The sequence below is a fragment of the Castor canadensis genome, chromosome 4 (genome assembly GCF_047511655.1).
Source record: "Castor canadensis chromosome 4, mCasCan1.hap1v2, whole genome shotgun sequence".
Taxonomy (NCBI): Eukaryota; Metazoa; Chordata; class Mammalia; order Rodentia; family Castoridae; genus Castor; species Castor canadensis.
This window is the reverse complement of record NC_133389.1, coordinates 4,648,071-4,711,364: the sequence shown is the minus strand read 5'-3', so window position 1 is coordinate 4,711,364 and position 63,294 is coordinate 4,648,071. Positions and strand designations below refer to the sequence as shown.

The 63,294-nt window shown below is 39.1% G+C and overlaps 1 protein-coding gene across 1 annotated transcript; it reads left to right on the top strand.

Moving 5' to 3' along the window:
• The first annotated feature begins 18,031 nt into the window (after positions 1 to 18,031).
• C4H18orf63 (chromosome 4 C18orf63 homolog) lies at positions 18,032 to 39,107 on the top strand. The gene is made up of 9 exons (XM_074069641.1): positions 18,032 to 18,885; positions 19,484 to 19,652; positions 21,519 to 21,597; positions 23,614 to 23,670; positions 25,609 to 25,720; positions 26,293 to 26,334; positions 27,872 to 27,948; positions 38,815 to 38,911; positions 39,022 to 39,107. The coding sequence occupies exons 1-8, from the start codon at positions 18,210 to 18,212 to the stop codon at positions 38,860 to 38,862; spliced, it is 1,260 nt and encodes a 419-aa protein (XP_073925742.1). The 5' UTR covers positions 18,032 to 18,209; the 3' UTR covers positions 38,863 to 38,911; positions 39,022 to 39,107.
• Positions 39,108 to 63,294: the final 24,187 nt, after the last annotated feature.

Sequence of the window (63,294 nt, the reverse complement as noted above, 5' to 3'; positions counted from 1 at the left end):
CCTTCCAGATGGATGCATGAGCATGCAGGATCAGGAAGGCATACTTAAAATCTGTATAGATGTTGATTCTCTGTTCTTTTGACAGTCTTAGGACTTCTGTTAGGGCCACTAATTCTGCCAATTGAGCACTTGTATTAGAAGGAAGAGGACCTGATTTGAGGATGTCAAATTCTCTTACAACTGCAAACCCTGCATGTCTGACACCATTCTTGACAAAGGAACTGCCATCAGTGTATAATTCTAGAGCTGGGTTTCTTAAGGGCCAATCAGTTAAGTCAGTTCAGGCAGCATAATTTTCCATAAGTACCTCCTCATATGAGGGTTCAGGACTTCCCTCTGCCTCTGGTAGAAGGGATGCAGGATTTAGGCTCTGACAAGTCCTTAAAGTTATTTCTTTCCCTCCCAGAAGCTGGGCCTGGTATTTAAGTAGATGGCTGTCAGATAGCCAAAGTTCTCCTTCTGAGTTTAAAATTCCCCCTAGGTCGTGTGGGGTATAAACCATTAGGGGGCAGTTTAGGATAAGTTTTTGAGCTTCAGGCACTAGAAGGCTTACTGCAGCCACTGCTCTAAGACATCCTGGCCATCCCTTGGCTACCTGATCTAACTCTTTGCTTAAGTATCCTACTGGCTGGGGAGTGATGCCCCGGAGCTGAGTCACCACTCCCAAGGCCCGTCCTCCCTTTCTATAGACACATAATTGAAACTTGTCTTGTACTGGGAGACTCAGGGCGGGAGCTCATAAGAGCCTCTAAACAGGTGGAATTCATTTTCTGACTTGTCATCCCATTCAATAAAGGGCTGGATATCCTTCTGTGCTTCCTTAAGGATTTGATATAAGGGCCTGGCTAGGTCTGCATATCCCAGGATCCAAATTCTACAGTATCCTGTGACCCCCAAAAAGGCCCTCAATTGCTTTAGAGTTTTAGGTAGAGGAACCATTAGGATTGGACAGATTTTATTTTCTCCTAGAGCCCTCATTTCTTTCTCCAGGACAAGACCTAAATATGTAACCCTAGACTGACACAATTGAGCTTTTTCTTTAGAGATTTTATAACCTCTATTTTCTAAGAAGTTTAGTAAGGACTCAGTGGCTCATGAAATGACAGGCTTATTTGGTCCACAGAGCAGGAGGTCATCTACATATTGTAGCAGAGTAGCTTGTGGATATTGCCACTCTGCCAAGTCTTGAGTTAGAGTTAACCCAAAGAGGTGGGGGCTGTCTCTGAATCCCTGGGGAAGGACAGTCCAAGTGACCTGTCCAGACTTTCTCGTGGGGTCTTCAAAGGCAAAGATAGGTTGACATTTAGGGTGTAAGGGAATGCAAAAGAAGGCATCCTTTAAATCCATGACAGAGTAGTAAGTAGTACCCAGAGGTATTTGGGCTAAAAGCGTATAGGGATTTGGAACTACAGGGTGGAGAGGCAGTACTGCTTCATTGATCAGGCAGAGATCCTGGACTAGCCTCCATTTGTTAGGTCCCTTCCTGACACCGAGAATAGGAGTATTATATGGGCTGGAGCATTCTATTAGCAGTCCCTGTCTCTTTAAGTCTTTGATTATGGGAATTAGCCCCTCCTTAACTTCTGGCTTTAAAGGATATTGTTTTTGACGGGGAAACCAGGAAGGGTCCTTGAGCTGAATTAGGACTGGGACAGCTGTTTGTGCCCATCCCACAGTGTGTCCATCCATCCACACCATGGGGTCTACTTGTTCCTCTATTAGGGGCAAGCAAAACGTACTCTCCTGGAAGTAAAAGGAGCTGTACCCCTAATTTAGATAGACGGTCTCACCCTAGCAAAGGAGTAGAGGTTTCTGGGACAATTAAAAAGGAGTGACAGAAATTGAAATCTCCCCAGGAGCAGGCTAAAGGCTGAGTGAAATAACACTCTAGAGGCTGGCCTGATATGCCTGAACAGTAATTTTTTTGGAGGACCTGGGTCTGGGAGAGAAAGGAATATCTGAGATGCTGGCTCCAGTATTGATAAGGAGGCTGACCTTGTGCTTTTTGATAGTGAGTAAAACCCAGGGCTCCCCTGCTTTTATGGTGGTCACAGAAGCCTGTATGGGAGGCTCCGGGACCCGTCATTGGGTGGGAGGCTCTGACCTCAGTTCCCCTGAGAACCGGGGACAGTGTGCCTTCCAATGTTTTCCCCAACAAATGGGGCAGGGTCCCAGAGGCAACTTTCTCCAGGGTCACTCCCTCCTAAAATCTGCCTGTCCACATTGAAAGCATGTCCTCAGGTTTGGACTTTGCCCCAGGGAAGCCTCTCTGAGTGCTTTGATCAGAGCCTCCTGCCATTTATCCTTTCTCTTTTCCTTTTTCAGGTCCTTGTTTTCTTTTTCTAAGTCCCTGTTATAGTATACAGATGTGGCTACACAGACCAATTTGTCTAGATCTCTGCTCTCTTTGGCCACCAGTTTCTGAAGTTTTTATGGATGTCTGGTGCTGACTGTGTTAGAAATTTATCTTTTAGGATGATTTCCTCCTCTTGTGACTCCTGTACAATGTTGGTATGCTTTTGTAAAGCATCCTTAAGTCTCTGTAGGAAAGCTACTGCAGTTTCTAAGGGTCTTTGCTGTACAGCTGTGACTTGGGAGTTAAGAGGTTTTACCTTGGCTCTCCTTAGACCCTCAAGAATGCAGTGGATGAAATGATTATGGCTCCATTCATCCTTGTCATTTTCAGGGTCCCACTTAGGGTCATACCTAGGTACTGCCTGATCTCCTGTTGGAGTTGGGAATTGAGGTTCCCTTTTAGGTATCCTGTGTCTTTGTCTTTCTTCTCCTTCCTCCTCATCCTCTGAGGACCCAGTCTGAGACAGGCCTCTGGGGCCACTTTTATCTAAGTGATAATTAGTCCAGCTGTGACTGCCTGATCTATTACCCGCTGTTTCTCTAGAGAAGTGAGGGTCTGAGATAGCAATAGCGTTACATCTTTCCAACTCAGCTCAAAGTTTTGGCTGACTTCTCTAAATGCCTGGATGTACTGATCTGGTTCTAAATCCTTTTTTTATTTCTTTAAGTTCACTCACTCTAAAAAGAATGTGAGCCCTATCCCCTCCAGGAATTAACTGGAGGGGATAGAGTCCCGTGGGACAATGTCTGGTGTGTGAAGTAGCTGGGTAAAGGGGGTGAGGGGAGCTAATGGAGCATCAAATGGGTTTTTTGGTTCAAGGGAGTTTGGGGCCTTTTTCCTAAGGGTTACCATGGTCTGGGTATCTAGTCTGCATTTGTTCAGCCATTCTGGGTGGTCTCTTAGGAAAAAGAACAGTTGAACATTTGGAACTTTGGTCCACCTTCCCCCCTTTATACAGAACATATCTAATTGAAGAATGGTATTATAATTAATGTTCCCTCCTTCTGGCCATCTTTCCTCATCTCCCAAAGGACACTGTGGCCAAGCCTGGGTGCAGTAAAACTTGAGTCACTTTTATTGAAGACTTTCTGGATCAAGATCTTTCCAACATTTTCATAAGCAGGCGGCAGGGGGGGGGGAGTCTTTCCTGGATCCTGGAGGCTTGATTCCCCATCTAAAAAAGAGGGAAATAAGGGAAAATTGGTCACCTTAACAGAGGTTTCTCATTTTATCTAGCCATCCCCAGATGAGGAGAAACTCTAGTGGGAGAGGGCGTCCCGCTCTCCCTTGCTCCTTCCACTGCCACCTGTGGCTAAGGTCCTGGAGGATTTCCAGGTATTTCGGGTGCAGCAACCCCCGCCCCCCCAAAATGACCTTTGACAATCTCTTATCTATTTGACTCACCTGTTTGCCCTGTGACCCAGGTAGGCCTGGTTCTCCTCTACCAGCTGAAGGCTTGTAAATTAAAAATAACTCTATCAAAGTAACCAACAGGGTTTGCATGGCCAGAGGGAGGACCTCTGCAGAGGCATGGATGGGGACTCCTGATGAAGTAGACTTTTGTCCCCCTATATATCCTGTGAGGCATATATGCTTTCTATGAAAAGAGAAAGAGCCTCTGAGGGCTTTTGCTCCAGTAAGGGGCAAAAAACGGAGAAGACCTGAGGTCTTTGCCTTTTAACTGGTTTTTTTTTTTTTCTTTCCCTGAGGGCAGGTTGCAAAACCTGTTTAACCAGTTAATCTGATGCTTGACAAAGACAGTTAAATTTAAATTGGAGATTAACACTTTCTGGTGCCTGCAGGGATTTTTCCCAAACTCCATGAAGAAAGACACTCACTGCTGTTTAGAGCAAAGGGGAGAAGGGGACACTCATCCTGAACTACCTGGGAAAGGGGAAGGAGAGGCTGAGGGTTGGGGGAAAAGAGAGTTTCCAGGCTCAATACATGAGGGATTATTGGTTATCACTGCTGTCCATGTTGATCCTCCCAAGGGCAGTAGTGGAACACTGGAAGCAAGGGGTGACCTCCACTCGTGGGCCATGGAAACCATGAAGGAAGCGTAAGAGATCTGATTGTCTGTTTGCCATGGACATGGCTGGAGGGATTCAAGACTTAGCTGCCTTTGGAGCCTCAGGGTGGGTCAGGAAGTTGCATCTCCAGCTTTTGGCTGACAACAGGGAGTGTCCTGGCCGGAACACCTTTCATAGGTTGAAGACAAACTTTCCTTTCCACCAGCTGTTTTCAGACCTCCTCCTAAGTGGGTCAGATCTTGAAAGAGAGAGAGATAGAGTTTAAGGAGAGGAAAAAAAAGCCTCGGTGCACTGAAGTCTGGCTCTGCCCACAAAGCATTGGCAGTCTGGTATAAACCCCCAGCCAGCATCTGGGTTCTCTCAGATTGCCTGCCTTACAGCTGTAATGGGCTCAGAGCTTTTCTTCAGTTTCCCAAGGGAGAAACACTCCTTAACAAGACGGTCAACTTGAGAGTTCCACTGTAGCTAGGCACTCCATCGGAGTGCTGGATGCTCACAGTCACATTCCTAAGCAGCCTTCTCCAGTTTGGCACAACCTATACTGACCTCAGGTGATGGCTGGTCCCTTCTTGGTCACCAAATATGATACATGGATGACACCCACAGGAATTTCAGGTGCTCAGGCTTCTTGAGCCTGCTCTGAGAATGAAAGCGCAGACAGACTCCAACAGCAGAGGTCAGAATTTGTAGAGAAGAGAAAGACTGCATAGTGGGGAATGCAGGGACACCCAGAAACCAGTGGTCCCATGGGTCAGGTTGGGGAATGGGTTTTATAGCTTTTTTCTTTGTGTATTGCCTGAGGGCACAGATGCCTTTCAGATGCAGATGGGCATTTTCTAGAGAGGAGAAGTGTCTCCTTGACCTCCCATGGTCTGTCCTTCACTTCCAACAATGGTAGTTAATTCCAAAAAGAGTAAGATAAGAGGGTACACATTAGGTCATCCTCCCAGGAGCTCAGCAAGGTCCCTGAATATTAGGTGCCTGGTGCTTGGAGGTGCTTACCTGTCCACCGGAATGGGTGTCCTTTGACAAGAAAACATGGCTCAAAGCATTCCAAAATATTTACATATTTTCTTTCTCTTTTTTATGACAAGCAAACAATTCCAAGTGTCACACCTTATTAGTCAGAAACTTTAATTTTTATTGTTTGTTTTTGTTCTTTTAAATTTTTTTATTATTGTGCTGGGGATACATTATAGCATTTACAAAAGTTCTTACATTATATCAACTATGTCATATTTGAATCACTCCCTCCACCGTCCTCCTTTATTTCCCCTCCCCTCTTAAGAAACTTTCAAAAGATGTGTTTAAAAGCAAAACTTGGGTGCCAGTAGCGTAGCCTGGATACTGATGCTGGATTTGTGACTTGTCAGATGCATGACTACAAGCTAGCAAGTAACTGTTCTATGACACTTCTTATGAAATGCTTAGCACAGGGCCTGGCACCTAGAAAGCAATCAATACATCAATCAATCAATACTGTCATTATTGCCATTCATTTTGATTTCGTTATTCTAATATGCAGGTGAGATGAAGCTTCCCATCTTCATGTATTCTAAAGTAAATCTAGGTAAATTTAGACAAACCTGAGAAATTAAAGGAGCAAAAGTATTTATGAATTTCTCCTGACTTCCCTTACAGGAAAGAAATTTTTGTGGATGTTTAGAAAATCAATTCTACTCCTGAATTTCTAGCAGTCAGTCTTCTCTTTCATTAAAAGAGAGAAAACCAAGCACAATTATGCTTTTTATTCTTTACTAATTCCTTCTGACACTCATGCACAAGACCCACCTGAGTAGCTCTTTGCTGCCTACAGGCAAATAGTTATTCTTATCAACCATAGACAGCTGATTCCCCTCACCAAATGAACATGTCTACAAAAAAGGACTACAACTCAAATACTACAGAGATTATCATTCTATCCATGTTCTCTGGATATCATGTTAGCATAGGTTAACCTTTCCCTTCCAGAAATATGTCTCTAGTGTTTATTCCATATTTAGTTGATTTCTACATTTGTCTCTATCTTTCAGCAGTAATTACCAAAATTTTCAGAATTTGTACTCAGTTTTAAATAATGCATGTATGAGTTGAAGTTGTTTTACCCCATGTGTGCCTGCTTAGAACACATCTGCATGTCCATGGAGAGCTTCTGACTATTTGGATTACAGAGGCTCTCCAATTTAACTTTAATTTTGGAAAGTTTTTAGGAGCAGAAAGCAATGAATGGATTGTACCTGACCACTGAGCTAATTCAGATGTCTTAAGTTCATTGCTGACACAGGGCCATTTTCCTTGGTAATACCCAACAACAGGACAGAAAATATATGAAGAGCATCTTATTGTAAATATATTCTTAGGCACATTTACTGTGTATGTCCATCTTGAACAGAATGGGCCAACAAGAATAGTAAATGATTATAGGCCATGATTGAAATATTAAATTTATTCTTTAAATCTCTTATATGTCTTCAGCACAAGTGAATACAAGAGAAAAATGATATAGAAAAGGAAAATGCCAATTTAACTTTGGAAAGTTTTTAGGGTTTAGACAGTCCCAAGGAAAATACAGGTGATGTTGTCACCATCAATGAGTTACTCAAGTCTGAAGCTGGGGCATCATCCAGGCAATCTTCAAAATCAAACCCACCACCAGCCCTACAGACCCCACCTGCCACACAGCTCTGAGCAGTGCTCTCCTCTTTGTGCTTACAAGTGCTCCAGGTCTGCCTTCTGTAATCACCTGCCTAACCTGCTTTTGAAACTTCCTAATAGAGTCTTCTCACTTTTAGTCTTCCTTTTTTGGCAGTACTGGGGTTTAAAGTGAGGGCCTCACACTTGCTCCAGCCCTCACCTCCAGTCTTTTTTTTTTTAATTTTTATTTTATTCATATGTGCATACAATGTTTGGGTCATTTCTCCTCCCTTCTCCCACCCCCTCCCTTAACCCCCCACCCCTTCCCTCTCCCTCCCTACACACTGGCTACCCGGCAGAAACCATTTTGCCCTTATCTCTAATTTTGTTGAAGAGAGAATATAAGCAATAATAGGAAGGACCAAGGGTTTTTGCTATTTGAGATAAGGATAGCTATACAAGGAGTTGACTCCCTGTATATGTGTGCATGTGTGTTACCTTCTAGGTTAATTCTTTTTGATCTAACCTTTTCTCTAGTTCCTGGTCCCCTTCTTCTATTGGCCTCAGTTGCTTTAAAGTATCTGCTTTAGTTTCTCTGCTTTGAGGGCAACAAATGCTATCTAGTTTTTGAGGTATCTTACCTATCCTTATACCTTCCTTGTGTGCTCTCACTTTATCATGTGATCAAAGTCCAATCCCCTTGTTGCCTCACCTCTAGCCTTGAACACAGATCCATCCTCCATAGAGGAGTGGACCCAGAATTAAAATCTGATCACATCACCACTTGCCTAATACCCTCCAACGTCTTCCAATAACCAAAGTTCAAACTCCTTACCACAGCATGCAGGATCATTCAAAATCAGGTTCCTGCCTGTCTCTCTACTGAAGCCTTTGTTATTTCTGCCTCAAACCTTACACTTAGCAACACTTAGCTCTCCACATAGCACACTTTCCTCCCTCTATACCCTTGCTCAAGCCCTCTCCCTGCCAGAGGACTTGTGATATCTTCTTTTCCTGCTTCCTTCATCCTGGCCAAGGGCTCAGGACTCTTTATGACTCAGCCTAAGAGTCACCTCCTGGAGGAGGCTTGTGGTGACCACACCCTACCCTCCCATTGGTGGCCCACTGCTCCCTTGACTCTGATTGCATTCCTGTCATGTATCCTTCCTGCATCATCTGTCTACATGGCCATTTCTCTCAGAGTGCTGTGACTTCCCTGGAGGCGGGCATAGTCAGTCACATTGGATCCCCAGTGTCTGGCACTCAGCCAATGCTTAGTGAATGTTTTTGAATGAATTAGGGGGTATAAAGGTGGCAAATAATATGGAGTTTAAATGTTTGGAAAATCATAATGATATTATAACAATAATTTTAAAATGTGGATTTGTTTATGTATCTGTCACTAACAAGAAAACTAGCCAAGTTTTCACCCTTTTCTGGAACTTCTACTACACTGAAACATATTTTATTTCTTTTACATTCTAGAAAATGGGGAAGGGATACTAAGCACAGCAGCATGAAGATAGTTTAAAATGAACAAGTGTGCTATAATGCATGTGAATGCATCCAGAAGATGACACACATGAAGTGATGATGGAGAGCATATGGAGTTCTCACATTCTGTGCATCTGGGAGTCACATGTCAGAGGCACAGCTACCCACCTTGATGCCAGAAGGAACTAACCTGTAGATGTTAATCTCTAGGTATGTGACTGCATCCCTGATCCTTCCTTCCCCAGCTCCCTCAACGATTAGTGTTATCATTTCACCTTCCACAACCACTTCTCTCTCTTCATCCCTGTGATTAAATAGCCCTACCTTGCTTTCTTGTACCATTGGCAGAACATCCAAATGAACTTTGCTAAAGGATAGCATGAACAAATTATGCATAAAGTACAATGCTTCCACAGCCCATGTAACTTGCTCACCTTTAATAAATGAAGTGACTCTGACCCAACAGGTTGATTCTAATGTCATTAGTGGTGTTGAGGATCGTGTACAGACGAAGAACCATCTTAGAGACACATGCAGGATGGCAGATTATGTTCTCCCCATAAATACCATCTTAGATCTCTAACTCCTCAAATTCCAGGTGGGGGCACATTCTGAAGCCGGTCTGCTCCTACCTTGGGTGTGACATCACAGTTGTGTTTTCTGTCTGAAGGTCTGCCTGTTCCCCAGAGAGTCACTCAGGAATGGTCTTTCTTCTCACATCGTACATGGCTGACTGCTTGCATGAACCCACAGTTTAAACATGGCTCAACACAAAGAAACAATTTTAATATTCATAAGAGAAACCTATACAGTCAGAAACCAGTGACTTCCCACCTTGAGGCTCGTGAATGAAATAAATGGAGACATAGTAACTCATGTAACTGGCAAATTGAAGAAGCCTGTGTCTAGGCTTGTAATCTGCAAAGAACGTTTTCCCCTTGTGAAAATTCCCCTTGTGATATGTCCTATGACTTTCTACATTTTTTATTTTAAAATTAATATGTAATATTTTATACTTATAAAATGGATGCAGGATATATGTTTGACATATGATAATGTAAAGGAACACCAATGTGCCCTAGAGTTGACACAGAGATTATGTGCTCCTTCCATCCTCCTCCCCGCCTCTAGATAATTACTGTCCTCAGTTGTGCTCATTATTTTCATGTCTGTAAAACAAAATAGTTTTGGACATTCATATATATTGACAAATAACACATTGTTTGGCTTTTGCTTAGAAAACTATCAGGCTTTATAAAAATAGAATTATACTGCATGTAGTCTTCTGGAATTTTTTTTTCTCCATTCAGAATTATGTTCCTAAAATTCATCCATGTTGAACAGAAGTAAATAGAAAGAAACATACAAGAATGCTCTGCACAGTATTATTTACAATTATCCCAAGATAGAATCAATGTAATTATTTATTGACTTCACAAAAGATCAAGTATATACATGCAATCGAATACTATATAGAAATGAAATAGACAACTACTGTCCTCTGCGACATAGATGAAGGTAAAGAACATAATGTTTACAAAAGAAACTACACACAAAAAAGTGTGTGTGCATGAAACTGTTGTAGACATTTCAAAATAAGCAAAAATAAATCTAAGGTTGAGAAAGGAGGAAGCGACTGGAGTAGGCAGAAGGGCACTTCTTGGAGAGAGGCAGTGTCTGTTGTAGAGCTGGGTGGTGGGTACGCAAAGATGACCACCTTTGAAAAACCATCAAACTATATATGACTGTCTTTATTTTTATTTTAAAAGCTTCATCCATGTTTTGCATATAACTGTAGCTCATTATTTTTGTATGCTTTGTAATATCTAGATAAATGCAATTTGATTTATCTGTTCTGTTAACACTTGGAGTTTGTGCTTAATATATTATTTCTTTTATTTGACAAACAATGCCTCTTATTTGACACGTGATCATTGGCATCCAAATGCATAAGTTTCTTTACAAGATGAGGCAGGTGAGGAATGAGGAATTAATAAGCCCAGAGGTGTGTGAATAAGCAGCTTCAAGGGATGATGCCACTAATTCAACTCCCATCCCACATTCTGCACCCTTACCTGCCCTGGGTATTCCTGCCACACTGTGCTACATCATGGTGGCCTTGACTTAGACTTAGCTGACAGGCAACAAGGCTCAGCATCGCTTCATATGCTTTGTAGGTCATATACTTTCTGCCTCCTCAATTCTTAAACTTTTTCTATAGAACCCTTTGTCTTACTCTCATCAATTTGTAAGAGAGCTTTATAAAACCTGGGAGCTAATCACTTATAGATTATATTGCTGTAAATATCTTCTCCCAGTTTCTGGCCTCTATCTTCATTTTATTTTACCTTTGAAAAAAAGACTTAAAAATGTGTTATTATGGAAACATTTAAATGTAGAGAAAATGGTATATAAAATGCATGACATTACAAAATTACAGACAATAATATAAACCTCCACTCATCTTCAAAAATTGTCTATATAGTATATGTTTTATGTTATACATAACAGACATTACGTATGTATGGTGTGTATAGTATAACATATATTTATATATATTTACATATTTGGGGGTACTGGGGTTTGAACTCAGGACCTTGCACTTAACAGGCACTTGAGCCACACTCTGAGCCCTTTCTTGCTACAGTTATCTTTTTGGATAGATCTCATGTTTTTGCCCAGATCCAGCCCTTGAACTTCAATCCTTCTACCCATGCCTCATGCAAAGCTGGGACTGCAGATATGTGCCACCATGCCTGGCTTATTTGTTGAGATAGCATCTTACTAACATTTTTCCCAGGCTGGCCTCAAACCACCATCTTCTCATTCTCTGCTTCTTACATAGCTGGGATTACAGGAGTGAACCACCACACCCAGTCCCCAGATAAATAATTTCATTCATAATATCTTGGTATCTATGCCTATGAGATAAAGATTTTGTGTTACTTATTTCAACCTAAAATATTAATAAGAATCCCTTAGTATTGTGAAATATAAAGACAGTATTCAAATTTCTGATAGTTTCATACATAATTTTTATGTATGAACATAAAAATGTTCTGACTTGAATGAGAAAAACTTGTTCAATCAAATCAGAACCCAAATAAGGCTCATACTTTTAACTGATTCATAATGTCTTTTAAGTCTCTTTTAATCTTTACAATTTATTTTTTGAAGGAACTAGGTTGTGTATCCTGTAGGTGGTCCCACAGTTTTCTCAGGCCCCAAAACTCAAGTTAGCATTATCTCCCCTTGGTCTCATTTCCCCACATTCAATCTGTCCGCAAACCCACCAGCTCTTCCTTCCAAATACATCCAAGTACAATTGCTCCTCTACGGCTCTCACTCTGCGCCCAGCCACAGCACCGCTCACCTGGCAGGTGTCTGAATGTGCACTAACAGTGAACGTGTTAAGGATAGTTAACAGTGCACAGCACCATCTCATTCTTACATTAATCTGGATGCAGTGCTGAGGTTGTACAGACTAATTGAGCCTTTTGATTCCACAGTTTCTCAACCTTTAAGAAAACCAGATTATAATGCTTTTGTTTGTCTTCCATCTCTGTTGCCATTTTGTTTAGCAGACACACTCTTGGGAAGTAGATATCTGATTCTCTCATAAGCCAACATTAAGTTTCAAGCAAACTAGTTTTTGTTGATTTTCTTTCATTAATTTTCATTAATGAACTTATTTTGACCCAGTCTTTTTCCGAAAATATATTGAGATGGCTTTTAGACACTCATACAGAGGAATAAAGATGATAGATAGATAGATAGATAGATAGATAGATAGATAGATAGATAGAGTCTTAGGATATCATTAATCTGCTTGGGCTGCCATAATAAAGCATCATAGACTGGGGAGACCTAAATAGCAGACATTTATTTCTCACCGTTCTGGTGTCTGAGAAGTCTAAGATCAAGGTGCTAGAAGATTCAGTATAACATAAGGACCTACTTTCTGCTCTATAGATGTGCCTTCTTGCTGTGTCCTCATATGTCACACGCATGTGCACAGACATGCAGTCTCTCTGGTGTCTCTTGAAGACATTTCTATCTGATCAGGAGACCATCTTTATGACCTCATTTGACCTTACCTACCACCTTTTAAGTCCTGTTTCCAAATACAGTCACATCAGGGGTTGAGCCTTCAACATATGAGTGGGAGGGACACAGTCAATACATAGCAGATAAAAACTAAAGCAAAAGAAAACAAAGGTGGTAAAACAAGACAAAGAACAGGAGCAAAGTTAGTAAAATGATGAACCAATATCCTGTGGGTGTATGTGGCATTATCTCCAAATATTTTATATGCATTATCTCATTTATCCTAACTAGATGGCTCTGAGACAGTGACTATTATTCTTCCCAGGTGGCATACAATCACACAGTAGCATAGAGAAGCAAAAGATTGTGCCAGTAGGCATATATAAGTATGACTGGTATCTGAAACCAGAGTCTCCAGAGCTTGTATTTTAATTGCTCCCCATAGATTTAACATTTTCACATTAGCTCTACTTGACACATGATGCTTTCCTTATGTCAAGCATGATTTAAGTATTTAAAGTAGATTAACTTTTTTATATTAAGTGGCATGTTAACACCTTAAGAAGGACTATTATAATCACTGTTTTTAAAGTACTGAAACTGCAATACAGAGAGGTTAATTGTCCTATCCAAGATCACTGTGTTGGTCACTGGCAGTGCATGGTAGAGCAAAAGTGCTCACCTCATGGTCAGCACCATGAGGAAGAGGAAGAAGAGACTGATGTCTCACCATCCCCTTTGAGGGCATATTCCCAGTGACCTAAAGACCCACCAGAACCCACCTCCTGAAGGCTCCCCTACCACTCAATACCACCACCCTGGGAGCAATGACTTTAACACATGGGCCTTTGGGAGGATACTTAAGATCCATACTATAGCAATCATAGAACTGGTAATTGGCAAAACCAGAATTTCAATCCAGTCAGTCAATCTAGTGCCAGAGACCATGTTCTTAAACACCTCTTCTCATGTAACCATAAAGATGTCTGTTGTCAACTACTACCCAATTGGTTAGTGGTTCTCGAATTGGATTTGGAGCCTCTTATCATCTAAGTCAAAGACTATAACAAGATTAAGATTTCATAAAGTGAACTTGCTGTGGTTTCTCACAAGATATGTTACTTTTGCAAACTCATAACCAAGATAACCTGACAGAAGAACCTAAAAGAGGAAAGATCTGCTTTGGCTTATGGCTTCAGAGATTTCAGTCCATGGTCTTGGCCATGTACTTGGGCAGAACATGATGGAGGGAACATGTGATGAAAGAAGAAACTATTCACCTCATAGTGGACAGGAAGCACAGAGAGTCAGGAAAGGGGCAGGAACAAGACACACCCACACACACCAAGGACCTGCCATTAGTGACCTATTTCCTCCAGCTAACTACCTTCCACCTCCTACAGTTTAGAACCTCCCAATATAGCACCAACAGCTGGGGACCAATTCTAACACATGAGTTTTTGTTTGGGGGACACTTTACATTTAAATCATAACACAAACATAATAGAAAGGCCTGGGGGATATCTGCATTTGATAAATATTTGTAATATTTTACCTTTTATGTAACTAAAGCTGACCTATTGGAAATTGTGGTGTTTGGTAATGTGCACATAATCTAAAATTTCAAGTGTCTTTAATTCTGCCTTAGTTGAAATTGTTATTGAAACCAGAGGCAACTAAGTTCAATAGAAGAGAAATTATGAACATAAATCATTAACACACATTCAAAATGAAGAATCTTTGGTCCTACCTTTGTTTAAATAGATAAGAAAGGCTACTGAATATACAGACACCACAATATTTAGTTTTTGCTTCATCTTCATAAAGGGTTTCTCCCCCTATGTGTGTATAAAAGTAGAACAAACATAATTTCTGTAATCTTAAAATGGTGGTTTTAATAATTCCAAGGATTTAGTGTTTGCTTTCAACACATGTAATTCCAAGGACTCTTACATAAAAGCTTTGGGCTATAAATGTTAAATTTACTACACTACATTTTTTATAAGACCCCAGAAGTTGGTGCCTTGCTCAGTTAGTGTAAACCAGGTGTGTCATAGGAGTCTGACTTTGCTTACCAACCTTGTAATAATCAATCATTTACTATGATCTTATAGCCGTGGTTACAAATAACCAAACAATATGTAAGTTTTGAACACTTTCTCACTGAGTTAGGAGTATATCTAATAAACACTCCTCTTTGCTAAAATTTGTATTACCGAAAAGAGGTAAATGATTGCAATGCATTAGACATTAAGCATGATAAAAAGTCTCATTTTTTTTGGTGGTACTGGAGTTTGAACCCAGAAACTTGCACTTGCTAAGCAGACACTCTGCCACATCCTCAGCCCTTGTTGCTTTACTTATTTTTCAAATAGTTATGCCCCAGCCAGCCTGGACCAAGATATTCCTATTTATGCTTCCCATGTAGTTGGGATGACAGGCACATACCACCATGTCCACCTTTTTATTGGTTGAGATGGGGTTTCATAAACCTTTTGCCCTGGGGTTTACCTTCAACCACCATCCTCCCAATCTCTGCCTCCTGAGTAGCTAGGATTACAAGTGTGACCCTCTGTATCCAGCTCAAAAGCTTATTCTTTCACAATTTAACTTCCAGGAGCCAGGAAGATGTGAGATTGAATATGATCAAATCTCTGAATAAAATTCCCTGCCATTCCATGCATGAGCTTCCCTTTCATATCCCTGAGCTTGGAGTTTCTCAGAATTCAATATGAGATTTCTTTCCTGTCTAAGCACACTGTCCTGAAGTTTCATCTGGTCAGGTTTTAAATATTATCTATTACATGCAGACCTTTCCCCAGAATTCTTCCCCCATACAATGTTCTACTCTTTCTTATTTCTCAATGTTAATATGCTAAAAATTGATATGAATTCCTCCTGATCTTCATGCCCAAACTTGCTCCTCTCAAGAGTCTTCCCCTTTGAATGGAAACCATTCTCCCATGTTCATAATATGAAAATGTTGGAATTATGCTTGACTCCTTTTTCTCTTAGAACCCATCAATCCATATGTAAATCCCATTAAGTCTATTATTAAAGTATATCCACAATCCCATCTCATCTCATCACTTCCACTGCCAGGACTCTATTTCACATCACCTCTCTCCTGAAGTATTGGCATTGCCTCCTGATTGTTCTTCCTTCCCCTGCATATTGCTGCTACTTTCCTGCTCTACTGCTCCCACACTGATCACCTTCCCAACTCAAGCCTTTGTGCCCTACTCCCTCTCTTGCAACCTTCCCGCCTTAGGCATTCACAAGGTCACCAACTCTCATCTTCATGTTTGCACTCAAAACATTGTCTCCTGTCCTGCTGTATTTTTCTCTGGGATGCTTATTACTATCTACTCTACTAAGACTTTGCTCCTTATTTTGTTATTTACGTTTTTTTCCCAACTTCTGTTAGCCTACATAACAGAATCTCCAAAGAATAATATTTATTGGGATGTCAAAACATCGCAATGGGAATGCATGTACCATAGAAAACCAGAGGTATATTCAAGAAGGTTGAAGCAAGGGCAAAAAGAGAAATTTGGGCTGGTGGAGTAGTTCAAGTGGTAGAGCACCTAGCGAGCATGCCTAGCGAGCATGAGGCCCTGAGTTCAAATCCCATACCTCCAAAACAAGATGAGATAGAGATTTATGTACACCACTTGGACAGAAAGTCCATTGGCCTCGGAAACCCAGACAAGCATGGACCAGCCCCTTGAAGGAGGTGCACATGCAGTGTGGGCACAAAGAGCATCTTGTCTGACATCAAGAAAGTTGAAGACCTGCGTGTCCCTGTTGGGCCCCGTCTCCTGGGCCTGTGGGAGAGTGTGAGAATCAACTAAAGTTAGGTCTTTTCTGTCAAAGCAGTGAATGTGTAGATGCCAGCTAACCTCCCTGAATTGCTGCATCCATGCTTTGTGAGAGGTTACTTGCCCCTGCAAGGTTCTTGAAGTCAAAGAGCTGTTTACTGCCAAATGCCCTAATCTCAAACTTCTTAATGAGTAAAATGCCAGCCCCCATCCCCTATCTTCAGGGGACCTTGAGAAATCACTCTCAATGAGCTGTAAAAGTGTCACTACGTCGGAAAACCTTGCCCTTACAAACAATAGCTAGCTGAGCAGTGTTGTGAGCCCCAGCGTGGACCTGTCCTGTGAGGGACAGGGAATCGCAAGTCTGGAGAATAGTCTGGGTGGACTTCCCACTCAAGTGTGTTGGGCCTGCCAGCCTCTGGTCTGTGGCTGCACCCTTCCGCAGAAATAAAACTTTCCCTTTTGCCTTGCCAAGCGACCCTGCGCGTTTCTTTGCGCACGGTTTGGGAACTGCATTTCTAACGCTATGGGCGCGCATGCGCCCTGCCTTTCTCTACGTTCTGCCTCTAACTGCGCGTAGTCCAGCCCGGTCCCCATGGACTGAGGCCGTGGGTCCCACCAGGGCAGAAGGGCTTGTCTCCTTCATGCTCTGCCATCAACCCCTGAAAGGCACATGGTGGCGCTCAGAAAGAGCTGCCAAGGAATGAGAGGCGCCTCTCGGGGCCTTGTTAGGCCTCTGGTCACAGAGCCAGCGCTGAAGGCCTTCCGAATCCCAGGACCGGCCAGACACTCACGCAGCACTCAGGCCAACTGTGGTCTGAGCGCCACTGATCCAGCTTTCCTCCACCTGGAGTCACCAGGAAGGCCCCAGCGCCTCACAGGCAATTGCTAGGGCGCCCTATGCAGCGCCCCAGGACTCAAAAATTGGGGGAATTCCCGATGGGGCTGAGTGTGCGGGAACGTGGGGCAAGTAGGGCATGTTGGCACAGCAGAGCATGCTGGGAATGGCTCCTGAAAGCGCTGAGAAGAGGCTGAGGCGCGCTGTGAAGAAAGCAAAGCACAGGAGGGCAATGCTGAGAATAGAACCCATGTCAGAGGGCGAAGCCTGCCATGAGCTGCTGCCACAACCACCAAATACTCAGGAGCGCGGGGCCTGATGGGAGCGCAGGGTGCGCTGGGACTGAGAGGCCCGCTGGGAGCGCAGGGTATGCTGGGAGTGAGAGGCCCGCTGGGAGCGCAGGGTATGCTGGGAGTGAGAGGCCCGCTGGGAGCGCAGGGTATGCTGGGAGTGAGAGGCCCGCTGGGAGCGCAGGGTATGCTGGGAGTGAGAGGCCCGCTGGGAGTGAGAGGCCCGCTGGGAGCGCAGGGCCCGCTGGGAGTGAGAGGCCCGCTGGGAGCGCAGGGTACGCTGGGAGTGAGAGGCCCGCTGGGAGCGCAGGGTACGCTGGGAGTGAGAGGCCCGCTGGGAGCGCGGGATCTGACAGGAGCCCGAGTTTCCTGACAGAAACACAGGGCGTTCCGGGATTCGCTCCCCTGAGCAGCTGAGGAAGGAGCTGAGGAGAGCGGCGGCCCTGGAAGCATCGCGAAGTTTTTAGAAACCCCCTACCAACTTCACTGAATAGGGTTTCGAAGCAGTCCAGGTAGGGAAGAGCCAGGGGGGCGGTCAGGGGCGCTCTGGTGGCACCGAGAAGGTGGGGCGCGGGCCGCACGCCGGCCCCGCCGGGGCGGAACTGCTCTGTCCATCTTCAGAGGACAACGTCTAGCTTTCGGGTCCGTTGAGCCTCGTGGATTCCAGTTTTTAAGAGTATTTTGTTTTATGGCAAGTTTATGGACTCGGCTTTTCAAATGCGTTTAAAGACAGACGCGGGACCTATGGCCACTGATTCTGTTGCTGCCACTGAGCGCGCGGTCAGAGAAGCCCTTGGGAGGCCGTGGCGAGGCCCACCCTGCTGTCCGTGGGAGGGGGCGTGGCGGGGCAAAGGTCAGAGGCCGCGGGGCCAAAGCGGCCCCGTCCAGAGCACAGCGGCGCAAACGGGCTGGGGGCGTGGCCACGCGGCGGAGGCCGCCCAGCAAGTGCAGGGCCCTGAGTTCAAACCCCAGCACCGCCGAAGGAACGTCTGCCGCAAGAAACTTCGACCCTGCGGTGGAGGGGAGCGGCCGGAGCCCCGGGGGCCCTGCCAGGCTTCCCAGAGGACACCACGGAGGCGACCGTCCCGTGGTCTGACAAGGCCGGCGCAGCTCAGCTCCCGGCCAGCGTGGCTGCTCCTCACGGGGCAGTTGCCGTCACAGTCCTGCACTCCAGGGGCCGGTCGCCCCCGTCACGTCACGAGCATCCAGAGCTTGAGACGCAGTGGGTCACGCACCATGGGCCGTCCGGGCTTCTGTGACACGTGGCCTAGTCTTCAAGGACACACCGTGAGGTTTAACTACGGTAACGGGCGCCCCGACGTCTCAGAGCCGCATAACCCAGTGGGAAAGAAGCTACGTAACGCTTTACGAATCAGTAACCCTTCTCTTTCACGTGCGATGAGTAATCACCCCTTAACTTTCAGGTGATTTACAGATGATCCGAAATAGCAGGAAACTTGATTTTTGTCCGAGGGAAGAGTTTGTCTTCCTGAAAGCCAAATGAAACTTAAGAATAGCCAGGGACTGTAGGAGGAATTTAGTAAATCAACATGTGTGGTAGAATCACAGAGGACTAGTCATTTAATAAGCTACTTGTTTTTTATTTTCTGTGCAGTAATCCAATTGTGTTACCAAACTGTAGGTTTAAAATTAGATTATCTTTGGGGCGATGAAAATGTCCTAAAAATTTATTGCATTAATAATTGCACAACTCCATGAATATGGTAAGGAAATTGAATTGTACACTTTAAGTGAATGAATTATATTCTTTATGAACTACACCTTAATAAAACTTGTACCAAAACAACCTAGAAATCATTAGAAAACCTTGAAGGTAAAATGGTAGTGACATTTAACCGCTGAAATTTGCTAACTGACTTGTTTGTGTTATTTTATTCTAACACAATGACAAATATAATGTGTTGGTATTGAAACCAGTGCTTTACTAACTTTTCATTTTGTTATTTTTAAAGGACTGTTTGCTAAGTCACACAGTCAACAGGAGAATATGAGTGATTCTAGGCAGCAGTCCCTGTTTTTCATCACACTTCCAGATTTACATAAACTCTGTGCTGTCCGGATAGTATTGAATAACAAGGTGTCAGATTCTGAGATTAGGACTACCCAAATGAAGATGTGCAGGTAAAAATTCATCTTCTAAGCTTTTTAAACTTCCTAAAACCTGTAAGAACTGTTTTAGAAGTACTTCCTTCAAAAGTAAAATATTTACTCAGTGTAAATAAAGGAATATAATTTAAAATAAAGGAATTCAATTTTGACTAGGTATGTTGGTTTACACTTAAAGAGGTGCTTAAAATACTTGAAACAAATTGTCTCACTGTTGAGTTTTTATGTTTGTGACTTCTGTGATTTTGAAATTTTTTAAATCTCTACAGACATTCATAAATTAAATCAGGCTCTCAAAAATGAAGAGATACTAGTTAATGAATAGTTACTATCTATTCTTTGCAGGGCCCTTAAAGATAATATAAACAAATTAGTGTAATTTCTAAATTTTCAAGTGCAAATAAAACACTGAAGAGAATTTCCCTACAAATTATCTTGAAATGTCCTAATATAATCATTGAAAACAGCCCAGTTGAACTCTGAATTCCATGGTAATTCATGGATTCATGTATTAATTCCTTAATTTATTTGAGGTACTCAAGGAAGGGGTCATAGAAATCACAACAGGATTATATCTTTAAATTAATTTTTAAAGAAGAATAAAAACTTATAGAATCACTAGGGTCAAGCCTGATGTGGCTGGTATGCCTATAATCCCAGCACTCTGGAGACTAAGGCAGGAGGATTGGGAGTTTTGGCCAGCCTGGGCTACATAGTAAGACACTCTCAAAAAAACATTGCAAGGGGCTGTAAATGAGGAAGACACCTTGGGTTATCCTCCATTTTCCTCCTATTCATAAGACTTTTCTCCCCATTACATACTTTCCCATCTAAGTGCATCCTTTACACTTCCTGCCTGGGTATAATATGATGATACCTATTGCAGACTTACCTGTGACCCCTTTGAAAAATACTAAAATCTACAGAAAAGTGGGATTTTCTGCTGTTTGCCCTTGAATTGAAGATAGCTTTGGTCATGAAGTAGGGCTGTCTTAAATCACCTTTCCAGTAACTGATGGCTTGGAACAGAGAGAGAGCTAGATGTGTCAGACAAAGGCAGACTTTGTATCTACTACACAGGTAGCAGGGCCTGCTTCCTGGGTTCCAACAAATGTGAAGCCACCAGAAACAGGTTGGCCCACCTTGCTTTTAGAGGCAACTGGTACCATGAGAATGAGTATTATAGTCATCTAAACTTGTTCTTTCATGATTAGTAATGCTGAGAATTTTCGATTTCCAACCATATCTCTGTGTTTCCTCATCTTTTCCTTGGCCTTTGAAACAAAATTATTGAAAATAATTTGAATTCTGATGATTTTTGTTGTAAGTTCATTTGCCTGTTGAAAATTAACTAAAACTACTATTCACTTCTTCCTGGTTTGAGCAGAATTTCGTCTTGAAGGAAAAGAATCTAGCTAATAGTTTTCATTAATAACTTCACTAATTGGTGAATCCTTAGACTCTTGGCACCAGTGCCCCTATCCACCACTGTAGGAGGAAGAGGAAGAGCAGGACAAGGAAAAGGGAGAACAGAAGGAGGAGGGAGCAGGGAGAGGAGATGGGAGAAGGTGAGGAGGAGGAAGGAAAGATTCGTAGAGCAGAAATTGACTTTTAAAAGAGGAATTGGGGTTCACAAATCAAAGAGGTCAAGAAACTCAGATGCGGGACAAGTTCTCAGATTGGTACCAGGATGTAAAATTTCATAATTCTCTTTCAAGGAACCATACGAGGTATGGGGAGAGATATAGAGCTCTATAACACAATCCTTGCTGAGAAGAAACTTAGATCTTTAACTAAGCAAAATTTCTAAATGCTCTAAAAGAGTAAAAGCACAGACAGTAGACATGTCTACTTTGAAATTAATGCCTTTGTTCTCCACAGGCAATTGCTGTTTTTGCATCAAGACATTCTTACAGCACCTGTGTCTGGAATATTAAACCAAATTTGGGTGATGATGACGGTTAGTATTACCAATTGGGAGCAATACTGATAAATAATAATTCAAGTATCATAGGTAAAACCGAAGATTGTTATAAGGATTAACCACTCTGTGTTGTAGTTTGAACAAGTAGCAGACTTCCTTTAATATGCCTGAGGTTTAAAAATCCATTTTTTCAGTTCTAATATAATATTCAGTTTTCTCTGTCATAAATACCAACATGTACTTATTAATGGATAAACTGTGTTATAGTATAATTTTTAAGATCCCACAGGCTTAATGCTTCTTACCACAGTTTATTCTTTAGAGTTACACTTAATATACAGGAAGAATTCTCTCATTTCATAAATCAGCTGTTTTTAAAGAACTCATATCAATGTTTTTTTTTTAATTTAGAAATTTTATTTTAAAATATCATGCTTAGTGAAATTAGAACTGGAAATTATTTCCCAATGCTGCATGTTAATTGGAATGGTAATGAAATACCTAAAATAATGTTATCCTGAGATTTTTGACAAAAAAATCTTTCTGAAATCTTATTTTTCTGAGATTTTAATTGCTCAGAATCCAGTAAAATTACCATTTGTTAACAAAGCTGATAAGGCATCCAGAATGCTCAGTTCTTTCATTTTTCTTCTAGGTCTTAAAAATATATTCATGTTTTTATCTTCTTATATCTAACATAGTTTTTAAGAAAGATAAGTTATTGGTGAACTTGTGTTCTTTTCTATCTGAGCACCTTTTTAGAATAAGGAGGATGTTCTTTTAGAGTCCTGGCAAATTTAAGTATCCTTATCTTACCAATAACAACAAGATACTAAGAAGAAAGTAGCTATCTTTTTTTTGTTGTTGTTGGTGGTGGTAGTAGTAGGGCTTGAACTCAGGGCTTACACCTTGAGCCACTCCATCAGCCCTCTTTGTGATGGGTTTTTCTGAGATAGGGTCTTGTGTACTATTTCCCTGGGCTGTCTTTGAACTGTGGTCCTCCTAATCTCTGTCTCTTGAGTAGCTAGGATTACAGGTCTGAGCCACCAGCCTTGTGATTTCTTAAAAAGATATTGCATTCTATAAAAGTATTTAAAGTAGAAAATGGGACTATTATACATACTATTTTGAAACTTGTCTTTTATGTCCCCTTTAACAGCCTATTGCTAGGGCTGGGAGTGTGGTTCAGGTGGTAGAACACCTACCTAATAAGTGTAAACTCAAACCCCAGTATCACCAAAAAGTAAAAATAAAAACAAAATAACAGTGTCTCCTGGATATCTTTCCATGTTAGTACATATAGCTTCATTGTTTTTAAGGTTGTGAAATGTTTCATTACAGGTATGCGTAGTAAACTGTTTTATTCCTTCTGTTGCACACCTCAGTTACCAGTTTTGTTTTAGTAGAAATAGCACTTCAAAAAGCAGCATTGAAATTATGTCATTTTCACTTGTCTGGTGGTGAGTTTTATAAGTGGGATTGTAGCACATTTTAAAGTGTAGATACTGCCAAGTTGCTCTTTGAAAAGTTTGAACTGCATTACAGTTTACAAATGGCATCTGAGAGAGTCTGTTATACCACTCACTCATGGACACTAGATGTAAGCAGCCTTTAAATATTTGTTCATCTGTTAGGTTAAAAATAATATTTTTCTTTCATTTGTGTTTACTTCATTAATAATTTGGAGCACTTAGGCCTTTTGAACTTGAACTTTCATTTATATCCATTTTCCTTATTCATAGCTAAGAATCTATTGTATATTAGGAAAGGTATTAAACATTACATATGAAATTTATTGGCCCTTTCTTTTATGTGGCATCTGGGGTTCTGTCATGATCAGAGAGGTTTTCCTCACTTTGAGAATGTACCCACAGTTGCTAGTTTAGGGAGAGTGATTATCACAACTTGAAGGCATAGAAGCTGCTAGGAAGATAACCTGATTCTGTGCCCTCTGCTGTACTATGCTTAAATATTTATTTATTTATTTATTACATTATTTAATTATAGATTTAAATGTTAAGTCCTTCTTACAAATGTGAATTTTTGTTATAGATACCATTTTTTAAAGCTGGGACTCTTAACACCTACATTGAAAAATATGGAGCTAAGGTAAGTTTTTTAAAGAATATGGGGGGATACGGGAGGGGGCGGGCGGAAGGGGGGAGAAGTGACCCAAACATTGTATGCACATATAAATAAAAGAAAATAAGGAATACTAATTCCAGGTGTTGTTATACTGGCTGTGTCACAAACAAAAATTGGAATATCTTTCTCATAAGTTATTGCTAGGCACATGAAAGAACCCAACAATTTTTCCACAAAGTTATTTTGTGTACATTTAGTACAGAAGGAGAGCAACAAGATTTTTTTGTTGGATACTTTATTGCAGGGATTTTATGTGGCATATTTTGATTTTCCATACATATCTTCAAATACGTGAATTTTGCATTTTTACAGATGAAAATGAAGGCCAGAGGATAGGACTATTGTCCACAATTATATAGCTAATATATGGGGGGAAATTATAAATTGTATTCTATAAGGCAGTGACCTTCTGGATCTTAGCAATGACAAAAAAATGAAGATGTGGGGTTGACCATATCTTTATCCCCATGAATCATATATATGTATGTATATACATATACATACAAATATATATTATACATACATATACATACATATATGTAAATACAATATACATATACATACAAATATATATTATACATACATATACATACATATATGTATATACAATATACATACATATATTATGTCAATATACACAATGTATATTGTGTCAATTATTCTGTAAATGTTAATTGGGCCACATTTGCTAATAGCCTTAAGTCTACTATATCCTCACTTATTTTCTTTACTTTTATCAATTATTGAGGGTATTGAAATCTCCACCTGTAATTGCAGATTTGTCTGTCTTTCTGTGAAGTTATTAGTAGTATGAGAAAACTGCAGTGATCTCAACAAAGTGAGCTGTACTACCTTGAGTTGTATGGGAGGGAGGACTTTCTAGAGCGATAATTTGTCATACATACTCCGGGCACAGTTTTTACTAAAATGGGAGTAGCACAATAAAAGGTGTTATAGAATCTGTCCCTGACTTTATCTGAAAAGATAAATGACACCATCTTTAGGTCACCAGTTGATGTGGTGATGGATGATAGAACTGCTGCAAGGCTGAGTCAAGGCTGGGTCTGTGCTGATAAATACTGTTGTATCTAGATTAATTCCTCAGGCCAAGAAAAAAGTCAACACAGAAATTCAGGAGAAAGCCATCTGGCTTTCCAAGATAGACCCAAGTGGCTTATTGGATTTGTTCAGCAAGGTCTGGGCCCTGGAGCTGTGATTGATGTCAACATGATTGTTGCCCTTATCCTGGATTCCTCCTCCCTGACTGATTCCTGGAAACCCTCTCTAATTAATACACTAGGGAAGCCACTGGGCTCATCTTGTTGATTTCTCATCTCTTAAGGATCACTCTTTGATGCACAATGTCCAATATCTTATGAATATTGTTTCATATAACTTGCCTAGTTTTTTAGATGCTTCAAGTGGGAAGACAAATCTTATTCCTATTACATAATAGTCAGAAGTGAAAACTCTTATTTAAAAAATTAAATCTGTACAAATAGTGATACTTTGTTGGTTATATGTATGCTCTCGTAAGGGCTTAACCATTTCTGATGTTAAAATAAAGTAAATAATAATGAAAAATACCACAAGCTTGTTCTGACCTGGGAGCTCCTCTGTGAAGAACAGGGTGCAAAGTTGAAGGTTCAGGCTTCCTGGGCCAGGGTAAGTGTGAGAATTTGGCTATATAGCATGGCAATAGTGGTTGTTTCAAAGTGAATATCTTTAAATATTTCTTTAATTGTAGAATCAGATAGCATTAGTGATATCAATGACTATAATTTTTATACAGAATAGCCCAGGTTTTGGGGTGGTAATCTAAACATGCAGAAATTTTCTGAGTTTATAGAGACATAGCAATTGCTTTTTATTTGCCCATATTTTTCCCTTTAATATTTTTAGATGGAAGCTCCACAAAGGGTAATTCCTGCAATTCTTCAAAACTGCCTTTCATATTCACTCATGGCTAGACTTGCTCCAGCCTGGAACAAAACAGGCCATCTCTTGGTACAAGGTGACTTTATGTCTGTCAATTATTGGAACTTTCTGAACTAGATTATTTCTATTATGTACATCTTTTTAATTTCAAGGTATTTTTAGGGAATAGTTTTTAGAACAGCTTCAACTAAGCATTAAGCCCACAACAATATAAGGGTCACAAATCACCTCCATACTTTGGGATAATGTACAGAGGCCTGCTGATATTGCTTAAAATTTTTATTATATAATACTTGATACTTTGAACAGAAATGTTATGAAGTATTATGATAAAATGAAAATAAATTGTTGGTATCACTGGAACCAAAAGGCTATTTTGAATTGTTGCTCAAGTCTGATGGTTTTTGAAGTATTTTATAGCATAAGATAAATATTTGAGGGAAGAATCAAGCATTTCTGTCCTTTTAGTTGAAGGGATACTTTTTAAGTGATTATATTTTTCTCAAAGCTGTCATGAGATATTCCTTTGAACAATTTCATTTTAAAGTATTTTCCTTAGCTTTAATGATTTCATATCAAAATGTTGTATTTATCAATCATGATTGTTTCTGAGTATAATAATATGATATATCCTGTAAATTTTTTAAGGAAGAGATTTTCTTTCTCAGATGGGAAAGCAAAGTGCTGTTGGTAAGTAAAAATGTATAAGTCCATAGATAAAGCATTATATAATTTACATTTGCTAAACAATGTTATACATCATTGGGTTGTTATAATATTGATGATTACCATATACTAAATCTAATCCTATATTATTGTAATTAGAATTTTACCTGGGAAATTACTTCTCATTCAAAATTTTTACCTATTTGAGAAAAATTCACATATCTTAATTAGGAAAAAAAGCTTTTTTAAAATTTTCTCCACTTGAAGAAAATTATGATGGTGAAGAAGTTTAACTCTGCAAGTATTTGTAATATATAGTTCCCAGAATCCTATCATAAAAAGTTTTATTAGTACTAGTGTAAGTCAAAGCTTTACTTTTATTAGAATATTCTTTTTCCTCCTTAAAAAAAGATTATCTAAAGAGTCACAAATAATCTAAAATGTACAGTTTACTCTAAAGTTCATTCTAATGTACATTGTTGCATTACAAGTAGATGGATTCCTGAGCAGTAGTCCTGAAGTACCAGATAGGTGGGGATTCTGAGCGCTCGGTGGGCTTTATTAATCAGTCATGGTAAATTTCCCCTCAATTTAGGAATAGCCCTAAAATACTGGTCTGTAACCCACAGCTGCTAGAGCTGAGTAGACTGTCCAGCTGAAGCCTTTTTGCTTCTCTGACACTAGTTTAATATTTTAGTCAGTCTGCTGTGGCTCTGGATGAATGCATCTGTTACCTAAATTTAGTTTCATACCCAAACACTAGCATGAGACTACAGTTAGAGATTCAATATAACAATTTAGAAGAGCAGAATTCCTCACTCCTATTTTGGAATATTTTCTTACTTTTGTTGAAATGTAATACATGAAGGCAAAAAACTCAGAAATTATTATAAGTGTATACATTTTGAATATTCACAAACTAAACATATCCTTTTAACCAGTTCTTAGATAAAGAAACATCACCAGTGCCTCATCAGCCCCCAATGCTTTCTTTAGATAATATCCCTTCTCAAGGTCCCCACAATCCTGATTTGTCAGAAGTACCTTTATTTATGAAAACATAAAGGCCTCAAGTCTCTGGGAGATCTGTAATATATCTACCAGTACATTTGAGGAAACTTGTTAGTAAAAGACTACTCAAGTGAGAAGCCTGTTGTGAGACCTCTCCATTTGTTTTAGAAGATGAGAGACTCCAATTTCAATAAATAATAGATAATCAGACTTATAATAAATTATTAGTTGAGTTTTCCTCTAAACTGTAGAATGTATTATTTTTCTTATGGTAACTGCATCCTATGAGCTACTCCCTACATACAGACACACACACACACACACACACACACAGAGAGAGACATATGTATATTGTTTTATACCTTTGACTTCTTTTAGATGTCTTATCTACAAACTACCAAATATTATATGGTAATTATTTGAATTTTAGTATGTGTGTAAAAATCTGTTTTTAGTTTCTAACTTATTTAAGTTAATTTGTGTTACTAAATTACTTAATGTGATAGTATGGAATAATAATTCCAGAAAATTTACAGTTAATTTTTTTCAGTATTAGATATCAACGTAACAGAAAATCAAATTTGTCTAAGTATAGAAGTTTGCACTATCAGATTGCCACCTGCTGAGGTACCATATATTTGATTTATTTAAGTTATAATATTTGCTATATGCTTAGTATACCTATTATTACTAACATACTATCAGATTTTAATTTTTAACACGAAGGATGATAAGGTTTTATTATCAAAATGTATGTTACTAAATACTTGGTATATTGTTCTAAATCTTTTTCCCCAAAGAAAATATTCTGCTCATTTAACACAGGTCTTATCATACACTCTCTTTTCTTCCTTAGCAAGATCACCCATTCCAGTGGTTTCAGCCTACACATTAATATCCCCAAAGCATTCTTTTGTAGTTGTGACTTCTGTATCTTCTCTTGGACACTTTCACGTGAACATACCGATGGCACTTAGACTCAGTTATGTCTAAAACTGAATGTATTTGTTTTTCATTCTCCCCAACTCCAAATCTTTTCTTCCTTCATATTTCCTATTTTGGCTTCTGACATCAAAATCCAGTAACTTACCTACTAGAGATTTCATAGTCTACTTTGGCTCTTTCTCTTCTTCCCTTCCTCTATCCAATTTGTCTTTAATAGCCTACCTTGATCTCTGTAATTGGCTCCTCTGTCTCCATTTCCACTGCTCTGATTTAGACCCCCTTCTTTTGTCTCAACCAGAACTAGTCTCCATATAGACTTTACTTCTAGTCTTTCCCCTTCTGGTTTATTCTCTAGTTCTTCCTCACAATGTCAACAGAGTTCTCTTCCTAAATCAAAGGTCCCCAAATTAAATATCTCTAGGATCTGAACATCGCCCAGAAAATTGACTCCATATTCTTTAAGTTGACATTATAAGGAGGAATAAATATTTATTGAGTACCTTCTTATCAATGTGGTTTTAGTCACATATGATACTTTAAAATATTTATTAAGTGAGTAAATACAAGGGGTTAGTGTTCTCTTGAGATATGTGGTCAATAGTTGGGTAACTTGCTAGTCTTTGGAGTAATCTATGTTGAAAAAGACCTGTGAAGATGATGATGGTCTTATCATATTGCTCCTTGCTCAAAAATATTTTAGATGGCATTCAAAATGTAACAACCTAACCCTGTCTCAACATCTACTTCTTGCCTCTTCTTTCATCTCCAAATATTAAAAGAACAATTTCAGCTCATGCTAAATGTAATATACTCTACCCTTGGCATTCTGTTAGAATTTTTTGCATCTATTTTCTATATATAACACTTTCTATCTTCTACTTTTGCTAACTTCCATAGCAATTGGCTTGAGTCTGAATAGTGCTGAAAATAGCTAGTAGTATATGCACTCAAGCTGTGTAAGTAGGTGTTTTTGAAAACACATAAACTGTGAACATCTGAACCAGATACCTACCTTTGTAAATTGTTTTAGGTTCTGTTTTTCCTCCATCTAGTCATCTGCCTGCAGCCAGACTTATTTTTTGACATTCATAGCTACCCTGCTCTAACCATCTTTTTATCACAAAGCTTAGACAGCTGATCTCATAAGCACAATACATCACAGCACAAGATTTATCTCTTGTGCTGCACAGGACACTCTGTGTCCTTATTCATTCTGAGTGCCCTTGCTCTTTTTTTTCTTAACTTATGTAATACCGAGGATGGAACCCAGGGTCTTACACCTGCCAAGCACTCTACAACTGAGATACTCCCCCAACAGAGCTTATCTTCCTCTCCTTAAATTGATGTTTTTCTTCTCTGCTCCCTCATTTCCATTAGTCTTAAGGAATGCTATAGGAATTCAAAGAAGGACCAACCACTGGACATAGAGAAGATGGCCCTAGACTCAGGCCCCTAATGCTCTGAGTCAAGTAAATCAGAATGTGAACTATGTTTTAGGCAAGTACATCATTAAGATGTTAACAACTTGTCCAGGCAATGAAAGTTGAGTAGTTCCTTAAAAAGCACTAAGCAGGGCTGAAAGTGTGACTCAAACAGTATAGCACCTGCTTTGCAAGTGTGAAGCTCTGAGTTCAAACCCTAGTACCACCCCCTCCAAAAGTATAAAAGGCACTAGGTAGTGAGGTTAGAACATTTGTTTGCTGTGATAATAAAAAGGGAATGAGGAATTGTGACCCATTCTCTCTAACCTTAATATTCTTTCAACCATTAATATTTCATTTTTTCACCTCACTTGAGGCCTTTCTGTATCTAACTTGAGATAATGTGTCTCAAGAGATTGCCCAGGGTGACTGAACTGTACGTGGCAGACTCTTGTTGGCTACATACATGCTAGAAATCTCCTATATGTAGGGAATCTGAGGAACAGGGAAAAAGTATTCCAGAAGGGTGGAAAGGGGTTATAAAAGGAGGATGGAGCATTGGCTCTGTCTTCTGTCCTCCACAGACAAGGTATAACTCCCTATTCTCCACTTTAAAAATGTTTAAAAATTGAGTTAATAAACTATTCTTTAAAAATGTAAATACTTTCCTATAGATAGGATTCAACTTCCTATAAATTAAAGTAATAAAAAACTGAAAACTGGTTAAAATAGGTACAAAATAGAAGTTTGGATTTGGAGGATAAAGAGGAAAACTGTACAGAAGAGAAACATGTTGTGTTGAAACACTGATTAGATCACATAAAGTGACGTATGCATGATTCATTAGAACTCAAAAATCTTTAAAATATTTTATAACCCACTGTGTGTGTGTAGATAGGGGTGGAACCCAGGGTCTTGCACATGATAGGAAAGTACTCTACCACTGAACTATATCCCCAACCCTCAAGATAGGTTTAATGTTTTTTATTTCCTTTGCTAAATCCTTTGAGTACTTATGCATTGAAATCTTATTTCAATTAAAAGCTAAAGGAGTTTGAAATTTCTCAGAATATTATAGAGGATTTTCATACCAACCAGAATGCTGTCATTGAGAGACATTCCATTTTGAGCAACTGGTGCTATGTTTTACCAAGGTGAGATGCCAGTTTGTAATGTCTAGGGTAGGTTCAAAATATAGTAATTTCCTCTTATTTTGCTTCCTTAGCATTGATACATGCAAAATTATAAGCTACTTTGATAAATTTTAAAAAGCTGAATTATAACTTTTAAAGGTACTGTAACAAAATTGTCATACACACAAAGCCATAAATTTCTCTTATTAGGTTACTAAAATAATTTTATTGTACATTTACATTTTTATTAAATCTAGTTTTAAAGAACAACATCTAGATTTCTCATTATGATAACTATCAAAATTTTGTAAATTTATACCTAATAATGATTCATTACAACTTGATGAGCTGAGTTGTAAGTTTGTATTATCATCAGGAAAAAACTATTAGGTAGTAATACAAACAAGACTTAAATTGGTTAGTAGCATGTACATAACAATTTAAATATTAAAGCAAGGAAGAGGTAGATGGGGAACAGATGTAATTCTGATTCCTTCAACTTGTAACAGACATTTCCCTAAAGTCTAACAATTCCGAGGCATACTTTCATGTGCAATATTTTGTTAGTCATTATTTTGTGTTTATAGCTGGCACACTATTTGTACTCAGCTTTTCCTAACAATTTCAGCTGGTAATATTTTATACAAATAAAGACCACATATGGCAAACCACAGCTAATGTCATTCTCAATGAAGAAAAGTTAAGATTAAGAATATGACAAGAAGGCCAGCTCTGACCACTTCTGTTCAACATAATATGGAGTCCTAGCCAATGCAATTGGGGAAAAGAAAGAAAGAAAAGGCATCCAAACTGGAAAGGAAGTAGAAAAATTATCCCTGTGTGCCAACAATTTTATGTTATATATAGAAAAACCTGGAGCATACACAAAAACCTTATGACTAATAAATGAATTCAAGGGCTGGTGGAGTGGCTCAAGTGGTAAGAGTGTCTGTCCAGCAAGCCTGAGGCCCTGAGTTCAAACCCCAGTTCTGCACAAAATAAATAAATGAGTTCAATAAAGTTGTTGGATGCAAAATCAATGTACAAAATTCAGCATTTACATACACTGACAATGAACTATCTGAAAAAGAAATCAAGAAAACAATCTTATTCATAACAGATACAAAAAAAGAGTAAATTTAACCAAGGATGTGAAAGACCTGAATACTGAGAACTATAAAACATCAGTGAAAGAAACTGAAGAATGCACAGATATTTAGAGAAATAATCCATTTGTGAAATGGAACAATTAGTAATGTTAAAATGTCCATAATACCCAAAGCAGTCTATCTCTTCAGTTCAATCCCTATCAAAATATTGATTACATTCTTCACAAGAAATGGGAAAAAAAGAAACCTTAAAATTTGTAGAAAACAACAAAAGACCATGAGGAGCCAAAGCCACCTTGAGCAAAGAGAATAAAGTGGGAAATATCACAGTCCCTTACTTCAAACTATAGTACAAAGCTATAGTAATTAGAATAGCATAGAACTGGCATTAAAACAAACATGTAGACAAATGGAAAAGAACAGAGAGACCAGGAAAAAAAATAATGTATGCTTTTATGATCAATTGATTTTCAACAAAATTGCCAAGTGAAATGGACAAATAGGACTACACAAAATTAAAGAGCTCCTGCACAACAAAGGAAATAGTCAAGAGAGACATGAAATAACCTATGAAAATATTTGTCGACCATATCTTGTAAGGGTTTTGTCCTATCTCATTCTGTGCTGCTATACTAAGAATGCCCCAAACTGGGTATTTTTATAAATAATAAGAATTTAATTCATAGTTCTGGAGGCTGGGAAGTCCAAGATCAAAGTGTATCCACATTCATTTTCTGGTGAGGGCTTTCTTGCTGCATTACCACATGGCGGAAGGGCAAAGAGTAAATGAAACAAGCCTGACAGAAAGACAAATACTGCATAATCTCATATGTGGAATCTAAAAAGTCCAACTGGGATGGGGATTAAGATGGTGGATTGTTGACATTCCTATACCCTAGCAGTTACCAACTACCCCAAAAAAGGAAATCAAAGGACCTCAAAAGGCACCCATAGGATTCCATAACTAGCAAGAAGCAAAACCCTCTCCAAATGTGCAAAAAGAGAAACAACTGACCACAAGAAGAATGGGAAAAACAACCTGCAGCTCAACACTCCTGATCCACGCCCCTGAAGTCACTGCCCAGCTCCAGGCTCCATTACTCAGGGGTAAGCCCTGCTGCCCGGCACACAAAAGAACTCAGAGCTCCACACTCTCCCCTAATACACACCCCACTACCTACACCCTAAAACACCAGGGAAGCCAACACCCCTGTGTAAGCAGGTCCCATGGCTCCCATTGCTCCACAAGGTGACAGAAGGCACAAGCCAGCAGGCTTGGTTCCCCGAGCAACAGCACCACAGAACTGAGCTTAGCCCTGGAACTCTGGCTGCATGCAGGCTTTGTTCTCCTAATCTGGTAGCAGTGCCACAGGACTGGGCTTCCACAAGCCCATGTGGGAGATCAGGCCCCAAAACTCCTGCTGCCTGCTGGCTCAGTTCTCCTGAGTGGGCAGCAGTCCCATAGAACTGCACCCCCTGAGGCCCATGTGGGAAATCAGGCCTTGGAACACCCACTACCTGTAGGCTCTGTTCTCCTATGATGGCAGCAGCACTATAGGCCTAAGCTTCCAGCAGCCCAGGCAGAAAAAAAAAACAGGCCCCCAAACTTCCACTGCCTGCTGGCTAGGTTCTCCCAAGCATTCAGCAGTCCCACAGAATGGCGCTCCGGTGAGGCCTGTTCAGAAAATAAGGCCCTGGAATGCCTGCTGCCTGCAGGTTCTGTCCTCCTAAGTCAGCAGCAGCTGCCATAGCTCCTGGAAGCCCATGCCCCAACGCAAGTAGACCCCAGGGTCACCACTGCCTGGTGGGCACCAGACAAGCCCAATGGCCTTGCCACCCCATGGGTACCCTCAACTTGCTACACAGTGCCAGGAGCCTGCCATTACACACCCAAGTGAAGCCTAGGCTTCAAGCCTTGCTAATCTGCTGGCACCAGGAGACTTCCCTCCCTACAGAGCGTGGAGGCCCGGGACTTCCCCTCTGTCCCTGACAGCAAGAGAGCCTTTTATTTCCCCATTAAAGAGCAAGAACACCAGATTCCCCACTGAGGGGAGGAAAGCTAAAACCTGCTACTCTGCAGGCAGCACTAGAAGCCCTGTTCCTCCAAGGCCACAGAAGCCCAGCACTTCACACTGCACCTCCCTGCAGAAGAGTCACATCTCTCCTATCCAAGCACTGGAATCCCACCTCCTCCACCAAGTGGCAATCCACAACCTTGCTGATGCTGGGAGGCCTGCCCCCCACAGTGCAGAGACCCAGTGACCCCCACTGTGACTGCAGGAGAGCTACTGTGCCTCCATGAAAGAATGGGAACTCCAGCCCCCTCACTGAGGGGAAAAAAGAAGCAAGTGGCACCACAATAAGAACCCTGGAAGGGATAATTTTCCAGCATACCCCTCTCTGAGGAACACTGCTAGAGCTCCAGGATGAAAAAAACTCAAAACAACAACTATAGGGGCTTGAGAGATTAAAACCATAACCAAAACCAACTCCACATGTGTAAATCTCAACACAGAATGAAACAGCAAGACAACCGCTCTCCATCAAAGCTAATTCCACCACTAAGGATCTGAACACCTGTATAGAGGAAGAGCTATCAAATAATTAGTTACAAAAAACAATAGTAAAACTAATTACCTCAAAGAAAAAATACAAAAGTTAGTATTTGATCTCAAACAGAATGCAAAAAAAAAAAAAATGACCCCAAAGAAAATACAAACAGATGAATGAAATTAAGCAGACTGTCCAGGATATGAAAGAGGAAATCAATAAAGATTGGAAACTCTGAAAAATAATCAATCTAAAATAAACAACTCAATATCCCAACCAAAAGTTTGGCAAACAAAGTGGAGCAAGCTGAAAATAAAATATCAGGAAATGAAGAGAGTAGAGGAATTAGATCAAATAGTAAAAGATTGTTTAAAAAAATGCTAAGACAATATGAATGGAACAAGCAAGGTATTTGGGACACCATGAAAAGACCAAACCTATGAATCATGGGTATAGAAGAGGAAGAGGAGATACAAACTAAAGTCAATGACAACCTATTCAATAGAATAATTGCAGAAAACTTCCCTAACCTCAAGAAAGAGTCACCCAGGTGAAGGCAGCTTACAGAACACCAAACCATCAGGACCAAAAGAGGAACACCCCCAGAAACATCATAATCAAAGCAAAGAGAAGAATTCAGAAAGCTGCAAAAGAGAAAAGACAGGTCACATATAAAGGCAAACCCATTAGAATAACAGCAGAATTCTCAACTCAAACTCTAAACAAAAAAAGGTCATGGAAAGACATAATCCAGGCCTTGAAAAAAAGCAATTGTCAACCCAGACTAGTCTACCCAGCAAAATTATCCTTTCTAATTGAAGAAGAAATTAAAACCTTCCACAACAAAGAAAAACTAAAGGAATTTGCAACCACCAAGCCAGTACTACAGAAGATATTTAAAGGACTTTTACTACCAAACTTATTCTATAAAGCCAGCGTTACAGTCATTCCGAAACCTAATAAAGACATAACCAGAAAATAGAATTATAGACCGTTATCTTTAATGAATATAGATGCAAAGGTTCTCAACAAAATACTGGCAAACAGAATTCAACAACACAACAAAAAGATCATACACCATGAGTAAGTTGGTTTCATTCCAGGGATACAAGGATGGCTCAACATACTTAAATCCATAAACGTAATACAGTACATAAACAAATGCAAGGACAAAAACCACATGATCCTCTCAATAGATGCAGAAAAAGCCTTTGACAAAATGCAACACCCTTTCGTGATAAAAGCTCTGAAGAAACTAGGAATTGAAGGAATTTTCCTCAGCATAAAAGGCTTTATATGACAAACCTAGAGCCAACATCATACTAAATGGAGAACAACTGAAACCGTTCCCCTTAAAGTCAGAAACAAGACAAGGCTGTCTGCTTTCTCCACTCCTATTTGATACAGTTTTGTAATTCCTAGTCAAAGCAGTAAGACAAGAGCAATAAATAAAAGGGATTTAAATAGGGAAGGAAGAAGTCAAACTATCCCTATTTGCAGAAGACATGATCCTATACCTAAGACACCCCAAAAACTCTACCAAAATACTACTAGAAATCATAAACTCTTTCAGCAAAGTGGCAGGATACAAAATTAACATACAGAAATCAGTAGCTTTTCTATATACCAACAGCGCACAGACTGAGAAAGAAATCAGGGAAACAATCCTATTTACAATAGCCTCAAAAACAATAAAGTACTTTGGAATAAATCTAAAAAAAAAAATCAAAGACCTTTTCAATGAAAAGTATAAACCACTGAAGAGAGAAATCGAAGACATCAGAAGATGGAAAGAACTTCTATGCTCATGGATTGGTAGAATCAACATTATGAAAATGGCAATATTACCAAAAGCAATGTACATGTTCAACACAATCCCTATCAAAATTCCAATGACATTCTGCACAGAAATAGAAAAAGTAATCATGAAGTACATATGGAAACACAAAAGACCTCAAATAGCCAAAGGAATTCTGAGTGAAAAGCCCAATGCTGGAGGCATCACAATACCCGACCTCAAACTATACTACAGAACTATAACAATAAAAACAGCATAGTGTTGGTACAAAATCAGACAGAAAGACCAATGGATCAGAATACAGGATCCAGACATAAACCCACGCATCTATAGCCAGCTGATCTTCAACAAAGGAGCCTAAAAACCACATTGGAGAAAAGACGGCCTCTTCAACAAATGCTGCTGGGAAAACTGGATATCCACATGCAAAAGTCTGAAACTAGATCCCTGTCTTTCACCCTGTACCAAAATCAATTAAAAGTGGATCAAAGACCTTAATATAAGGCCTGAAACTTTGAAACAACTGCAAGAAGCAGTAGGAAATATACTAGAAAAGATAGGTATAGGGAACGACTTCTTAAACAGAACTCAAAAGGTTCAGCATCTAAGAGAAACAATGAATAAATGGGACTGCATTAAACTAAAGAGCTTCTGCACAGCAAAAGAAACAGTCACCAGACTCAAGAGACAGCCCATATTATAGGAGAAAATCTTTGCCAGCTCCTCATCCAACAATGGTCTAACATCCAGAATCTACAGGGAACTCAAAAAACTTAGCCCCCAAAGAATCAACAACCCAATGAAGAAATGGGCACATGAATTCAACACAATTCTCAAAGGAAAAGGTACAAAGTAGCTACTAAATACTTGAAGAAGTGTTCACATTCCCAGGTTATAAAAGAGATGCAAATCAAAACAGCATTTAGATTTCATCTCACCCCAGTTAGAATGGCCAGAATCAAGGGTAATAACAACAACAAATGCTGGTGAGGCTGTGCCAAAACAGGAACTCTTATACACTGCTAGTGGGAATACAAATTAGTACAACAGTTATGGAAAACAGTATGGATATTCCTCAAAAAACTAGAGATAGAACTGCCATATGATCCAGTGATACTGCTCCTGGACATCTACCCAAAAGAACATAAGACAGGATATAGCAGAGACACCTGTACACTGATATTCATTGCAGCACTATTCACAGTAGTCAAACTCTGGAAACAACCCAGATGCCCTACAACTGATGAATATATCACAAAATTGTGGTACCTTTACACAATGGAGTATTACTCATCCATGGGGAATAATGACATGGGGTTTGGAGGTAAATGGATGAAATTGGAGGAAATCATTAAGTGAAGTTAGCCAGGATCAATAACACAAAGGACATATGTTTTTTCTCATATGTGGAGAATAGATCCAAAGATAAACATATACACAAAACAAGCATGATCATATACAAACTCAATTGTAGAACGTTTGTAACAGTGGAACTACTCTATGGAACTCGGGGAAAGATAGAAAGGAAAAGAAAATGATAGAGCATCAGTAATAATGCATACAACAATACATGACGGTAGAGGATATAGAATATGTATTGAAAAATGTTGAAGTACTGGGGGTGGATGGTAAAGGGGTAAGGGAGAGTATTTGAAGGGCTTGAACAGACCAAAGTAAAGCACACCCACAGAGGGCATACATTGAGACACCCCTCTGAGCGCCAACTCAAATATTAATTATGAAAACCAGGACTGTAAAATAGGCACAGTGTGTGCCTGGGGGGGTACTAGTGGGAGGGGGAGGGTGAACTAAGGAGATTAAGGTGACAGCATATGGTAGATTGACCTCATATACCTATACAAAACAACTAGAAAACCTCTTGCCATTGCTTTAAGTGGGGTGGGGAGAGGTTGAGGGGGAGAGATGATGGGGGCAATGTAACTGTGTACAATATAAGTCTAATCGGAATTGTCACTGTGAAACCCTCTCTGTATCATGAATATATCCTAATAAAAATTTATTCAAAAAAATAAAAAGTCCAACTGATTAAAAACAGAATAGAATGGTAGTTACCAGGCGTTGGGGGAAGTGAGGGGTAGGTTAAGGAGATGTGATCAAAGGATAGAGAGTTTCAGTTAGGGGGAATAAGTTATGGAGGCTTGTTATACAGCATGGTGACTGTAGGTATTTACAATATATTGTGTTCTTGAAAATCACTAAAGATAGATGTTAAGTACTCAACACAAAACATGTACTTATGTGAGGGAATGCATATGTTAAGTAGCTTGATCTAGCTGTTCCAAAATGTATACCTATTTTAAAACAGCTTGTCACACATGATAAGTATTGTGTAATATTTACTTATCAATTAAGAAAAAATTTAATGCAATGTGTGTTTGGAACTAGGAGCAAATGTTTATACATGACTAGTGAGATTTTTGCTAAATCTTTTTAAACACTATAAATCACATAGTTAATTTTTCAAACCATAGTTAAGCATTGGCTCCTAATATTTCCCTCACTCTCCTTTTTCACAGTATGAAAATGGGGCAAATAACAAATATTGTTCATGCCACGCCTCCTGACTGTCCATTTCATTCATTCGAAGATTTCCAGACACATTGGGATGACCTGGTAGGAACAGAAATATATGTCACATTACAAGTTATTTGACTTTGTTTCTTGTACGTTAACCTAAAATTAGCTTTCCCCAAGACAATTTAAATTCTGTGCTTAATTTTTAGTATGGCTATAAACTTCCAGAAGATTATGGAAATATGAAAATATATTGCAACATCTACTTCAAAATGATCAGAGAAAGGCCCTTCACGTATCCTTTTTTTTTTTTATTCATATGTGCATACAATGTTTGGGTCATTTCTTCCCCCTCCCCTCACCCCCTCCCTTACCACCCACTCCGCCCCTTCCCTCTCCCCCAACCCCCTTGATACCCGGCAGAAAATATTTTGCCCTTATTTCTAATTTTGTTGAAGAGAGAGTATAAGCAATAATAGGAAGGAACAAGGGGTTTTGCTGGTTGAGATAAGGATAGCTATACAGGGAGGTGACTCACATTGATTTCCTGTGCATGTGTGTTACCTTCTAGGTTAATTCTTCTTGATCTAACCTTTTCTCTAGTTCCTGGTCCCCTTCTCCTATTGGCCTCAGTTGCTTTTAAGTATGCAGCATGGAGCAGAAGCCCTCTGCTCTCCTCACCATCCAGCACTACTCCTGCCCTACATGCACTTCTTACCTGTAGCTGTGGTTTTGTTATGCTTAGAATTTTACCCTATTTTATTTGAGGATGAGATTAATAAATATTTTTTTCTTAAACACTTTTTGGCAATTTAGACTACAAAAGAAAAATTGGAATAAACAAAATATTTACATTTGTTTTCTAATAGAAAATTAATCATGATTCTCCTTAGCTAAGAGCTCCCTCTGGTGGTATGTTTTATATTATTAAAAGTGTTGGATTAAAGAAACGAATAGTTTATTTGGGGAAGATTACTTAATTTTACAGTCAAAATTTAGAGGATTTGACATGCACTTCATTGATTTAAGAAAATATTTTTCTTAGCAGTATTTTTTAAAATCCACACATGGAAAATGCATAGGTTCTCAGGTGGAACTCTTAAATCTTAATGAGCACTGATTTCACTATCCCTAGTGCTTAGTCTTTGTATTCTGACCAGCTGGAGCTTAGACATGAAAGAAGAAGAGCGATAGCATTCCTTTTCTGTATTCTTAGCCCAGATCTCCACAGTAGAACCGGTTGACATATTCTGGTTGTTCCTTTCATTAGATGCTAGCACATTATTCCAGAGTTTTCAGAATACTTACCAGAAAAAGTAACTGCTTTCCTCAAAGAACTGCTTTTAGGGTTTGAATATAATTTATATTGTTGCTTTTCTGTACTGAATTTTTCACTGCTTTTCAAGACAAAACCTGTTCATTGTTGCTATGACATTTATGTTTATGATCTATAAGAGCCATAGTGTCTTCCTTATGAATCTTTTTTTGTAATAACTTAGTTTGCCAGTCCACTTAGAAAGCCATATAATAAGGGCACAGTGAATTGCCTTGATTATGTTGTATCAAATCATACTGAGCCCCACAAACATGTTACTAGTTTTTGCTAATAAAATTTAAAAATAGAAAAAATGAAGATCTAAGTGAAAAAGCTTGATTTTTAGATCTAGATAGTGTGGAATAAGCAACATAACATGTTTATGTGTGTCTTTTTTTTATGGGACTGGGGTTTGAACTCGGGGCTTCACATTTACAAAGCAGGCACTTGCAAAACAGATGCTCTACCTCTTGACCATTCCTCCAGTTCATCTTGCTGTCTTTATTTTGGAGATGGGGCTCTCACATACTATTTGCCTTGGCCGGCCTCAAGCCACAATCCTCCTATCTCTGCCTCCCAAGTAGCTAGGATTACAGATGTGACCACGGGCACCCACATTATATGTGTTTTTTTAACATAGTTATTTTAATACTTTTTTTGGCAGCACCAGAGTTTGAACTCTGGGCCTTGCCAAGCAGGCACTATAACACTTAAACCACTTGAAATACTTGGGGTATTTTTCAAATATGATCTCACATTTATGCTTAGGCTAGCCCGAGCCACAGTCTTCCTACTTATGCTTCTCATATCACTAAGGTGGCAGGCACACACCACCACTTCCTGTTCTTACTGATGGACTTTTTGCCTCTGCTGGCCTTAAACCTCAATCCTGATCTCAGCCTCCTGAGTAGCTAGGATTACAGGTGTAAGCCACTGTGCCCGGCTTGTTTTAATACTGTTTAAAAATAAGAATTGCTATCTCTTATAAACAAAAAAGTTCACATTGTTCTTTAATCTTGTTCAGTTACCCTCTCAGTTGCATCAGAAGCCAGCCCATTCACTTCTTTCCAAGGGTAGATTTGGAAGGTGTGCTGAAAAGTTTTCTTTCAGATTTAAAATCTAAACTGCCTCATATATGTGGATTTCCCGTAAAGATGACAAACAAACCATGTTACTACACACAGGAACTAACCAAACCTTGCATACAGGTAAGAGATATTTTTTGTTAGTCATCCAGTACAAGACATACTGTGCACCTCTTGCTTGGCTCTCTTGCATTCTCTGGTGGAACCCCCATGGACTCTTCTCTCAGCTGTGTTTCCTGAATGCTGTTTGTTATTACTATTATTGTGCTTACCCACTTGTCCCTGTCATTTGTTATTATTTTGTTTAACATGGAAAAGAGTTGTTTCCTGAAATGTTTCTCCCACATCAAAATAAGTTGAGCTGTTGGAGATTAAAGAAAGAGGATTTTGTGAAGGATGTTTATCTAGAGAGAATGTGCTATCAGTGCCAGCTTGTACAGTAGCATGTAGATGCCTCCCAGTCACCAAGTTAAGTCATGGAGGGATTCTGTGAAATCTGAAGCAGGAGGAAAGCAATGGGCCAGTGTCTGACTCGGGGTCTGACTTTAGTAAGAAATAGTATAACTTCCAGCAGAGCACTCCTGGCAACTATGGTGGGAAAGGCCTCGCTGCTTAAACCTCAGAGGGACGGGTGGGCTCATTTCATTCCCTGTGTCCTAGATCCTGTGCTTTAAACCTTCATTTCTGCCCTCACATCTTAGAACTTAGTCACAGGGGCTCAACTAAAAAACAACAAGAAGAAGAAATACAAAGAAAGAAAGAAATAGTATAACTGGCTGTCAGCTAATGGACAAGTGAGAGAAGAAATGGCTGCTTGGGGGTTGTCCTACACCCCAGGATTTGTCAGAACAAAGGGGTGGAAAACTTAACTTGAGATTAGATTCAGTGTTGATTTTTGCTGAAACTAGAAAACTTTGGGGGAAGGAAGGTTGTTTCCTCCAGGTTTATAGCCCTGCATTTTAAAATCCATTTTCATGGCAACATAGCACACATAAAGAAAAGGATATACAGCTACAGTTTTGTGAATAATTCTCAGCAGCCCATGTAGCCAAAACCAGCTTCCTATTTGCACCTTCCTAATCACACACACACAAAGGTAGCCACATCTTGCCTTCTTTGGGGATTGTTCTTTGTTTTCTTTGTTTTTATCAGCTAAGTATATATCCTTAAACATCATATTTTAGTTTTGCCTGCTTTTGAGCTTTATGCAAAGGAAATCATAGAGAATGTGTTCCTTTGTGTCTGGCTCTTTTGTTCATATGACATGTGACATTCATCTGTGTTGTGTTGTGAAAGCCAATTCACTTTCATTTCTGTATAGCTATATGGAATTTTATTATATGATTAGGCCACCATTTATTTATCCAGAATATGATTGGACATTTGGATTGGTTCTGTCTGAAGGCTATCTGCAGTAATATTGCAATGCACATTCTCGTGTGTGGCCCCTGGGCACATGGCCATGAATCCTCTAGGAGTGGAGTTAGTACATATTTCCCACTTTAGTACCTGTGCCAACTATTTTTCAAAGTGGTTGTACCAGTTTGTGCAACTCCATCATGTGAGTAATGTGTTTATGTTGCTCCACATCTTTATCCACACAGGACATTGTCAGTCTTTACTTTTGGCCATGTTGGCAGATGTTTATTAGCATGTTTTTAATTTGCATTTTTCTGATTGCTTATAAAGTTGAAATTTTTTTCATATGTATATTGGCTATTTGAATATCTTTTTGTGTGTGTGTGGTGCTGAGGTCTGAACTCGGGGCCTAACGCTTGCTAGGCAGGTGCTCTACCTCTAGCCCTTGCATATCTTTTTTGAAGTCCTTCTCTGCCCTTTTTCTATTGTTATATTTTCAAAATTCATTTATAGGTATTCTTAACATACATCAGCTATGACTTCTTTATCAGATACATATATCACATTTATCTTCTTCCATTCTGTCACATGCTCTTCATTCTTCTAATGGTATCTTTTAACTGGCAAGGAGTCTTAATATATAGTCAGAATTACCAGATTTTTCCAGGCATGGAGGCTCACACCTATAATCCCAGTTACTCAGGAGGCAGAGATTGAGAGCACTATGTTTCAAGACCAGTCCAGGAAAAAAATTACTGATACCCCATCTCAATTAATAAGCTGGGCATGCTGGCGTGTGCCTGTGATCCCAGCTACACCAGATGCTGTAGGCAAGAGGCTTACAATCTGAAACTGGACCCAGGCAAAACCATGATAACCTATCTGAAAAATAACTAAAGTAGAAAAGGGCTAGGAATTTGGCTTAATTGTTAGAGCACCTACCTAGCAAGTGCAAGACCCTGAGTTCAAACTCCAGTACCACCAAAAGAATTACCTTTTTTTTTAATGATGGCTACACTTTTGTCCTATTTGTCTGTATTTGCACTCTAAAGTCATGAATATGTTCTCCTACAGTATCGCCTAATAAAAGGCTTATTCTTTTCCATTCACATTTAGATCTTTGGTAATGTGGAATGATGTGGGCAATCAGATTTCTTTGTTAACATGGATATCTAGTTGTCCATAGAGTAGTGTTGAGAAGATCTTTCTTTTCCTAATACCCTGCAGTACCCCTTTTTCACAAGTCAAGTACCTATCTGCATGACATTTTTTCTAGGCTCCCATCTCTTTCTCTAACTTGTTTATTTATCCTTGCACCAATATTACACTTGCAGAACTATAATCCATCTTAACCTTTGTGCTTATTACAAGTACTGTTATTAGAACATTAAATTTTATAGGATTTTTAATCTGTTGAGGCATGTTAGCTATTCTTGATCCATGCATTTGCACATACATTTAACTTCAGTTTGTCAAGTTACACACAACACACACATATATAAACACAAACACACAGAGCTGGTTGGTATTTTGATTCAATGAGTCTTATAATATGAATACTTTATATTTTTCCCACAGTTAAGTATGTCTTCTTTAATTTCTTTCAATAACAGTTTATAGTTTTATGTATAGGCAAGTCTTGTGCAGCTTAAGTATTTGATATTTTTGTTTTGTTTTGTTTTGTTTTGTTCTGTTTCACGATCTCTAGCAAGTATCATTTTTATTGTCACTGTCGTGGAAAAGCATTTTTCTCATCTCCTCTGACAGCAGACAAGTTGGACTTGAGATTATTTATTTATTTATTTATTTATTCATTTACTTATTTAGAGGTACTAGGGATTGAACCCAGGATCGGGGCCTTGCACAGGCTAAGCAAACACTCTACCATGGAGCCACGCCCCATGCTCTTGAGATTGCTTAATGAGGCGGGTTAATCCTTGTTTGGACAGAACACTGGCTCTGAATTCCTGTCCATGATACCTCTTGTTCTCCCACCCCAGCCCTGTCTCTCCGTTGCTTGTTAAGGTGTTCATTTAAGGAAGTGGGTTTGGGGGGGTAGGCTATATCCATATAACGAAGTACAGTGTGTAACATGTATATAAGTAATTTGTGATCTGCCCCTGCACTCACTTGTATTTGTTTCTTCATAAGAAATTTAATGTGCTCTAAAAAGTTACAAAGTAGTGAGGAAGGCAGAAGTGATGGTTTGAGCTGTTGGTTTTGTTTTGGTGGTAGGTGGTGACATTTTTATAAGGGGCTTTAAGTTATTGTGGTGGTATCTGTTTGTCATGTTTCTATCTCTTTTTTTTCTCCTACTTCAAACTCTTTTGTAAATATGAACTTTGGCCCACACATTGCACTCAGTAGACTCCCTGAAGATTCTGCTCTACAAAGTGAACAGGTACTAACCTGTTCACTGTCAAGGATTATTGGAGCTAGGGAACCAATTTTTTTTATGTGACTTTTAAAAAATATAAAATATTCTAATTTTAAATTTCTTTACTGAGGTATAATTTATATTTAATAATGTATACAGATTTTATCTGTTTAGTTTAATTAATTAACTTACTTTTAATTTTTAAAATTTTTTTGTGGCAGTACTAGGGTTTGAACTCAGAACTTTGCACTTGCTAGGCAGGTGTTCCACCACTTGAGTCCCACAGCCCTTTTCTCTCAGATAGTCTCTTTTTGCCTCTGGCTAGCCTCAGACCTGGGTAGCTGGGATCACAGGCATGTGTCACCACTGCCCAACTTACTGATTGAGATGCAGTCTTACTAACTTCTTGCCCATACTGGCCTCCAACCTTGATCCTCCTGACCTCTACCTTCCAAGTAGTTGGGACCATAGGCGCGCGACATTGCACTTGGCCTACTTCAGTGAATTTAGACCAAAGCATACAGCTTTTTATTGTCCCTGAAAGATCCATTTGCCCCTTCCTAGTCATACTACCAGTCTTTCCCAGGCAACTCACTATTCTGATTTGTTTCATCACAAATTAGTTTTGCCCATTATCATATAACTGTATTCATACTCCTGTCTTGTGTGTAGCTTCTTCCTCTATGTTTCCAAGATTCATTCATGCTATTACATGTTGGGTTACATATGATAATTAGGGTTTTTTGTTTTGTTTTGTTTTTTATTATTCATATGTGCATACAATGCTTGGGTCATTTCTTCCCCCTCCCCCACCTCATCCCTTACCACCCACCCTGGCCCTTCCCTCTCCTCCCCACCCCCTCAATACCCAGCAGAAACTATTTTGCCCTTATCTCTAATTTTATTGAAGAGAGAATATAAGCAGTAATAGGAAGGAACAAGGGTTTTTGCTAGTTAACATAGGATAGCTATACAGGGAGTTGACTCACATTAATTTCTTGTGCATGTGTGTTACCTTCTAGGTTAATTCTTTTTGATCTAACCTTTTCTCTAGTTCCTGATCCCCTTCTATTGGCCTCAGTTGCTTTAAAGTATCTGCTTTAGTTTCTCTGCGTTGAGGGCAACAAATGCTAGCTAATTTTTTAGGTGTCTTACCTATCCTCATTATCTCCCTTGTATGCTCTCACTTTTATCTTGTGATCAAAGTTCAATCCCCTTGTTGTGTTTGCCCTTGATCTAATGTCCACATATGAGGGAGAACATATGATTTTTGGTCTTTTGGGCCAGGCTAACCTCACTCAGAATGATGTTCTCCAATTCCATCCATTTACCAGCAAATGATAACATTTCATTCTTCTTCATGGCTGCATAAAATTCCATTATGTATAGATACCACATTTTCGTGATCCATTTGTCAGTATGGGTCATCTTGGCTGTTTCCATAACTTGGCTATTGTGAATAGTGCTGCAATGAATGTGGATGTGCAGGTGCCTCTGGAGTAACCTGTGTCACAGTCTTTTGGGTATATCCCCAAGAGTGGTATTGCTTGATCAAATGGTAGATCAATGTTTAGCTTTTTAAGTAGCCTCCAAAGTTTTTTCCAGAGTGGTTGTACTAGTCTACATTCCCACCAACAGTGTAAGAGGGTTCCTTTTTCCCCACATCCTCGCCAACACCTGTTGGTGGTAGTGTTGCTAATGATGGCTATTCTAACAGGGGTGAGGTAGAATCTTAGCTTGGTTTTAATTTGCATTTCCTTTATTGCTAGAGATGGTGAGCATTTTTCATGTGTTTTTTGGCCATTTGAATTTCTCCTTTTGAGAAAGTTCTGTTTAGTTCACTTGCCCATTTCGTTATTGGTTCATTAGTTTTGGGAGAATTTAGTTTTTTAAGTTCCCTATATATTCTGATTATTCTGTGGGTGTTCTCTTCAGTTTAGAGACCATTTCTTTTAATGAGCAGAAGCTTTTTAGTTTTATGAAGTCCCATTTATCTATGCTATCTCTTAGTTGCTGTGCTGCTGGGGTTCCATTGAGAAAGTTCTTACCTATACCTACTAACTCCAGAGTATTTCCTACTCTTTCCTGTTTCAACTTTAGAATTTGTGGTCTGATATTAAGATCCTTGATCCATTTTGAGTTAATGTTGGTATAGGGTGATATACATGGATCTAGTTTCAGTTTTTTGCAGACTGATGACCAGTTTTCCCAACAGTTTTTGTTGAAGAGGCTGCTTTTTCTCCATCGTATATTTTTAGTGCCTTTGTCAAAGACAAGTTGGTTATAGTTGTGTGGCTTCACATCTCGGTCCTCTATTCTGTTCCACTGGTCTTCATGTGCCAGTACCATGCTGTTTTTATTGTTATTGCTTTGTAATATAGTTTGAAGTCAGGTATTGTGATATCTCCAGCATTGCTCTTTTGACTGAGTATTGCCTTGGCTGTTTGTGGCCTCTTGTGTTTCCATATAAATTTCACAGTAGATTTTTCAGTCTCTTTAATGAACGTCATTGGAATTTTGATGGGAATTGCATTAAACATGTAGATTACTTTTGGGAGTATCGACACTTTTACTATGTTGATTCTACCAATCCATGAGCTTGGGAGATCTCTCCACTTTCTATAGTCTTCCTCAGTCTCTTTCTTTAGAAGTGTATAGTTTTCCTTGTAGAGGTCGTTCACATCTTTTGTTAGGTTTACACCTAGGTATTTGATTTTTTTTGAGGCTATTGTAAATGGAATTGTTTTCATATATTCTTTTTCAGTTTATTCATTATTAGTGTATAGAAATGCTAATGATTTTTCTATGTTGATTTTATATCCTGCTACCTTGCTATAGCTATTTATGGTGTCTAAGAGCTTCTGAGTAGTTTTTTGGGTCTTTAAGGTATAGGATCATGTCATCTGCAAATAGGGATATTTTGACAGTTTCTTTACCTATTTGTATTCCTTTTATTCCTTCTTCTTGCCTAATTGCTCTGGCTAGGAATTCCAGTATTATGTTGAATAGGAGTGGAGGAAGTGGGCATCCTTGTCTCGTTCCTGATTTTAGAGGGAATGGTTTCATTTTTCTCCATTAAGTATAATGCTAGCTGTAGGTTTGTCGTATATAGCTTTTATAATGTTGAGGTACTTTCCTTCTATTCTTAGTTTTCTTAGAGCTTTTATCATGAAATGGTGTTGGATCTTATCAAAGGCTTTTTCTGCATCTATTGAGATGATCAAGTGGTTTTTGTCTTTGCTTCTGTTAATGTGGTTTATTACATTTATTGATTTTCGTATGTTGAACCACCCCTGCATTCCTGGGATGAAGCCTACTTGGTCGTGGTGAATAATCTTTTTGATGTGTTGTTGAATTCGGTTTGCCTTTATTTTGTTAAGAATTTTTGCATCAATGTTCATTAAGGGGATTGGCCTATAGTTCTCCTTTTTGGAGGTGTCTTTGCTTGGTTTTGGGATAAGTGTAATACTGGCTTCATAAAACGTGTTAGGCAGTTTTCCTTCCCTTTCTATTTCGTGGAACAGTTTAAGAAGGGTTGGTATCAGTTCTTCTTTAAAGGTCTGATAGAATTCAGCAGAGAATCCATCAGGTCCTGGACTTTTCTATTTGGGGAGACTCTTGATTGCTATTTCAATTTCATTTTGTGTTATAGGTCTATTCAGGTGATTAATTTCCTCTTGGTTCAGTTTTGGATGATCGTATGTATCTAGAAATCTGTCCGTTTCTTTAAGATTTTCAAATTTTTTTGAATATAGGTTCTCGAAGTAGTCTCTGATGATTTCCTGGACTTCCATGGTGTTTGTTGTTATCTCCCCTTTTGCATTCCTGATTCTACTAATTTGGGTTTTTTTTTTTTTTTCTCATCTTAGTTAGGTTTGCCAGAGATCTGTCGATCTTGTTTATTTTTTCAAAGAACCAACTTTTTGTTTCATTACTTCTTTGTATGGTTTGTTCAGTTTCTATTTCATTGATTTCAGCTCTTATTTTTATTATTTCTCTCCTATTTGTTTTGGGATTAGCTTGTTCTTGTTTTTCTAGGAGTTCGAGATGTATCATTAGGTCATTGATTTGGGATCTTTCAGTCTTTTTAATATATGCACTCATGGCTATAAACTTTCCTCTCAGGACTGCCTTTGCTGTGTCCCATAGGTTCCGGTAGGTTGTGGTTTCATTTTCATTGACTTCCAGGAACTTTTTAATTTCCTCTTTTATTTCATCAATGACCCATTGTTCATTACATAATGAGTTATTCAATTTCCAGCTGTTTGCATGTTTTTTGTCTTTACTTTTGTTGTTGAGTTCTAGTTTCATTGCACTGTGATCAGACAGTATGCATGGTATAAATTCTATTTTCTTATATTTGGTGAGGCTTGCTTTTGCCCTAGGATGTGATCTATTTTGGAGAAGGTTCCATGGGCTGCTGAGAAGAATGTATATTGTGTAAAAGTTGGATGAAATGTTGTGTAGACATCAAGTAGGTCCATTTGATCTATTGTATATTTTAGATCTTGAATTTCTTTATTGATTCTTTGTTTGGATGACCTATCTGTTGATAATAATGGGGTGTTAAAGTCTCCCACAACCACTGTTTTGGCGTTAATATATGCTTTTAGGTCTTTCAGGGTATGTTTGATGAAATTGGGTGCGTTGACATTGGGTGCATATAGGTTGATCATTATTATTTTCTTTTGGTCTATTTCCCCTTTTGTTAGTATGGAATGTCCTTCTTTATCTCATTTGATCTATGTAGGTTTGAAGTCTACTTTGTCAGAGATAAGTATTGCTACTCCTGCTTGTTTTTGGGGGCCATTGGCTTGGTAAATCTTCCAGCCTTTCATCCTAAGCCTATGGTCATTTCTGTTGGTGAGATGGGTCTCCTGAAAGGAACAAATTGTTGGACCTTCCTTTTTAATACATTTCGTCAAGCGGTGCCTTTTGATGGGTGAATTAAGTCCGTTAACATTGTTAGTACTGATAGATATGTGGTGATTCTTGTCATTTAGTTGTCTTAGTTGTTTGAAGGTTTGATTGTGTGTACCTAAGTTGAGGTTTACTCTCTACTTTCTTGCTTTTGCTTTTCCTGTAGTTTGGTGCTGCCTGCCCTTTCATGGTTATGTTGGGTTTCACTTTCTGTGTGCAGAATCCCTTGCAGAATCTTTTGTAGTGGTGGCTTTGTGGTCACATATGTTTTAGTTTCTGCTTATCATGGAAGACTTTTATTGCTCCATCTATTTTCAATGATAGTTTTGCTGGGTAAAGTATCCTGGGGTTGAAGTTATTTTCATTCAGTGCCCAGAAGATCTGGCCCCACGCTTTTCTTGCTTTTAATGTTTCTGTTGAAGAGTCTGCTGTGATTTTGATGGGTTTACCTTTGTATGTTATTTGTTTTTTCTCTCTTACAGCCTTCAATATTCTTTCCCTAGTTTCTGAACTTGTTATTTTAATGATGATATGCCATGGGGTAGTTCTATTTTGATCTCGTCTGTGGTGTTTTGGAAGCTTCTTGCATCTGTATGGGAATATCTTTCTCTAGATTTGGGAAATTTTCTGTTATTATTTTGTTGAATATATTACACATTCCCTTTGCTTGCACCTCTTCTCCTTTTTCAATGCCCATGATTCTCATATTTGGTCTTTTGATGGAGTCGGTGAGTTCTTGCATTTTCTTTTCACAGGTCTTGAGTTGTTTAATTAATAGTTCTTCGGTTTTTCCTTTAATTACCATTTCTTCTTCGAGTTCTGAGATTCTGTCTTCTGTTTGTTCTATTCTGCTGGATTGGCCTTCCATTTTGTTTTGCAATTCTGTTTCGTTCTTTTTTCTGAGGTTTTCCATATCCTCGTTCATTTCCTCTTTAATGTTTTCTGTTTTCATCCTGAGTTCATTTATCTCTTTATTAATCATGTTCTCTGCTTCACTTTGGTGTTTATACAGTGCTTCTATGGTTACCTTTATTTCCTCTTTTGCTTTTTCAAATTCTCTATTTTTGTTGTCTTGGAATTTCTTGAGTGTCTCCTGTACATTTTGGTTGACCCTATCCAGTATCATCTCTATAAAATTCTCATTGAGTACCTGTAGTATGTCTTCTTTTAGATTATTCTTGTGGGCTTCATTGGGTTCTTTGGCATAGTTTATCTTCATTTTGTTGGAGTCTGGATCTGAGTATCTGTTTTCTTCATTTCCCTCTGGTTCCTGTACTAATTTTTTGCTGTGGGGAAACTGGTTTCCCTGTTTTTTTCTATCTTCCCTTCATTGCCCTTGGTGTTGTTATTGTCCCTGTACTGTGTGCGATTAGGTATTTTCTGGCTTGTAATAATAGCACTAGTGATATTTAGAATGGAAGGGTGGGAGGAGATGGAAAGCAAAGAAGTTAAAGGAAAAGGGAAAAACAATAAAGAAGTAGAAAAAAACAAAACAAAGAAACAAACAAAAAAGTTTCAAAGAGAAAAACGGAGAGACAGTGTACTAATCAACTGTAAGCTGAAACGGCATTACAGCAACAGAGAGAGGATTGAAAATAAAAAAGAAATAGAAAAAAATAAGAATAAAAATAAAAAATAAGTGAATATATATATATATAATAAAGTAAAAAATAAACAAAATAAAAATTTAAAAAAATCTCCAAGTTCAAATGCAATAAAGTTTCAGTCTTAATAATTTTGGTGTTTGTCCCTCAGCCCCCAATCCTGGATATGGTGCCTCAGTTGTTGTTCTGTAATTGTCTCATCAAAGGGGAAAAATAAAATAGAACAAAACTGCACAAAGCAAAAAAAAAAAAAAAAAAAACCCAACAAAGTGTCCCAAGTTCAAATGCAATACAGTTTCAGTAAGTTTTTCAGCATGCAAGTGTAGTTTGGTTGTTTTCTCTTCAAAGGTAGGGAGAGAGAAAAGAGTCTAGAGATAGGTCTGTGAATGGTATCTGCAGCTGTGGCTTGTCTGCCTGCTGCTGTCAGCTTGCTGTTGCTGGAGGCGTTATTTATGCAGATCTCAGGGGTGAGCTTAGCACTCACCTGGCCCCCCTGGCTTTGTTTACTCAGAGTTTGCCTATGCACGAGCTGCTGCTACAAGCTTTCCCCTTTCCAAGCACACTGGGGGAGGTGACACTGCACCCGCTTTCTCAGGCCTGCATGTTTGTTTACAGCTCAAATGGGAAGTGGGTCTTCCCCCGTCTCCTGTGGAGTTTTCCTCCAACCACCACTTTCACAAGCTTTCCCGCTTCTGGTTGCTGGGCGTGTGCTGCCGCTCCTGCCCTCTCTGGCCAGGCCCAGCTTGTTCATTTACAGTTCTGTGAGGGATTCACCTCCCCCACCTCGGCACTCAGGGCACCCCACCCTCTTTGCTACATGTCTTTATTGTTCTTATTGCTTATTACTCAGTTTCTCTCTTTTTCCTGGGTGGCGGGTCGGTCTGTCCAGGGGGCTATGCTGATCTGGCCCAGGGTTGTCTGTGGGAGTACTGCGTACTGCTTAGCTCACCTTGTGGTTCATGTCTTCCCAGGCCGTCTGGGCGCGGGCGTCTGGCAGCGGCCTGGGGGCCCTCCTGGTTTCTCCATTCAATGTGAAGTGGAGATGCTCTGTGTAGGCTGGAGGTGTGGAGGGGTCAAAGTTTTGCCTCTTCTCAGTGGCCTTGCCTGCAAGGTGTGTCTCCAGTGTCTCTCCAGGATTTCACTTTAGGAGGCAGGCTTTCTGCTTCCTCCTTCTAGCCACCATCTTGGAATCCCCCATATTTGATATTTTTGACTGGTATTGTGGATATCTGTTTTAACCTTTTATTTCTTTTTTACTTACTTCAAACTGATTTTAGATTTCTACCATGATTTTTCTTTTGACCCCTAAGTTTATTTAGAAGTGTATTTCTTAGTTTTCTATATATGAGAATTTTCTAGTTGTCTTTTCCTTATGTAATTCAAGCTTAAATACACTACAATCCATTGGTCACTGAGAATTGTATTCTATTCTTTCACTGTAATTAAGACTTACCTATTTCTCTTATGTTCAGCTTTTTTGTTATATGTTCTGGGATCACAATAGCAGGTTCTTGTAAATTTGGAATTTAAAATTATCTCCCTGGTGACTTGAACTTACTAACATTGTGCATGGCTAGACTTACTTCTCACCTAAAAATGATAAAAATTGTGGGTCTGCTGGATTTTATTCAGAGTCAAAGTAAGGACTCTCCACTGAGTTCATGGAAAGGGACAGCTGGAGATGGCATTGCTTTGTTGTCAGACCTCCTGAGTTCTTAGTAAAGGTATATTCCATTAAGTCTTATGGAGATTTTTCTCAGTGTAATTTTCAGTATTGGTACAGAGTTAACAGATAAATTTGTTTATTGTTGTAGAAAAGAATATCACTCCACTATTGCAGTAATAGAGAATGTTTTATTTTGTTTAATGAGATATACTCATACTGGAACTGTATTTGGAAACCCACCTGGGACCAAGAGCACTCTAGAGATCATCACACAGGCTACAGTCTTTCAGCATTACTATGTCTGCTCAGTCTGCTTACTTGACTCACAAAAGGCCTCTGCATAGTATAATTAGCACCGTTTCATTGTGGTAGTGGTGGTGGTGGTGGTCTTTCTGACCCAAGGATGTAAATCCATAGGCTGGCTAATGACAAATTATGTAGATGTGGCTGGCCTGAAAAAAAGAATCAGTCTCAGATGCTGGCTCTGGTGAACTTTAGTTGAAGATTAAAGAGAATGAAGCAAGCAGCATGGCAACAAAAGCTGAAAAATGCCACAAGGTGCAGGGTTTGGGCCACAGAAAATCAACACATGAATCACCAACAGGCTATTGATTGGATGAAAAGTGGATAAACATCACAGTAGGACCTGCTTTCTTGGGAGGAAAGTATCTTCAGGCAGAAAACTTAGATGAGAAAACATGTATCGCAATGAAGATTCAATACTGTAGTCCATGAATTTTCATTTGCAGTTGAATTTAGGGGATTAGCTTTATTGCTTCATAAATGTAAAATAGCACTTAACTGGAAATTCTGATCTTTACATTGCTCCTGACAAAAGCAACCCTGAGAATAATAGTCTGTTGCCTTCTGTATGCCAGCTGCTTTTATATGTATTATCTCAATTGATTATCATATTGACCCTTGTGATAAATTATTTTCTTAATTTTGTAGAAGAGGATACTGAAGCATAGGGCATCCAAATATTTTAACCAATGCCACACAGTGAAGTGCATTGCAGAATTAGAATTGAAACCCAGACAGTCAGATGCTTAGTCCTGAAGTTGGGGAAAGTTTAGATTTCTCTTCAGAAGTCAGACTAGAAATAGGATGTCTAGATTTGAGTCCTTTACTTGTGTAATTTGGAGCAAGCTGTTTGATCTCCCTGTGTCTCAGTTGTAAAGTGGGGGCAGGGGCAGTGATGGTGATGACAACACTTGTCACAGACTGGGCTCTGGAAGCAATATGAGATGGAGTTTAGTGCATGGCCAGTTTGAAGTGGCACCTGTGGAGATGGAAGGAAGCAAGACTGGGCAAAGCAAAAAGTCAGCAGCAATGTCAGTGCCAGATGGCCTTGGATAGCCCTCTCTGAGTCTCGAGGCTAAAATGGACCATCATGATTCTGCTCAGGCCTTTATAATTCCTCCTGAGTTTTTTTAAAACTCAGCCAACATTTTTCTAAAATAAATTAAATTGTCCGGAATTTCAAACTATTTTTTTTTACTTGTGGAAAATTTCAGAGACTTAAAAGAAATTGGCATAATGAACTCTCATGTGATCTCACTCCTCCACATATTTTTTAAGTGAAGAATAAACTGGAAGATTTTGAAACAAATTTCAGATATAATGTAAAGACAGTGTAGGCACTTCTGACACATAAGAGCTTTTTACAAAAATTTACATAATCCTCATTTCACTATTATTCCTAACAGAATTAATAATAGCCACTTAATATCACCAAATACCAGTTCAAACTGTGTGCTGTGGTTAATCTTGTTAACTTGATTGGATTGAGAAATGCCCAGGAGATTAGTAAAGTACACCTCTAGGAATGTCTGTGATGCCATTTCTAGGGAAAATTATTAGATCATTAGGACTCTGACTTAATGAATGGATTAATTCCTGATAGATTCATAATGCAATGGTATTATTGAGAAGTTATGAAAGGTAAGAGGTGGAGCCTAGTTGGAGGAAGCAGGTGGGGGCATGTCCTTGGGGGCTATATCTGCCCTGGCCTCTTCCTGTATGCCCTTTTTCTCTGCTTCTTGGCTGCCATGATGTGGAATGCTCTGTTCCCTTATGCCCTTCCTGCCATGATGGACTGACATCACTGAAACTGAGCTAAAATAAATCTTTTTTCTCTTAAGTTGTTTATGTCACAGTGCTGAGAAAAGTAACTAACACACTGCAATTCCTCCATTTACCTCAATGATTTATTTTCAGGAGTTTTGTTTAAAATCAGAATCTAAACAATGTCCACTTCATTTAGTCATTATGTCTGTCAAGTCTCTTTTATTTTATAGGATTACCTATGGCAGTTATTTACTAGAAAAACAGAATTATTTATCCTGGATATCATTTGCAGAATTAAAATTGAAACCAAGTCCCATATCCTGAATTGACCAATTACTTTCTTGTCATGTTATTTCATTTAAAGTTAACATATTCTTCTAAATCCCATAATTTCTACAAACCTGTAGTTAGATCTAAGCCTAATCAAGTTCTGGTTTAGCTTCAAGCAAGACAAAAGCTAAGGTGATGCTATGCATAAAACTTGATTTCAATAGATAAAGCACATTTGGTCAGTTATTTTGATTATTCCTTAAGTTTTATTTAATTCATTATCTTAATACTAGGCCTTCATTAGATATCCATTCATATTTACATGTGGGTTAAAGCTTTTGATTTTTCTCTAATTTTGTGTTGATGTATTAAGCTACTTAGATCATATGTAAATTCTAGAAAATAAAAGTCACCCAAGCACATTTTCCAATGATACCTAGCAGAGTAATGACAATGCTATAGTAAAGCATGTGCTCGTGGCTTTGCAAGGCTATGGTTGCTCACCATTGAAGTATGTCGATGCTCTGTAAATTATTTATGACCTCATCTGCTGTTTACATAGCCCTTTTTAGTCTTTCTATAAATTTCAAATATAAACCTAGAAGTTTCTTCCTTTAGGCTATTTACAGTATTTTAAAAATTGAAAGACTGATTAAATAATATATTGACAGGTTAGGAGGAAAAAAAAAAAGTCCTGGAAACAATTTTTGACAAATGTGCATTTCTGAGACAGATGAAGAAGAAACAGGGTATGAATGTGAATGTCTTTCTTTTTTTGTGTTTTTATTTTTTTTTTCATTTTTCTTTTATTATTCATATGTGCATACAAGGCTTGGTTCATTTCTTCCCCCTGCCCCCACCCCCTCCCTTACCACCCACTCCGCCCCCTCCCTCTACCCCCCCTCAATACCCAGCAGAAACTATTTTGCCCTTATCTCTAATTTTGTTGTAGAGAGAGTATAAGCAATAACAGGAAGGAACAAGGGTTTTTGCTGGTTGAGATAAGGATAGCTATACAGGGCATTGACTCACATTGATTTCCTGTGTGTGGGTGTTACCTTCTAGGTTAATTCTTTTTGATCTAACCTTTTCTCTAGTACCTGTTCCCCTTTTCCTCTTGGCCTCAGTTGCTTTAAGGTATCTGCTTTAGTTTCTCTGCGTTAAGGGCAACAAATGCTAGCTAGTTTTTTAGGTGTCTTACCTATCCTCACCCCTCCCTTGTGTGCTCTCACTTTTATCATGTGCTCATAGTCCAATCCCCTTGTTGTGTTTGCCCTTGATCTAATGTCCACATATGAGGGAGAACATACGATTTTTGGTTTTTTGAGCCAGGCTAACCTCACTCAGAATGATGTTCTCCAATTCCATCCATTTACCAGCGAATGATAACATTTCGTTCTTCTTCATGGCTGCATAAAATTCCATTGTGTATAGATACCACATGTTCTTAATCCATTTGTCAGTGGTGGGGCATCTTGGCTGTTTCCATAACTTGGCTATTGTGAATAGTGCCGCAATAAACATGGATGTGCAGGTGCCTCTGGAGTAACAGTCTTTTGGGTATATCCCCAAGAGTGGTATTGCTGGATCAAATGGTAGATCGATGTCCAGCTTTTTAAGTAGCCTCCAAATTTTTTTCCAGAGTGGTTGTACTAGTCTACATTCCCACCAACAGTGTAAGAGGGTTCCTTTTTCCCCGCATCCTCGCCAACACCTGTTGTTGGTGGTGTTGCTGATGATGGCTATTCTAACAGGCGTGAGGTAGAATCTTAGCTTGGTTTTAATTTGCATTTCCTTTATTGCTAGAGATGGTGAGCATTTTTTCTTGTGTTTTCTGGCCATTTGAATTTCTTCTTTTGAGAAAGTTCTGTTTAGTTCACATGCCCATTTCTTTATTGGTTCATTAGTTTTGGGAGAATTTAGTTTTTTAAGTTCCTTGTATATTCTGGTTATCAGTCCTTTGTCTGATGTATAGTTGGCAAATATTTTCTCCCACTCTGTGGGTGTTCTTTTCAGTTTAGAGACCATTTCTTTTGATGAATAGAAGCTTTTTAGTTTTATGAGGTCCCATTTATCTATGCTATCTCTTAGTTGCTGTGCTGCTGGGGTTTCATTGAGAAAGTTCTTACCTATACCTACTAACTCCAGAGTATTTCCTACTCTTTCTTGTATCAACTTAAGAGTTTGGGGTCTGATATTAAGATCCTTGATCCATTTTGAGTTAATCTTGGTATAGGGTGATATACATGGATCTAGTTTCAGTTTTTTGCAGACTGCTAACCAGTTTTCCCAGCAGTTTTTGTTGAAGAGGCTGCTATTTCTCCATCGTATATTTTTAGTTCCTTTGTCAAAGATAAGTTGCTTATAGTTGTGTGGCTTCATATCTGGATCCTCTATTCTGTTCCACTGGTCTTCATGTCTGTTTTTGTGCCAGTACCATGCTGTTTTTATCATTATTGCTTTGTAATATAGTTTGAAGTCAGGTATTGTGATACCTCCTGCATTGTTCTTTTGACTGAGTATTGCCTTGGCTATTTGTGGCCTCTTGTGTTTCCATATAAATTTTACAGTAGATTTTTCAATCTCTTTAATGAATGTCATTGGAATTTTGATGGGAATTGCATTAAACATGTAGATTACTTTGGGGAGTATCAACATTTTTACTATGTTGATTCTACCAATCCATGAGCATGGGAGATCGCTCCACTTTCTATAGTCTTCCTCAATCTCTTTCTTCAGAAGTGTATAGTTTTCCTTGTAGAGGTCGTTCACATCTTTTGTTAGGTTTACACCTAGGTATTTGATTTTGTTTGAGGCTATTGTAAATGGAATTGTTTTCATACATTCTTTTTCCATTTGCTCATTGTTAGTGTATAGAAATGCTAATGATTTTTCTATGTTGATTTTATATCCTGCTACCTTGCTATAGCTATTGATGATGTCTAGAAGCTTCTGAGTAGAGTTTTTTGGGTCTTTAAGGTATAGGATCATGTCATCTGCAAATAGGGATATTTTGACAGTTTCTTTACCTATTTGTATTCCTTTTATTCCTTCTTCTTGCCTAATTGCTCTGGCTAGGAATTCCAGTACTATGTTGAATAGGAGTGGAGATAGTGGGCATCCTTGTGTGGTTCCTGATTTTAGAGGGAATGGTTTTAATTTTTCTCCGTTAAGTATAATGCTAGCTGTAGGTTTGTCATATATAGCTTTTATAAGGTTGAGGAACTTTCCTTCTATTCCTAGTTTTCTTAGAGCTTTTATCATGAAATGGTGTTGGATCTTATCAAAGGCTTTTTCTGCATCTATTGAGATGATCAAGTGGTTTTTGTCTTTGCTTCTGTTAATGTGGTTTATTACGTTTATTGATTTTCATATGTTGAACCACCCCTGCATCCCTGGGATGAAGCCTACTTGGTCGTGGTGAATAATCTTTTTGATGTGTTGCTGAATTCAGTTTGCCATTATTTTGTTGAGGATTTTTGCATCAGTGTTCATTAGGAGATTGGCCTATAGTTCTCCTTTTTGGAGGTGTCTTTGCCTGGTTTTGGGATAAGTGTAATACTGGCTTCATAAAATGTGTTTGGCAGTTTTCCTTCCCTTTCTATTTCGTGGAACAGTTTAAGGAGGGTTGGTATCAGTTCTTCTTTAAAGGTCTGATAGAATTCAGCAGAGAATCCATCAGGTCCTGGACTTTTCTTTTTGGGGAGACTCTTGATTGCTGCTTCAATTTCATTTTGTGTTATAGGTCTATTCAGGTGATTAATTTCCTCTTGGTTCAGTTTTGGATGATCATATGTATCTAGAAATCTGTCCATTTCTTTGAGATTTTCAAATTTATTTGAATATAGGTTTTCAAAGTAGTCTCTGATGATTTCCTGGACTTCCATGGTGTTTGTTGTTATCTCCCCTTTTGCATTCCTAATTCTACTAATTTGGGTTTTTTCTCTCCTCATTTTAGTCAGGCTTGCCAGAGATCTGTCGATCTTGTTTATTTTTTCAAAGAACCAACTTTTTGTTTCATTAGTTCTTTGTATGGTTTTTTTGGTTTCTATTTCGTTGATTTTAGCTCTTATTTTTATTATTTCTCTCCTATTTGTTTTGGGATTTGCTTGTTCTTGTTTTTCTAGGAGTTTGAGATGTATCATTAGGTCATTGATTTGGGATCTTTCAATCTTTTTAATATATGCACTCATGGCTATAAACTTTCCTCTCAAGACTGCCTTAGCTGTGTCCCATAGGTTCCGGTAGGTTGTGTTTTCATTTTCATTGACTTCCAGGAACTTTTTAATTTCCTCTTTTATTGCATCGATGATCCACTCTTCATTAAGTAATGAGTTAGTTTCCAGCTGTTTGCATGTTTTTTGTCTTTACTTTTGTTGTTGAGTTCTACTTTTACTGCATTGTGGTCAGAGAGTATGCACGGTATTATTTCTATTTTCTTATATTTGCTGAGGCTTGCTTTGTACCCTAGGATATGATCTATTTTGGAGAAGGTTCCATGGGCTGCTGAGAAGAATGTATATTGTGTAGAGGTTGGATGAAATGTTCTGTAGACATCTACTAGGTCCACTTGATCTATTGCATATTTTAGATCTTGGATTTCTTTATTGAGTTTTTGTTTGGATGACCTATCTATTGATGATAATGGAGTGTTAAAGTCTCCCACAACCACTGCGATGGTATGTTTGATGAAATTGGGTGCGTTGACATTGGGTGCGTACAGATTGATGATTATTATTTCCTTTTGGTCTATTTCCCCTTTTATTAGTATGGAATGTCCTTCTTTATCTCATTTGATCAATGTAGGTTTGAAGTCCACTTTGTCGGAGATAAGTATTGCTACTCCTGCTTGTTTTCAGGGGTTATTGGCTTGGTAAATCTTCTTCCAGCCTTTCATCCTAAGCATATGCTTATTTCTGTCGGTGAGATGAGTCTCCTGTAAGCAACAAATTGTTGGATCTTCTTTTTAAATCCATTTTGTCAAACAGTGTCTTTTGATGGGTGAATTAAGTCCATTAACATTAAGCGTTATTACTGATAGGTATGTGGTGATTCCTGCCATTTAGTTGTCTTAGTTGTTTGAAGGTTTGATTGTGTGTACCTAACTTGATGTTACTCTCTACTGTCTTGCTTTTTCTTATCCTGTGGTTTGGTGCTGCCTGCCTTTTCATGGTTAAGTTGGGTGTCACTTTCTGTGTGCAGGATCCCTTGCAGAATCTTTTGTAATGGTGGCTTTGTGGTCACATATTGTTTTAGTTTCTGCTTATCATGGAAGACTTTTATTGCTCCATCTATTTTGAATGATAGCTTTGCTGGGTAGAGTATCCCGGGGTTGAAGTTATTTTCATTCAGTGCCCAGAAGATCTCACCCCACGCTCTTCTTGCTTTTAATGTTTCTGTTGAGAAGTCTGCTGTGATTTTGATGGTTTACCTTTGTATGTTACTTGTTTTTTCTCTCTTACAGCCTTCAATATTCTTTCCTTAGTTTCTGAACTTGTTGTTTTAATGATGATATGTCGTGGAGTAGTTCTATTTTGATCTGGTCTGTTTGGTGTCCTGGAGGCCTCTTGCATTTGTATGGGAATATCTTTCTCTAGATTTGGGAAATTTTCCGTTATTATTTTGTTGAATATATTACGCATTCCCTTCCATTACACCTCTTCTCCTTCTTCGATGCCCATGATTTTCAAGTTTGGTCTTTTGATGGAGTCAGTGAGTTCTTGCATTTTCTTTTCACAGGTCTTGAGTTGTTTGATTAATAGTTCTTCGGTTTTTCCTTTAATTACCATTTCTTCTTCGAGTTCTGAGATTCTGTCTTCTGTTTGTTCTATTCTGCTGGATTGGCCTTCCGTTTTGTTTTGCAGTTCTGTTTCGTTCTTTTTTCTGAGGTTTTCCATATCCTGGCAGTTTTCTTCTTTATTGTTGTCTATTTTTGTTCTGAGTTCATTTATCCATTTATTCATTGTGTTCTCTCTTTCACTTTGGTGTTTATACAGTGCTTCTATGGTTTCCTTTATTTCTTCTTTTGCTTTTTCAAATTCTCTATTTTTATTGTCTTGTAATTTCTTGAGTGTCTCCTGTACATTTTGGTTGACCCTATCCAGTATCATCTCTATAAAATTCTCATTGAGTACTTGTAGTATGTCTTCTTTTAAATTATTCTTGTGGGCTTCGTTGGGTCCTTTGGCATAGTTTATCTTCATTTTGTTGGAGTCTGGATCTGAGTTTCTGTTCTCTTCATTCCCCTCTGGTTCCTGTACTAATTTTTTGCTGTGGGGAAACTGGTTTCCCTGTTTATTCTGTCTTCCCGTCATTGTCCTTGGTGTTGTTACTGTCCCTGTACTGTGTGTAATTAAGTATTTTCTAGCTTGTAATAATAACAATGGTAATATTTAGAATGGAAGAGTGAGCTGAGATGGAAAGCAAGAAGTTAAAGAAAAGGGGAAAACAAATATACAGACAAGAGGGAGAAAGCAGAACAAGGTATCAGACAAGAGAGTTTCAAAGGTATAAACAGGGAGTGTTAGTGTACTAATCGACAGTAAGCTGAACAGACATTAGAGAGACAGAGAGAGGATTGAAAATCAAAGATAAAAAAAATAATAAGTAAATGAAAGTAATATCTATATATAAAAATGAATTAAGATAAAATGGAAAATAGAAAATTTAAAAAAAACAAAAAACTTCCAAATTTATATGCAATGCAGTTTCAGTCTTAATAATTTGGGTGTCTCCTAGAGTTGGTGCCTCAGATGTTGTTCTGTAGTTGTCTCATCAAAGGGGATGCATAAAGTAGAACAAAACTACACACTCACCCACCCCCCCCACACACACACACACAAAAGCCCCACCAAGTGTCCCCAGTTCAAATGCAATACAGTTTCAGTAAGTTTTTTGGCTTGCAGGTGTAATTCGGTTGTTCTCTCATCAAAGGTAGGGAGAAAAAGAAAAAAAAAGCGTCTGGAGACCGTTCTGAGAGTGGTATCTGCAACTGTGGCTTGCCTGCCTGCTGCTCTCAGCCTGTAGCTGGTGGCGTTATTTATGCAGATATCTGGGGTGAGCTAGCACTCACCTGGCCCTGCAGGCTTTGTTTGCTCAGAGTTCTCCTGTGCGGGAGCCTCTGCTACAGGCTTTCCCCTTTCCAAGCACTGGGAAAGGTGACACTGCTCCCGCGTTGTCAGGCCTGTGTGTTTATTTACAGTTCATGTGGGAGGTGGGTCTTCCCCCCTCTCCTCTGAAGTTTTCCTCCCACTGCCACTTTCAGAAGCTTTCCTGCTCCTGCTTACTGGGCGGTGCTGCTGCTCCTGCCCGCCGCCTTGTTTATTTACAGTTCACGTGGGAAGTGGGTCTTCCCTCCTCTCCTGTGGTTTTTCTCCCTCCTCCACTCTCACAAGCTTCCCCGCTCCTGCCAGAGGCTCTCCGGCCCGCCCGGCTTGTTTATTTACAGTCCCGGGAAGGGTTCCCTTCCCCCGATCTTCAGCGCTCAGGGCGCCCCACCCTCTTTCCAGCGTGTCTTAACTGTTCTTATTGCTTATTACTCAGTTTCTCTTTTTTTTTCCCCGGGTGGAGGTCAGTCTGTCCAGGGGGCTATGCTGCTCTGGCCCAGGCTTGTCTGTGGGGGTACCACGGTACCACGAAGCTCACCTGGTCCACGTCTTCCCAAGCCGTATGGGCGCCGGCCACTGGCGGCCCCGGGGGCCCTCCTCGTTTCTCTGTTTAACGTGAAGTGGAGATTCTCTGCACCGGCTGGAGATGTGGAGGGGTCAAAGTTATGCCTTTTCTCAGTGATTATGCCTGCAAAGTGTGTCTCCAGAGT

Bases quoted from the DNA above. Each gene is read 5' to 3' on its own strand.
- C4H18orf63 (XM_074069641.1), top strand. From the start codon at position 18,210: ATGGACTCGGCTTTTCAAATGCGTTTAAAGACAGACGCGGGACCTATG. The intron at 18,886-19,483 runs GTAACCCTTCTC...TTATTTTTAAAG, and splicing joins ACGTAACGCTTTACGAATCA to GACTGTTTGCTAAGTCACAC. The intron at 21,598-23,613 runs GTTAGTATTACC...TTTTTGTTATAG, and splicing joins AAATTTGGGTGATGATGACG to ATACCATTTTTTAAAGCTGG.